This window comes from Camellia sinensis, chromosome 8 (assembly GCF_055761805.1).
Source record: "Camellia sinensis isolate YWXY chromosome 8, ASM5576180v1, whole genome shotgun sequence".
Taxonomy (NCBI): Eukaryota; Viridiplantae; Streptophyta; class Magnoliopsida; order Ericales; family Theaceae; genus Camellia; species Camellia sinensis.
Window position 1 is genome coordinate 17,713,845 of NC_138968.1, and position 72,089 is coordinate 17,785,933.

General features: G+C 38.6%; 4 protein-coding genes across 4 annotated transcripts; 1 reads left to right on the top strand and 3 right to left on the bottom strand.

Moving 5' to 3' along the window:
• Positions 1-1,916: 1,916 nt before the first annotated feature.
• LOC114296500 (spermine synthase) lies at positions 1,917-8,327 on the top strand. The gene is made up of 11 exons (XM_082882139.1): positions 1,917-2,260; positions 3,434-3,680; positions 3,836-3,880; positions 4,269-4,345; positions 4,466-4,588; positions 5,448-5,552; positions 5,647-5,719; positions 5,913-5,984; positions 6,583-6,778; positions 7,150-7,279; positions 7,890-8,327. Exons 2-11 carry the CDS (start codon positions 3,485-3,487, stop codon positions 7,986-7,988), a joined length of 1,116 nt encoding a protein of 371 aa, XP_082738265.1. The 5' UTR covers positions 1,917-2,260; positions 3,434-3,484; the 3' UTR covers positions 7,989-8,327.
• Positions 8,328-10,819: 2,492 nt separating this feature from the next.
• LOC114297306 (cyclic nucleotide-gated ion channel 1) lies at positions 10,820-19,765 on the bottom strand. The gene is made up of 8 exons (XM_028242013.2): positions 19,536-19,765; positions 17,805-18,056; positions 15,756-16,323; positions 14,661-14,873; positions 13,765-14,042; positions 12,635-12,746; positions 11,843-12,079; positions 10,820-11,728 (listed from the first exon to the last, which is right to left on the bottom strand). The coding sequence occupies exons 2-8, from the start codon at positions 17,831-17,833 to the stop codon at positions 11,033-11,035; spliced, it is 2,133 nt and encodes a 710-aa protein (XP_028097814.2). The 5' UTR covers positions 17,834-18,056; positions 19,536-19,765; the 3' UTR covers positions 10,820-11,032.
• Positions 19,766-32,044: 12,279 nt separating this feature from the next.
• Positions 32,045-32,720, bottom strand: LOC145797599 (protein FAR-RED IMPAIRED RESPONSE 1-like). Its single transcript, XM_082884974.1, has 2 exons — positions 32,178-32,720; positions 32,045-32,068 (listed from the first exon to the last, which is right to left on the bottom strand). Exons 1-2 carry the CDS (start codon positions 32,718-32,720, stop codon positions 32,045-32,047), a joined length of 567 nt encoding a protein of 188 aa, XP_082741100.1.
• A 398-nt stretch (positions 32,721-33,118) lies between these two features.
• LOC145797600 (protein FAR1-RELATED SEQUENCE 5-like) lies at positions 33,119-35,049 on the bottom strand. The gene is made up of 4 exons (XM_082884975.1): positions 34,958-35,049; positions 34,780-34,819; positions 33,727-34,309; positions 33,119-33,579 (listed from the first exon to the last, which is right to left on the bottom strand). The coding sequence occupies exons 1-4, from the start codon at positions 35,047-35,049 to the stop codon at positions 33,119-33,121; spliced, it is 1,176 nt and encodes a 391-aa protein (XP_082741101.1).
• Positions 35,050-72,089: the final 37,040 nt, after the last annotated feature.

Below are 72,089 nucleotides of genomic sequence, written 5' to 3' on the forward strand. Positions count from 1 at the left end.
TCGAGCGAAGAAACCAAAATCTAGGCAACAACAACCTAGACCAAGTAATAACCAACCTATTCCAAACACGCCCAACATATTCTAAAACTCAAATTCCAAGAGTTAAAGGGAGAAGAAAAGACATTGACACAACAATAAACCATGGAACCCGAGTCCGAAACATAATAAAGGTCGGGACAAAACCGGAATCGCTATAACGTAAATTCTGATCAAGAGGAAATTGAAGTTCTAACAAAGAGTTACTTTGAACCCAAAAGAATTCCATCCCCATTATCTTCATTAACCTCTATCATCAAACCCATCTTTCTATTTTCCAAACAAGCCCTATATTTTTATTTACAAGTTGATTAGTTGAATGAAATCTCATTTGGGTCTTTGCTATTAAGATGTTTAATTTGTATCTTTGTTTCATCATGGTAACGATTTGGTAGTTTATGTATAATGAAAATGTTAGATTTAGCCAATTAAGGTTTGCAATATATTTTCTTCGATGGTAGTTCATATATAATGAAAATGTCAGGTAGCGTTTAGTAGAGTTTTCTAAATATTATTTTGATAATAGAGTTGTATTTTGAGTTTGTGAGTTTTTGAATTATGATTTGAGTGTGGAAAATTTGTTTGGTCAATGAGTTTTGAAAGAGTTTTGAATTGAGTGAGGGATTTTTGATGTGACATATGATATTTGATACAAAAGTTTGCAACTCATAACTAAACACACAACTCAAAATTTTATTCAAAACTCATAAATTTTTTTAAAAATTCCGATTTTTTTTTATTTAAAATATAAAAAATAGCAGGTTCCAAAAAAAATATATATATATATATATTTGTACTGTACCGGTCAACCGGCCAAATATTCGGGAGGACGACTGGTTAGTCCAAATTTTTTCGCGTTGGAAAGAATTTTCAAAAGTTAGTGGGTGTGGAATTAACTTTTGAAAATGCTAAACAAACACCACACACAAAAGTGAGTGTGGAATTATATTTTGAAAGCTCCACCAAACGGAGCCTTAGATTTTGCTTCATCAGCTTCTTCTTAGTTAAGGTTTTGTTTTTAGGGTTTAGTTCATAAGAGTTTATTGTAGAATGTTAGATTTAGCCAATTAAAAAATGATTTTTTTTTTAAAAAAAAAAAGTTTAATATGTAATGAAAATTCCTTCCCACAACCAAGAATTTTTAATTATTTTATAATGCTTTTATTTTTGGTTAGATGTATGAATATGTGATATTAATCTGTTTGGTTGACTAGAAAAGTAATGCTAAGAAAAAAGAAAAAAAAATCATAAAAATCTCCTAATTTACTTTGGCCCCGTTTGGTAGAGTTGTGGGAAAGTGATTATAACTTATAGCTTATAACTGTGAACATAAGCTGATTTTTGACTTATAAGTTTTTCCTCCCACACTCAAAGAATAAGTTGATTTTTGACTTACAAAAAGTTATAAGTTGTATTATTAAGCTGAATCAAACACATCAAAATTGCTTAAATTAAGCTAAAAGTTGAAATAAGTTGAAAATAAGCCCTACCAAACAAGGCCTTTGTTTCCTATTGTTTTTGTCTAAAATAAAGGAATTAGGGTTTAGTTTTTCTTTTATTATTAAAAGATGTGCACTAAGATTTTTTTGTTTTTAGAATATGTGTATAGAGAATATTTTTATATAATATTATGAGTGTGTTTTGATATCTATTATGGTCATTTTACTTTATGATATAATTGTCATTAAAATAATGATTCATTAAGTGTGTGTACTGAAATAAGTACGTATGTGAAAATAAAATTTCCGTAACTATTCTTAACGTTTAGTTAACGATAGAGGCTAAATTATTATGCGAATATAAATTTTAGAGAGCGGGATATAATTTATAAAACCTCAAGAAAAATTTATAATTTAACTAAACTTCAAGGGAAGTGTAGGTAATTTATTTTATTTTTTAATTAGGGTCGTATAGGTTTTAATAATTATATATATATATATATATATATATTTTTGGTTGGTTTAATTATGAAATGCATTGGTAGACATCGATTGAAAAGGTGTAACAAATTCTTTCCCTGTAAATATATGTCTGTCGTTTCCATCCAAAAAAACAAGCTCCACTTCTAAACCCCTGCGAAAGCGATAAGAGAGAGAGAAGCAGAGGAGAAGTGCGAAACAAGTCTCTCTCTTCGATTCGTCTTTCCCGCCCACTACACACAAATATACGTTTATATAAATACAGCGATACGCATATAGATCAACCAAATCGCCGTTAACATCAGGCATGATCTCTCTCTCCAAGACTCTCTCTCTCTCTATCTCTCTTTTCAGCATGGTCTTCTCTTTCTCTTTCTCTTTCTCTTTCTGTAGCTCTCTCTAGATTATGATTACAATTGGTATGAATTTTTCCTTTTCTTCCTGTAATCTGTCGAAACAGAGGTAAGTCATGCCCCCAATTTCTTCACTTCGGGGGCTTTTTTTTTTTTTTTTTTTTGTGCGTGTGTATGTGAAACCCTAATGCTCTGTTTGGTTCCCGAGAAATCTGTGGAAATAACTTAAGGGAAAAGAAATTGAAAATTTAATGTCGTTGTCGTCAGCTTTCTCGTCCAAACGATTTAGTTGTTCAAGTTTCAACTATTTCAATTTGACGGGAAATGTAAGGAAATTCGTTACTAGATTTTTTTGTTTTATTTTATTTTTTAACATGGTTCTGAAATTCTTGGTTTCGATTTTTTTTTTTTTCCGAAGCCAATCGGAGGGAAGAACTAACTTGGGTTTTAGAGGATTTCTTTTAACTTTTTCGTTACTTGAAATAGTTTTAAGTGCGTGTGTGATTGTTGATGCTTAAATTGCAATTCTTGTAGTGACAAATTTGGTAACCTTGTGCTTAGATTTGCTTTCTATTTCGAAAAGGTAGTGTATTAAATGCTATACTTTTGTTGTGATTTTAAATTGCAATTCTTGTTCTTGCTTCGGAAAATACATGGCAAATTTGGTAAACTTGTGTTTAGATTTGCTTTCTATTTCTAAAAGACAGTGTATTAAATGTTATTATTGCTATACTTCCTCTTTGGTTACAATGTATTGCTTTTGAGTTAAAGCATAGTGAAAAAACAAAATGGCTTTAGTGGTTCTTTCAGAGGAAAATTTGTCTTAACATTTACAAATCACAAAATTAAGGGAAGCTGAAATGTCTTTCTTTGTATGCAAAGGATTCCTCACTTTTGTCATGGTGTGCTTATTTGTATCCAAAAAGATGAATAAGCAAAAAAAAATATAAATAAAAAATTGTCACATGAAAAACTTGCTTATTTTTGTCTACTAGGATTTCTCACTTTTATTTATATCCAAGAAAGGGTCACATAATAAATTTGCCTTTTGTCTTTGTGCTTGTGGACACCATTATTGATGATGCCTCGGCAGTGTTGTTGATGACAATGATTTTTTCTCATTAGAATACATATTTGTTGGTTTGAGACTGGAGCTGGAGAAGAAAAAGATAATATATGGAGGACGGTGCAGGAAAAGGTTTGGAATGCCAGAAGATTATGGATGGGAAGGTGAATGACAATGTGAATGATTCGGATAAGGCTATTATCCCTTCCTGTTGCTTGAGGGCTAGGGCTTCAAACACTGAGCTTGAGGCTAAATGCCATTCAACAGTTGTTTCTGGATGGTTCTCCGAACCGGAATCATGCTCTGGTTGTTATTTTTATACTTCTTTGCTTCTGTTTTTTCCGTTGGACATTTTTTCGAACATCCTTATTTTCGTTGTAGTACAGGTTTTTTATTTTGCTTGATGATAGTCGAAGGGTGGTGTTTGTTGACTCCGTTTCTTATTTGTTCTATTTTTACAGGTAAAGCTAGCAAGCGGGTTTATTTCAATAATCCAATGTGGCCAGGTATATGTTATTTTTGTTGCATTTTTTATCTCACCTATATAAATCATTTTAGCTTTGGAACATATTAGAGGCCAGAAAACTTATCATTCATTCGTCAATATATCCTTGAGGGGAAAGAGTCATGCTGGAATGTACTTTTTTTATTAGATGTAATGTAAGGCATGCTTGCAATATGATTAATTGTAATTGAAATTTTGATTGTTCATAATTACTTATGCTTATATTATCAAGGGCTTGAGTAGAGTGTTCTAGTGTTCCTACTAAATGAAGGGGGGAAAAAATTAAAATTAAAATTAAAATTAAAATTGTCCCTTTTTATTTAGTCAGTGTTTTTCGGGATTTATTATTCAACGGCTATGGTTAAGTCAGTTTGAGTTTTCACTTGTAGGAGAAGCACACTCAATGAAAGTAGAGAAGATTTTGTACAAGGATAAATCCGAGTACCAAGAAATCCTGGTTTTTGAGGTTCAGCATTTTCATCTCCTAGTAGTAGACTGTCTTTCAGTGATGACTTGCATTGTGTTTTTCTGCCATTTATTGTCTTATTTATGAATTTCCTGCTGATACTGGTTCTTTTATTTGCAGTCCTCAACATATGGGAAAGTTCTTGTGCTTGATGGCATTGTTCAATTGACTGAGAAAGATGAATGTGTCTATCAGGAGATGATAACTCATCTCCCCCTTTGTTCAATTCAATCCCCCAAAACTGTAATTTTCATAAATCATGGGTTCCGTAGTTCATGATGCGTTTATTGTTTCTATTTTTATTCAAATTTAATTTCAAATGACATATAGCCACACTTAGATTATTGAAATTATAATGCAATTAAGTTTAAGGAACCTTTTGAATCCATAGCAGCTTCTTTTTTTCTTTTCTTTGCTTTTTCTTTTATTCTAGTTGAACTTTAATAGGCATATGTGCTTAGAGATACATTTGAAGTTAAATGTCCAACTACACATAATTGTTATGGTGAAAAAAATATGTTCTCTCTTTGATTATCAATCTACCAAGAGGTTTGAAGAGTACTGTGGAAGTGTGACGAGACTTCTTCCTGAGGGATTGTTGTTGAGGAACAGGGTCTATAGGAGCCCATATTCCTCACTGTTTTACTAAATTACTACCCTTTCATTTTTTAATCTTCTTAATATAAAAAGTAGCAAAATAAGAACAAAAATTTAAAAATGGTTTTCCTTTAATTATCACTATGTTGCACACTCTTCCCAGGGAATTTCAGACAAAATAGTATTTGAGTGATGTGTGCAAAATTTAATCTTTCTATTAGATTGAAGGCATTGTATGACAAATTTAATTCTAGAATTGAATATTAGACTCGCCATGTTTTTGTCTCATTGTTAAACTGTGAACAAATAATATTTCTATGTACTCTCAGCCTCAATTCATCATATTTACAAGTAGAAAGAGAACTCGTAATTTAAGTTGCCAATGATTGAGGAAAGCATTGTTGGTAGAGCTAGCTATCTTCTGCTCTTCATGTTTATGCAATCTATAATTATTCTGTTTGTCCCTAGGTACGTGTGCCAAATTTAATTGAATTACTTGATGCAGGTTTTGGTTGTAGGTGGTGGTGATGGTGGAGTTCTTAGGGAAATCTCTCGCCACAATACTGTGGAGCTCATTGATATTTGTGAGATTGATAAGATGGTTATAGATGTATGTGGTGAATGATGTACCCATTCATGTGATTAGATATTATTTGTGTTCTTTGTTATGTAACAAGTATGTTGCTGCAACTTCTTGGTTATAGGTTAGTAAAAAGTTTTTCCCAGAGTTAGCTATTGGCTTTGAGGATCCTCGTGTGCAACTACATATTGGTGATGGTATGTGGAAAAGATGTTCCAATTATTTTTTATATGCAGTTTAGTGAATATGTGCATCTGAAATCTTATTGCCCCATTTTGAATGGATCCATTAATCTAGGTTATTAATAATTTACGTAATTAACGCTCCTAATTGTACAGCTGATTATATAGCTAGACTTTCCTGTTGATCTTCTTTTCGTTATTGTGGCAGCTGTTAAATTTTTACGGAATGTACCTGAAGGAAAGTATGATGCAATTATTGTTGATTCATCAGACCCTGTTGGTATGTTTGTAATTCACACTTTCTACCTGTTCTCCTTTTTCCTATTTATTTGCCTTTGTTACAGTGCTTTTTACTTAGGTGGAGGCAAATCTAATTATGTGTACCTTTTTGAAAGCTAGGCTAGGGCTTTCTGAATCTTTTTAATGAATTATTCGATGGACTATTCTTTTGACACCTATTCATCAAAAGTTTGAAGTATTGATTCCTTGAAATAATCACTCAGTAAATTTTCTTATGCACTACTGTCAGAATTGTCTTATTTTCATAATGTTACTTAACAAATGCTTCATGATCTCAAACTATGCCAAAAAAAAAAAAATTATGAACAGTTGTCTTAGTTTTTCTTTTATATTTCTAGTCCTTAAAAGTTAGGAACACATGCATTCACAATATGGAAGGTTATCTTAGTTTTCTCTTGATTTTTTTGCTATTTGGAATATAGGCACATGATTATGCATATGGGTAGATGTTATATAATTCTGAACACCATGACTTTAGTCCAATTTAAACTTCTATGCCCACTTGAGATGGGTTTTATGTCCTAAAATACATAATGAAATAAAGCTATTTATTTGTTGGGCTTCTTTTGTTGATTTAGGTCCTGCCCAAGAACTTGTGGAAAAGCCTTTTTTCGAGACAATAGCAAGAGCATTAAGACCTGGTGGTGTTCTTTGTAACATGGCGGAGAGTATGTGGCTTCACACGCATCTTATTCAGGATATGATCTCTATTTGCCGTGAAACATTCAAGGGTTCTGTCCACTATGCATGGGCAAACGTTCCCACATATCCAAGGTACCCTATAATGCGAATGTTTGTGTGGGTTTTCCATCAACCTCACAATTTGGTTTTATGGAGCCCTTTCTGTTTATAATTTTATCGATTTGTCCTTTCTTTTTTTAATTTGTAGAACTGCAGGCTGCAGCATCTTGGTATAAATATCTATCAACTCACTAAAAATTGTCTCATTTTTTTCCACAATTTTAGTTCTAGAGTTTCTTAACAAATTCATGCTATGGGTTAATTCTTATTTTAAAATGGTTTTTTTTATTGTGGATGCAGTGGCATAGTTACTCAGTCTAATAAAATATTTTAGTTCTAGAAGTTTCTTAACTAGGTTTCATGCTATTGAGTATTTGAAAATGGTTTCTTTATTATGCATACAGTGGCGTCATTGGATTTGTTATTTGCTCAACGGAGGGGCCACCTGTGGATTTTATGCATCCTATCAATCCTATTGAAAAAGTAGAGGGAGCACTCAAGTATCGAAGAGAACTAAAGTTTTACAACTCTGAGGTAATTACAATCCATTGCTCAAATCATAATTTGTGTTATCCATTCCTTTGCTTGGATATATTAGTGATTCACTCTTTTTTGCTAGCCTGATTAGCTTGCTTGACTCAAATGATTTTAGAGCAAAAGTGCTTTTATATTATATAAAAATAAAAGAAAAAGAGGATGTCACTATGCTCCTCTTGGGTCCCCTTCTTTTTGGTAGGCTTTTAAACTTGATAGCGGCTTTGTTGGAAACGAATATCGAAATAATATCAGTAGATGGTCTGGACAAGGCCTTGACATCAAATTATTTGTCCAGTACAACTTAAAAATAATGTGTTCTAATGCCAAAATTTTCATTTTTTTTTCTTTTTCACAAATTAAAAGAGATCTTTTAATTGGTAAAAAAAAATTTAAAAATTTTGGTACAATATATTATTAAGTTCTCATTTTTCGTGCCCGGCAAACAATTTTTGACTGAGGGAGTATACCATGTGCCTGAAAAATAATGTATACCAAGCCCGGGGCTTTACTGTTGCAAGTTAGCATTTGTTCATGTAGTGGAACATGCAGTTGAATTTGTATAGAAAATTTGAAACTCAATAATTTTTTTCCCCGTTTTGCTTGACAGATTCACACAGCTGCCTTTGCCTTGCCATCATTTGTCAAGAGGGAGGTTATGCTTCTTCGTGATTCGCCAACCCTGGCTCAACAAATTTGTGTTTCATAGTCTATTTTTAGCAGCCCGTATTTGTTTTTGGGTTAGTTGGAAATGCAGCTACTTGGGAATAAACTGAAGGTGATGTTTTAGCAAGCATAGATTCAGCCATGAGCTTTTGCTGTTGAGGTGTCGATTGATGACCTCGTGTTGTTATCTAGTGGTTATGGGACATCATGTTTAGTGGATTGAGGATGTGATCGGTTATTTTGTTAAAATTGCTATTTAATTGTTCAGATTGTGATGGAACTTTGCTGATGAATAAACAGAGTTCCCAGAAAATTGTCTTTGTTGAGGGAAAAACGAAGGAAATTGTTGGCGATTAACAGATGCTATTTTGATTTCAGTAAACCCTTATTTTGCATTGTGTTGCGCTTTTCCTTTTTTTAATTCATAATAAACCCTTCGCTGTTAAAACCACCTGGAGGCATGCCATATATATACATGCATATGCTCACAATGAAGCAAAATTGCAGTTCAAAAATGATATAATTTAGAGTTGCCAAGAGCACAGTAACACTTGACCTAGAAAATGTGTTGTCTCAGGATCAGCTAAGATGAATTTTACCAGTTATTCATTTCGAATTCATACAACAAATGTCATCTTCGGATTCACACAACACATGTCATAGTGGTGGGTTTCTATTATTTCGTAAATAAAATGAATCATACGATACATAATAAAAATAAAAAACAGGTGAAATTTGTCATGTGACATCATTTTCGCGGATTGAATTTGTGCGATTTGCGGTTCGGTTTTGACCCGTTTGCATCTATGCGGTTTGGAAAAAAGTCAAACTGCAACCGCCTGCAGTGCGGTTTGTGCGGATAGGGTTTGGAGATGTGCGGGCGATTTGCGGTTAGAATTTTTTTTTAAAAAAATTAACATAGATATTGTTTAATTTTGACTCCACACATCTAAAACCTAGCACTGAGACTGCCTACAGGTTGAATGGAATTGTCACTTATGTCACCCATCAATTTTTAGGGGTGAGCATGATCCGGATTGGACCGGATCGGGGTAAAACCAGGACCAATCCGTTATTTACGGTTCTTGAAAAATTGAAACCAATCCAATCCGTTTAAATCATGGAACCAATCCGAACCAATCCATTTAAATACGGATTGAATCGGTTTAGGACCACAGATTCACATAATTAAATAACAAATATATATATATATATATATATCACACTTTAATTTCATAAAAACATAAACATAACGCTATATTAGTTCTACAATAGCAACATGTCTTTCTATAATAGCGACATACTGTTCTAGAATTTAAACAATCATAAGAAAATTGGTTTCACCATAAGTATTTAGACCATTATAAATTAAAATTAAAAACTAACAAACAAAAGTCATAAGTATTTAGACCATTATAAATTAAAATTAAAAACTAACAAACAAAAGTAATAAAAGAAGATATGATGCGGGTTTAGGTTTGAGTTTAGTTTTATATGGAATAAGAGAAGATACTATGGGGGAGGATGTATAATAAAAATATAGACTATTTGTATACGGTCCGGAACCGTGGGGTTCAATCCGGAACCAATCCGTGGACTACGGATTTTTAATTCTTCAATCCGAAACCGAACCACGAATTCAAAAAACCAATCCAAACCTATCGGATTGGACTGGACTGGATCGGATTACGGATTTCACGGATTCTATGCTCAGCCCTATCAATTTTAACGTCCATGATCACAGTTTATATTTTGTAATATGAGAGCGTTGTGTTGATCAAACAAAAAATCAATTCAAAAAAAATGTACTCGTTTTTTTTTGGATAAATAAGATTTAAAAATACTTTGAATCATTTAAATCATTAATCAAAGTGCAACTTACATAAGATTAGAAATCAATTAAGTAAAACAAATCAAGTTGTAAATTCTTTCAAATAAATGAACAGTCCAGGTTTTTCCAAATATATATATAGTGCAGGCGGTTGTGGCGCGCAACCCGCCCGCAACCCGAAAAATTGAATTATATCAAACCGCACCCTACCCTATTATATTTACGAAACCGGCCATACGTGTGCAAGTAGAGTCGGGTAGGGTGGGTCGGATAATCCTATGCCCAGCCCTAGTAAAATATATATATTTGTGCATATAAGTTTGGCATGCTGGCTAAACAATGCCTGCGATTTTGCAGGTGGCTGCTTCAACTGGCTTCCAATTTTCTAGCAGTTCTGACACGGTCATAAAAAAAATTGAACACAAACTGCACGGTTCATCTTATATTTGGTTTCTCTGTGCACTTGGACCTTTTCATTTTAGATTGGGCTTTTTTAGAAATCTTGAGGGCCAAATTCTGTTTTAATGATCTAAATCGTTCATTTTGTAAGGTTCTCTGTGTATATTATCTATGAAAAAAAATTAAATCAATCCAATAATTATAAATATTTCATTTTATGACTTTTATCTCTAAAAAAAATAGACTAAGTAGATTTTTTTAAACAAACCATCTATCTTTTAGAGACACGATAAAATGAAAAAGTTACAATTATCAAATCAACTTAATTTTTCTCATAGACTGATATACACTGAGAATCTTACAAAATAAACAATTCAGATTATTTAAATGGAATGAGCTACCCAGGCTCCTAAGTTCATATTTGAACTTGAGCGAGCCCAACCCTTCCAATTTCTAGTTCATGTTCCTGTTTTGTCCATGAAAGTAATTTCACTCTCAAAGTTACCCCTGAATGCACCTTGGGAGAGCAGCTATTATGAACTAAAAATGTTTGCTTTGAAATTATGTTCCCTTTATTTGAGAAGTCAGCAGACGAAACTCTAATGGCAATCTTCAGCAGAAAAGCAATGGACAACATTTCAGTATTTAGCAAAATCCCATTGTAGATGGAAACTCAATTATCACTAGAAAAACAATCGGAAATTCACATACACAATACAACACTATATATGTATATATGTATACACATACCTGATACACCCGAGGAAAACTCCAACAATTTAATCAATGTGTGCTTCCAATATCACATTTTGCACAACCTAGACCGATAAAACAGTAGAGAAATTTAACAGCACTAATCATTCTTCAGCAGTGAAATCAGGCTCAGCCGGCTTCTGAAGCATGATCGGAGGTATTCTCTCGGGCAACCTTGTTCTCCGGGTCCCATTGCGCCGTAAAGCACGGAGAGCATTAGCGGCAAACCGAGAAGCATAGATGGTAGCACCCAAACTCGGTGAACTACCACCACCCTTGGCCAACGCATCTTGCAATCTATTTTCCTCTTCGCAAAGAGACTCTTCAAGCTTCTTTCTTCCATAACGACGCCACGCTGCTTGTATGAAACAAGCTGCCCAAGTCCTCCATTGCTGCGAGTAAAACCTAAAAGTATGGCGGAGCTGCTTGCTGTGTAGTCGCCTGAATTGAGAAGCGACGAATTTCAAATCGTCCGAAATTAGGGCAAATGCTTCAACTTCCGAGAGAGCTTGGACAGTTCGGGTTGAGATTGGTAGGTTAGATACAGAATGGGGGTCTAGAGCCCAAGTAAGTAGCTCTTCTCCACAGAAGTCACCAGCTTTGAGATAATCTGAATTCAAGAAGCCGGTTCTTCCGCCATTGGTAGTTATGGTAGTTAACTTTCCTCTCATTATAAAGAGCATCTCGTCAACTGGGTCCCCCTCTCGCACAATGTAGCTGCCTTCTGTGTAGAGAACCGGTTTTAGACGGTCGCACATTGCATCCAACAGTTGTTCATCCATTTTTTCGAACATTGGCACCTTATAAACATTCCAGAAGAATGGATGAGATTTGATTCATGATAATAACAGTACGGTACATTAAAATTAAAATACCAAAAAGAGATAACAATGAAGAGGCAAAAGAAAACTCACTCTCATGAGCAGAGCCAAACAGAGATGGCGCTTAATGTCCCTCCTAAGGTCCTTTGGAAGATTACAGATCAGATACTCTTCATCAACACCTCTAGTTTCCTGCCATTTGTACTGCTCATACCGCCTAATTCGCTCCCTCAGACTCTCAGGAAGCAAACGGTGGGACATCCACTGTTCTGCATCTCGCCTTTTGACTCTCATCTCCTCCAATCTTTTTGTTGTGGACTGCAGATATGTCTGTTACACCAAAAGTGAGTTCGTTGTTGAATTTTAAAATATATAGACCAAACAAAAGAATGATTTGATCAATGTGACCCCACAAGGAGTAAATTAGTTAGAATGAGGAAAGGAAAATGAAGGGAAACCATTGGAGATGGTACGATCATGTGCGTTGTTGACCGATTAATGCGCCTGTAAGGAGTGATTCAATCCAGCTGAAGAGTGGTAAAATATACTTCATTTTGAAAATTATGGAATGTGTCAATTAAGAAACATCATTCTGGCTTGCAAAGACAATGTCAAGGGCAGATCCTGAGAACCATTTTTGGTCCTAGTGCACCAAATGCAGCCCAAACAAAAGCACTTTTTCAGCATTCGAAAACATAAGTGATCAGGTATTCAAGGTGACTCAATTTTTTGGTTCCAACAATCCATTGCGTGCCCTATGATTACTAAGTCACAATGTTAATCACGTTTGTGCAGTTCTCTACTAAGACGCCACTGATTCTCATGCTCACATGCAACTCAGACTAAGAGAAAATGAGCAATAATATAAAAATGTTCAAAACCAACCTGCATATTTCCAATAAGAAATGAAAATAACACCAAGCCAGAGATGGAAATGAAAACTGCAAAGCAAATTTCCCAGACAAAGGTGCTTGTTTTGAGGTTTTGACCAAGAGAACTGCATAAGTTGACAAGTTAAAAAAACTATCAGACTCGTGTTAGAAGTGGCAACTATAGTGCAACTCTAAAGGTAAGAAAATTATAGATTTTTGGATTCATTAGCTGGAAAAATAAGAAGTCCCATCACATAGAATAAGACCAGTTATATACTTGGCACTAAAAATAAGGAAAACAGAAGCCACCGGCCAAACCACCAAGGCAGGAATTTCCAATAATAACCATATGTATAGATAAATATACAAGACATGAACATATATACGTATATAAATGAAATGTAAATATAAACACGCATATTGCAGAAATATCAACAAGAAGCATATATATACATAGGCATGAGCGAGAGAAGGAAAGAGGCAGACAGAGAATCTCGCCTCATGTCATGACTTGTGTCATACCCTAATACACATGTCAAGAATAGTAACAGATCTGAGAAGGCAATAACCAATGTCAAATCCCAAGAAATAAGGACAGGCCAGGAAAACAGGACTCCCAGAGTCTACCCCAACTAGTTCAAACAACACTTTGTTACCTACAGTTGTGAGAAGTGGGATAGGTAACGGGGTTTAGAGACGAACTCCTAGTAAATTTGACATAACAACCTCAATTTTCAACCATTCATCTATTTTTGCTATTATTAAACTCTTTAATCTAAAATAATGCAATCATGCCAGTACAATTTCTCTTCCAGCATCAAACATCCACCCGTAAGTTAACAAGTGAAAAGAAACATCCAGCTTTGCATGTGTGACATACATAATGCAACATCATATAAGGGAAAAAGTCAAGGACTGAACGAGCAGTGTAAAAGTGTACATGGCACAAATTCTAGGTGAACTGCAGCCTATAATTTTATTTTCTTCTCATACTTCATTACATGTGCAACTAAAAAAATTTGGAGTCCTATCCAAACTAACTCATATCGGTAAGCAAATGTTTATGTTTGTCGATGAAAAATAGTATCTAGAACTACTCTAGTAAAAATGACCATGCATATCAAAGGATCCATCTATGCATACCTCAGATTTTGCAAGCCCCACCAAAAGCAGTAAAAGAACTTCTGTGGAAAATCTGTTGATCCAACAATACCAGACTGAAGTGCACTGAGAAAAATTCCAAAATCAAAACGTGTGGTATTTGGTGTCTGTATGGGGCAGGAAGTATTCAGAAGTTCAAATCCTGCATTTTGTCCACAATACACTGAAAAATTGGCACATGTTCCATTCTTCTCACATGCTTGTTTCCAGCACGTTGTTTCTCGTTCTATAGAAAACAAGTACCACAAGGCTCCAAGGACCTAAAAACCATCAAATCACTTAATGATAAGAAAGACTGGTGAGAAGAGAAAGAACAGAAGCACAAGTTGATTCTTGATAATACTTCTATGGAGTCAAATGGAGCCCACTTATTAAGTTATTCAGAAGACTAAACAGGGGTTGGTATATTTATAGGTTCTCTATTTCCAAATACATGAAGCTTCTCAAGATAGAACTCAAAATCTATCTTGAAAAAGCCGCTCTACCTCACTAGATCTATGCCATAAGCCAACTTGAAAGCTTGATAAAAGAGCAGGCCACTATTTAGGAAAAGAAGACTGTTAGCCAAGCTTTCTGAAAAAGTCAAAAAAATTCTGTCGTCACAAATACCTAATTAGCTTTTATAAAAATAGTAGTAGTCTTCTTATTCTTCTTTATTTTATTTTTTTTGGTTGGTGAATTTCTAATGCCCACATTATAGAAACTTTAGGATGTATAATATAGAGACACATCAAACTTATAGGGTACACTGGAAACCCATTTAAACCTTCAAAAATAAGAAAAACTAAACAAAATTAAATGAGTATATGCTTTGGTCAAGCTTAAAGTGTACGTAATTTTGACAACAAAAATGTAATGAAGACTATGACCAAACTTACATGACTAGCAAGCATGTAAAGAAAGAGATTAAATGCAGCTCCAGCCCATGCCGTTTCAGTGAGTATCCCAGAAGTTCTTGTGACTTCTTTGTACAATGGACGAACCCGAAGAACCCTTGGTATATATTGGAAGCAAACAACAAGCTTCAATAAGTTCTTTGTATTCAAAGATGCTGACCCTCTCATGTGCGGAATGATAAACAAAATAACCACCTGGAAAGATTAAAAAAATAGACACAAATAATTATTAATGTGATTTACAATAAGGCCCTGTTTGATTGTGTTATATACCGAGGGATATCCCCTTTGACCAGATATCGGGGACAAAGAAAAACATGTGGATCCCACCTTTTTTTATATCATTTGTTTGGTTACCTGATATGAATTCAGGTGGTATATTATATCCCTCAAAGTATAGGATATACAATACCACACCCCCGTGGTATTCATATCCCCCACCATAGGATACGAGTTATCGTTCATCCAATGGTCAAAAAGAATCACCCTCCTCTTATCCCATGTTGTGTCCTACCCTAACTAAACATAGTATAAGTGACCCCACACTATATAATCCATCTCATATTCTAAATATATTATATCCTGAGTATTACATATTCTCCTGAACCCCTTATATACAATCTGGAATCAAACAGGGCCTAAGATATTAACTTGCTTCCAATTTCCATATTTTGGAAAGAATAGAATTCTTCAAAAGACTAACATTAGAAACCCAATTTGCAACCACACATGCAGTAGGGCATCACAACTTCGGTGTCCCAGGATGAAGTGAACTTTCCAATTGAATCTTTGGTTTTGGACAAAATTTCCCAGGGCACATGTGAGGTCATAATATGCCAAGAAGGCCTCATTAATCAACCATCATAAGATGAGTTTTGCATGAATGAAACAAGGAATAATATTATACTCTTCTTTGGTCGACTCTATTGTCAGAGCAATCTGGCAGGGGTTCAGACGAAGTACAACCTGTTAATGCATTGAACAGTTGTACTTGCTCTGGCAATAGGCTCACCCTTTATCTTTTGTGCAATCAATCTTTATAGAAAACACATTTGGGCTGCAGGAAATCTCTCGTACCTGTGGCAGAGGAAGAACTGCCAGAATGTCAATTAAGAAGTACGAGGACAAATATCTCCTTGCTATTGCCCAAGCATCTTTAACCAAAACACCTCTTCCAAATACTCTAGAATAGGGAGCAATAAAACCAGTTCGGAATTGAAAGATAATATGAATAATATAAAAGATATCAGTAAAGAACCGCAACACGATAGCCGTTTTCTCCAACTTTTTGTCCAACAAAAGGCATTTCTCATCATCATTGATCATAGGAATGTAAAAGAACAAAGGATCGAGAGAAAGAGCAAGAACACACGACAATACAAAGATCTTATTCCACTTCTGAAGAAATGGCCCTTGTGGGTCAAGGATTTTCTTCCTTGAACCCAAGTCTTTGACTGCAATACTACTTAAAGAACGGGATTCCAGTGATCTTTTTAAGCTTCTAATCCTTTCAGAAGCACATTCCAAGCCTCTTCGAAACTTATCAGTAACTGAGTTTATTGTTGTTCTAATACTCCCCGAACGTACCACATCTTTTGTAGAGAATTGCTCCTCAGTACTTTTCTCTGACTTCCAGTCCTGAAACCTGAAGATAATAAACTCAAATATCAATCCAGAGCTACATCAATTGTACTAGAATACAAATGGAGTCATACATCATTTTGAAAATCTACTCCAAAGGAAAGGAAAACGTGGTCTTCAGCTATGCTAAAAGCTGTTTAAAAAAAAAACCAAAACTGAAGAGAGAAGAAAACACCCAAACACTGACTGGCATAACCTGGATGACCTAAAACTTAAGGAAACAATTCAGAGAAACTATTTATTTACCATCCACCACTACCAACAAAAATCATGCCAATTGCAGTGAGCTTATAGGTCTTCAAATTACATTTGACCAGGTAACCCTCTTATTGCAATATCTTCCACAATCCAGTACCAGACAGGACATTAGTAGTAAAAAATTGCGGAAAAAACTATAAGATAATAACCAGAAGTTGGTGAAAGAAGGCTTTGTGCATAACATCAAGGTCTGTAAGAGGTTGGTGCACTTATTATTATAAGCAGGTCATTACTAAATAACCAACTGCAAAAATTATGCCTATACCTTTATGTCCTTCAAGTAAACGCTTCATAGTAACAAGTTTTCAATTGAATTTTCATCAGGAAAAAAAAAAAAATTAAACGCAAATATATAATCCTCTTATATAGTCCATGATATGAGACTAGTCCACATAAAAACCATTATTAAATAAGATCCATCAAGTATATAAGACTTTAAAGTATCAAACGGCCTAGCTTTTTTTTTTTTTTTTTTTTTGATAAATAAGTATCAAAGGGCCTAGTTAACACTCTTGAACTCGTGCCTAGAACATCGCCTTGAGGGCCCTACAATGTTGATATCACCGTACAAAAATTTTAGTCTTGACATCAAAGCTTCAAATATATCACATATGTTAGAAAGCAATCCATGGTCCTCATCATCATTTCACAACAATAAAAATATGCCTTCTTGGAATCAGCCTCAAGAATTAGCTACCTTTAAGCTTTACTCGTGACCAAATCTTAAATTGCATCATTGACCATAATGTCAAACGTAATTGATCGACTCACTTCTTAATATGGTTTCCTTATCGTTTTCACCTAAAACATAAGCTCCGTTTTACAGATGCAGTCACTGGTTTTCAGCGACTGCTCGTTCTCTTGGAATAAAAACTTCTTGATTTGATCATGAAAGAGGGGAACGGAGATTGATCTCAAGCTGTCAAATCCTTCTCTCTTGCCATTGTCTCAACCAAGTCATATTGAGCACTTATTCCCATCTTGTCCTTCTTGCTGCTACCTCAATAATATCACATAACCATTTGCTGTATCAAATCTTTCCTTGGCTAGCAAAATGACTTTCAATATTCAATACAATACAAAACTCAACTTCTTATGATTTATTTCCTCCCATAGGAAGAAGATGCTATCTAACAGTACATAAAATTAAGACCTAGGATCAAACACAGTACATGAACATGGTGAATAGCGGGTACAAAGGGCTTAAAAAAAAAAAAAAAAACTAACCTCACAAACTTCTCTTGCGGGTAATTCATTACTTCAGCTTACATATGATACAGTGTCCAAAATAGATGATCAATCTCTGAGATGCTAACAATAATTTGGAGAGTCTTGATACACCAATTGCTACAAGTACATCATCCAGAGACTGATGAATGTCAATCCCTAGAGATGTATTATGATAAAAGCTCCGTATTAGATCATCTCCATTTTTTCGCAACTGCAAGCTAACTTGTCCATCCCGTGCAGTATAAAAACCTAATTTATAAAGAAGAGGTCATAATCACATTGAAAGAAACACAGCCACTAACAATACAGAAGGTCATATGATTGAAAAATGACAATGAAAGAGATAGAAACCATTTTCTTCAAGGCAAGCAATGATACCTTAACCATCTTTCACCAACAGTTTTATGGTAAAAATCACCTTGCTTGTTTCCACTTTTCAAAAAACACTTTTCAGAAAATTTTACTTTCTTATTTCCGTATTTTTTTTGTTTTACTGAATTTTTTTAATATTTTAAGCAATTTTTTTACTTTTTAGACACACCTAACATAAATACACCTAAAAAGTAAAAAAATTGTGAAAAAAATCTTTTAAAAATTCACTAAATACCAAAAATACAAAAAAAAAATACAAGAATTCAGTACATTTTTTGTATTTTTATGTATTTATTAATTTTTTAAAATATTTTTTCACAAAATTTTTACTTTTTAGATACATCTAAGTAAGGTGTATCTAAAAAAGTAAAAAAAAAATGTTTAAAATTTAAAAAATATTCACTAAAAACAAAAAAACACAAAAAACAAAAAAATCAGTTTTCAAAAAAATTAATTCAGAAAACTCAAACCAAACACCTACATACATGTTCATGAAAGAGACAGACGATTTTTAGTGATAGGTAATCCGCTGATATAAGTAACTATACTGTTAAAGCATGACAAGCAGATAAAGCTACATCAAGCAGTTCTAAAACCCAAATTGGAATAAAAAAAATGACTAGTAATATATATTTCCCCAGGGTTCCAAAGTTAGTATAAGCCATTGGCATACTAACAAACACTTCCAACAGCAAGACCCCACTGTTTAAAATTTAAAAACCTAAAATAAAGAAACAAACATATATTATGACATTTGTTTTTTTCTCAAAACTCACCATCAAACTTTCCAAAAACTTTAGAACAACAAGCATTTTTCAATGATACACTATTCCTTACTGTTTTGCTTCACTAAACACACGCACAAACAAGAAGATGAAGAAGAAAATAAAAACAAGACAAGTACATTTATTCTTTTTTTCATATTGAAGAAATCCAGAACAAAATAAGAGACCCTATGGTTTTATTTCCATGTCATTTTATTTCCTACATTTATTTTTAAAAAATACAGTTCCTGGTAATGGAATCAAACATGCTACAAGAACCGAAAACCTTCAACTACAGAGCCAACAAAAAACTTGTTCACTTCCAATTAGCCAAAAAAGGGGGAAAATGAAAATTTCACTCTTTCATCATCCTATATATAATCAAAAAGACTAAAATTTCCAGAGTGAAAAGCACAATTTGAACGCAAATAGGATACGAATACAGAATCAAGCAAATGAATATAATAGAGAGCAAAATTGAGAAGAATTAAACCGAATCAAAGCGAAATTAGGACATAAACGTATGATAACTGGAGTAACAAGTGAAAAATGGAAGCATTAAGCAAAGATAGAAGATGAAGATTGATGATACCAAGGCACAAAGTTTGAGAGAAGACTTGGAGCCTGTGATGTCTTCGATTAGGGAGTTGTGATGAGAGAGGTTTGAAAGAGAAGAGAGTTAAAGGAAGGAGGGGGCAGATATGGAGGGAAGGTTCGCGGAGACTTCTAGGGCAGTGACTAACTGTTACAATTTTATTTATTTGTTTTTTTTTTTTTTTTAAGAGAGAGAAAGATACTGAACAACAGTCAAAGCCGTGACCCAAGATATTCACGAGTCTCTCTTTACGGAAGGATGTTTTAGGAAGTGTATTTTTGGAATTTTTTTTGTTTTTATTTATTTATTTTGATTTTTGGTAAACTTTTTTAAAAAAATTTAAAAAGTTTTAGATTTTTAAATTTAGCTTGACAAATCAAAAAAATATAATTTTTTTTAAAAAAAATTAGAAAAGACAAAAATAAGTATTTTTTTTGGAATTTTTTTTTTAAATATGCTTTTTAAATTCATTTCAACAAAATGGATCGAAAAAGTAAAAAATTTTAACATAATTTTTTTAAAAAATCACTAAAGACAAAAAATTTCAGAAAAATAAATGACTTTTTTTTTTTTTGGTCGGGGCCTAATTATTCCCACTGTACCAATTTTTTTTTGTACACCTTTTTATTTTGATCCATTTTAACATATTTGTTCATTTTTTATTTTGGATATTGAAATTTTTAAAATTTTTAAAATTGTCCATCATACACAAGTGCCAACACATTTTAAAATTTAAAATCAAAAAATGTTATGATAAAAATATTTTAAATTCTGAGTTGACGTGTAATAATTATTTGTTTCATTAATAAGTTGGAGTCCTCATAACAGACAAATAAATTATGACGGAGGGAATAATACCTTTTAATTTCAAATGGGCATGACACTTTGGTCATGTTTGGTTTTTTTAAAAAGAGTTTACAAAATTTAAAATTTTGTTTAATTATATTTTTTGAAAATAATTTTGGATTTTTAGGTGTCGTTTGGTAATATTTACGTTTTTAATTTTCTGTTTACATTAATAAAAATTAAAAAAATTCAAATAAAAACTTGTGTGGTAAATTTTTTATTTATAAATTAGTGGTCTCAGTTTAAAATTTAGCCAAAAAATATAAACTCAAAAATATGTTTCCGTTTTGATTTTTCAGTTTTTTTTTTTTTTTACCATCCAACACTAGCCACCACCCGCTACCATTTTCTATCACCGTCTTCCGCCACCACCACCCACCCCTCACCACCACCTGCCACCACCAATCACCACCCACCTACCACCACCACCCGCCACCATCACCAACCTGCCACCCACCACCCACCTGCCACCCACTCGCCACCACCACCACCAACACCACTCACTACCCACCTGCCATCCACCTACCACCACCCATCATTACCATCCACCACCCGCCACCACCACCCACCTACCACCACCATCAACCACACCACCACCCGCCACCCACCACCACCACCCATCCGCCACCACCACCACCCACTCACTACTACCCACCACTTGCCACCGTCACCCATCTATCTACCACCACCCGCCATCCGCCACCCACCACCACCACCCGCCATCCGCCACCCACCCACCACCGTCGCCCACTCACCCACCGTCACCACTCGATACCTACTCGTCACCACCACCCACCCGCCGCCACCCACCATCACTACCCACCATCCGCTACCCACCTGCTACCACCACCCACCACCCGCTACCACCATCTACTCGCTACCACCCACCACCGTCACCCACCCACCCGCCACCACCCGCCATCCGCCACCCATCTGCCACCACCACTCACCACCCGCCACCGCCACTACCACCCACTCGCTACCACCCACCACCCGCCACCGTCACCCACCCACTCGCTACCACCCACCACCCGCTACCCACCACTCACTGTCACCACTTTCTACCACCGTTTTCCGCCGCCACTTACCACCACTTGCCATTTCTCACTCTTTTTTATATTTTTAAATTTTTTTAAACATTTTGTCAATTACCAAACGTGTTTCTAGTTTATGTTTTTCTAAAAATAAATAAAAAATAAACGAAAATCAGTTTATAAAATTTTTGTAAATATAAACTGAAAACGTAAATATTACCAAATAAACCCTTAGAGTTTGAGATTATTTAATTTTTTTTTATAGTTGAATAAATGAGTATGAGAGAGAAAAGTGATTAAATGATGTATAGAATGTAATAGAAAGAGAGAAAAAAAGAGAAAGATACTGAACAACAGTCAAAGCCGTGACCCAAGATATTCACGAGTCTCTCTTTACGGAAGGAAGTTTTAGGAAGTGTATTTTTGGAATTTTTTTTGTTTTTATTTATTTATTTTGATTTTTGGTAAACTTTTTTAAAAAAATTTAAAAAGTTTTAGATTTTTAAATTTAGCTTGACAAATCAAAAAAATATAAATTTTTTTTAAAAAAATTAGAAAAGACAAAAATAAGTATTTTTTTTGGAATTTTTTTTTAAATATGCTTTTTAAATTCATTTCAACAAAATGGATCGAAAAATTAAAAAATTTTGACATAATTTTAAAAAAAAATCACTAAAGACAAAAAATTTCAGAAAAATAAATGACTTTTTTTTTTTTTTTTTGGTCGGGGCCTAATTACTCCCACTGTACCAATTTTTTTTTGTACACCTTTTTATTTTGATCCATTTTAACATATTTGTTCATTTTTTGTTTTGGATATTGAAATTTTTAAAATTTTTAAAATTGTCCATTATACACAAGTGCCAACACATTTTAAAATTTAAAATCGAAAAATATTATGATAAAAATATTTTAAATTCTGAGTTGACGCGTAATAATTATTTGTTTCATTAATAAGTTGGAGTCTTCATAACAGACAAATAAATAAGTTGGAGCCCTCATAACAGACAAATAAATTATGACGGAGGGAATAATACCTTTTAATTTCAAATGGGCATGACACTTTGGTCATGTTTGGTTTTTTTAAGAAGAGCTTACAAAATTTAAAATTTTGTTTAATTATATTTTATAAAAATAATTTTAGATTTTTAGGTGTCGTTTGGTAATATTTACGTTTTTAATTTTCTGTTTATATTTATAAAAATTTTAAAAACTCAAATAAAAACTTATTTGATAAATTTTTGATTTATAAATCAGTGGTCTCAGTTTAAAATTCAGCCAAAAAATATAAACTCAAAAATGTGTTTCCGTTTTGAGTTTTGAGTTTTTTTTTTTTCTACCACCAAACACTAGCCACCACCCGCCACCATTTTCTATCACCGTATTCCGCCACCACCACCCACCCCCCACCACCACCTGCCACCACCAATCACCACCCACCACCCGCCACCATCACCAACCTGCCACCCACTACCCACCTGCCACCCACTTGCCACCACCACCACCAACACCACCCACTACCCACCACCTACCTGCCATCCACCTACCACCACCCACCACTACCATCCACCACCACTCACCTGCCACCACCATCAACCACCCCCACCACCAGCCACCTACCACCCACCACCCACCACCACCACCACCTGCCACCCACCACCACCACCACCACCCACCCGCCACCACCACCACCTACCATTCACCACCACCACCCCCCACTCGCTACCACCCGCCACTTGCCACCGTTACCCATCTATCCACCACCACCACCACCACCCGCCATCCGCTACCCACCTGCCACTACCACCCGCCACCCACCACCGTCACCCACTCACCCACCGTCACCACCCGCCACGTACTCGCCACCACCACCCACCCGTCGCCACTCACCATCACTACCCACCATCCGCCACCCACCTGCTACCACCACCCACCACCTGCCACCACCATCCACTCGCTACCACCCACCACCGTCACCCACCCACCCACCCACCACCACCCGCCACCTAGCCCCCACCACCACCCACCCGCCACCACTCGCCATCCGCCACCCATCTGCCACCACCACTCACCACCCGCCACCACCACCCACCACCCATTCGCTACCACCCACCACCCGCCACCATCACCCACCCACTCGCTACCCCCCACCACCCGCTACCCACCACCCACTGTCACCACTTTCTACCACCGTTTTCCGCCGCCACTTACCACCACTTGCCATTTCTCACTCTTTTTTATATTTTTAAATTTTTTTAAACATTTTGTCAATTATCAAACGCGTTTCTAGTTTATGTTTTTCTAAAAATAAACAAAAAATAAACGAAAATCAGTTTATAAAATTTTTGTAAATATAAACTGAAAACGTAAACGTTACCAAACAGACCCTTAGAGTTTGAGATTATTTAATTTTTTTTATAGTTGAATAAATGAGTATGAGAGAGAAAAGTGATTAAATGATGTATAGAATGTGATCGAAAGAGAGAAAAAAAGAGAAAAAGTAATCGATCAATATGGAACGGAAGAAAAAGCGATTTTAATTTTTTTTTTCAATAATTTTCAAACAAATAAATTTTTAATTTTTTTTCCCCCACATAATAGTCAACCAAACAAAGTCTCTCTGTATGTCCGATTAGACAAAAGTCTCTCTCCATGTCCGATTAGTATTAATTGAATCGTAGTCGTTTCCGTACTTAACGTCCATTTAACGTACTGACAATCTTTCTTTAAATTTAAATTAGTGAAATAAAATTAAAATAAATAAAAATATAGAAATGAAGTTGTTTGGGAAAATTTTAATATCCAAACACTTGAAAGGGGTGTATTATATACACTTTTAATTATATTATTTCTTTCTTTACTTAACATTATTTTAGTTATGACTTATATGATTTTTAGTTAGGAAAATTTACCCATAAATCCTATTTTTTAAAAAGTTGAACCATTTAGTCCTAAAAGTTTTCTTATGCACCATTTAGTCCCATTTAATAACATCACAACATCATCATCAAACAACATCAAACATCATCATCAAAACAACTAGGGAGAACACAATAATTTAAGCTAGGTTTACAATCACAACATCAAAACAACATCAAATATCACAACATCATCATCAAACATCATCATCATCATCATCAAATGTCGTCGTCATCATCAAAACAACAAGGTTTATATGAGGAAATACACCAACAGTTCCAACAACAAGCCTCGTTTCAACAACTTCAACCCTGACCCTATCAATACGAGCCCTAATCAACTCCCCAACAGACAGATCCATGATTCTTCTTCTACGCACCGTCAGGACTCTGCGGCGGCGGCGATGTAACCGACGACGCTGGCGGCGCTGCTAGGGCGTGCGACGGGCCGAAAGAAAGCCTCGATGCTGGTTCGAGAGACGACGGCACGACAGCTGGATGAGCGGCGCGCCGACTGGAGGTACTCGAAGCCGATGGTGGCGCTGGACATGGTGTGGAACCTGGCGTTCGTTGTGGTGTTGGTGGTGATGTTGATTTGCACAGTGGATGAGAGGCCTAACGTGCCGATTAGGGTTTGGATCTGCGGTTACTCGCTGCAGTGCTTGGTGCATGTGGTTCTGGTGTGGTTGGAGTATCGGAGAAGGAACAGGACGATCAGATTCCGAGATATGGATGCATCGACGAGGACTGATACGAATTCAGTTGATGCGAATGATAGTGAGGATGAGGAAACTGGAGGCGCTTTGGGAATTTCTAGATGGCGATGATGTGTGTTGTTTTTGATGATGATGACGTTTGATGTTGTTGTGATGTTTGATGCTGTGATGTTGTGTTGATGATGTTGATGACGTTTGATGTTGATGATGTTTTATGTTGTTTTGATGATTATGTTTGTGATGTTTGATGTTGTTTTGATAATGATGTTTGATGATGTTTGTTGATGATGTTTGATGTTGTTTTGACGATGATGATGTTTGATGTATATGCCCTCTATGGTCAATTTCCCTATAATGGGACCTTTCAGTCTATAAGAAAACTTTTAGGACTAAACAGTGTATAAGTTATTAATTTGGGATTTATTGGTGCATCACCCTTTTAGTTATGTCTCAAATTGTATTCAGTTATGAATTTCTTTTTTAAAGTTATGACTAAACAATTATAAAATTATGTCATTTTTTTGGTTTTGATATAGACTTCCACAAAACTCAACCCCATGCACCTGTGAGGGAGAGACGGATAAAGAAAAAAAAATACATAATGAGTCGTAGTGGATCAATTGGGAGTCACCCATTTTGAAGGTCTCAACCATTAATCTTTCTTTTTTCAGTTATAAGATGTATATTTGAGGGGTTTGTACCATAATATTTTTAGTTGTTTGGAGTTACTTTTTTGGTCAACTTTTTGTTGGTTTTATTTTTGTTTTCAGTGATTTTTTGAAACAAAAAAATTAAAATTTTAAATTCTTTTCAACAAGACGAGTCAGAAATTTTGTAAATTTTTAAAAGGTTAAAAAATATTCTCAAAAAATAAAAAATAAAAACAAACATAGTGTGAATTTTTATAGTTTATTTTGGATTTTTATTATTTTCTTATTTTTAAAAAAGTTTTGTACTTTGTAGATTCGTAAAAATTGACATAATTTTGTAAAAGGGTTATTAAAAACAAAAAACAAAATTAAAACAAAAACATGACTTCTTTAAAAATTCCCAAACAATCTATATAGACTGTGTTATAGATCATCTCCAATGATTATCTAAAGCTTTCATGAAATTTGAATTTGATGAAAAATGAGTTCTTTTCCTGCTCCAACGATTGCATCAAATAGGTATCAAATTGAGAATCACTTTTTTTTCATTAGACTGAAGACAAATGTGTCTTTCATCAAATCACTGTTCATTGTCATTGCGGATGTCCGCTTGGATGTTCTTTCGGATGACCATCTCAAGGCAAAATTTTGTAAAAAAAATTGCACTGGCCAATCAACCACCTCAAGTCAAAAAAAAAAAAAAATTACACTGGTCGGTCGACTGGCTGAACATTCGCCCAATCGACCGGTGTTTTGATGAAACTCTAAAATCCTCCGTTAAAGTATTTGATATCAAATAAAACTTTTACTCATATTTGATGAAAAAATCGATGCATCGTTAGAGACACTCTTATTGCTAGTGGTGTCAAACTCAATCTAAATACATGAATCTATCCGATTACACCTATGTAAAACTTATTTGGACTCATTTGGAAAGTAGCTATTTTAGTTAGTTTTTTAATTTTTTTTTTAAAATATGCAGAAAAGTAAAGAGAGTTGTGTGATAATTTATAGTGATTTTTTGACTATACTGTTACTTGCCAAACAAGGCCAGTGTAAATCAATAAATAGTTTAAATGGATTGCTCATTATAAAGTCGATTAAGGCCTATTTTGGAAAGTATGAAAAAATCAATTTTTTGAATTTTTTTAAAAAAGGTACAAAAAAAAAAGAGTAAAGAGATGATACGATCCAAATAAATTATTAGCCGATTTTTTTTTTCTTCTAATTACCAAAACAAACCTAAAATTAAATTTAAATAAATTTGATATCCATTTGAATGGATATTACTTTCTCCACTACTGTCACACCCCTACAATGACCATTGACCATTACCTCCACCACTCTATTACTATTGTAGCTGCCACTCCATCTCTAATATCACGATCTTTGTCACTTCATCACTGCCACCAAAGAAAATTGATAACGTAAATAGATTGATTAAATTCATTTATTCAACTCGTATTAAATTCAATCTCTTCAAAATCTCGTTTGACAATTATATATTTTAGTTAAAAAGTCAAAAAATATTATAAATTATCATATCACTCTCTTTACTTTTCTACACATCTTTTTTTAAAAAGTCAAAGATTAATGAATTTGAATTACATTATTTTAAATGAATACCCATTTTAATCAATTTAAATCCGATGGTGCTATATGTACCAAATAGTATACCAACTAGTGTAACAACATACGTTATGACATTATTATTGATCTCACCCATTATACAAATTACAAATATAAAAAATCCTTAACATTATGACATATCGTCTATTAATATACTAATTAATATATTAATTGATACATATAGCGTTATTGATTCAAACCTATTCGTCTATCACCTCTATTTTTTGAGTCTAGATCCTCTGCCGTAGTTTTCTACGGTGGCCCCTGCGGTCGTTTTGAACCACTTTTTTTTTTTTTTTTTTTTCTTTCTTTCTTTCTTTTTCTCTCACTTCTTATATTTTACTCTTCAGCCTCTTTTTGTTGTCTGGTGTTTGAACCCTAGTGAGACGAATAACGAGGCAACTACAGCGAGGAAAGGAGCGGTAGCAGTGAGGCGAGGGGAAACGGCAGAAGACGGACAAAGAGGGGGAGGCGACAGCGACGAGGTCCGTTTGTTGATTCTTATTTTTTTCCCTTCGTCCCTTCGTCTTCATTCTCATTTTTTTTACTCTTATATATATATATATATAAGTATGATTTGTTGCCATAGTTTGATTTGTTGTTCAAAAAAATAGATGCGTTTGATTGATTGGATTTCATGGGTTTGATTTATTGAGTTTGATGGGTTTGTTGTGGAAATAGATTTATTGTTGATTTGAATTTTTTTTTTCAATTTTTTTTTGATGATCTAGGGTTTGTTGTGGAAACAAATTTGTGTTTAATTTATTCAATTTTTTCCCAATTTTTTTGTTTCATCAATATTTGATTTTTTTCCTCTCATCATGTCTTACATTCTCTGGTTTCTGTCTCAGTTCGGTGTCTCAAATTTTCGTTGGTGCTTCATCTTTTTTAGTTGGAATAATGACATTAATCTGGGCCTCAAGAATCCTCTTCTTCTTTGCCCATAGAATGTTGAGGGAACCATTGTTAATTTGTTTCCACTTAGCAGTAGGGAGGCTTACTTCTTTACTATCAAAGGTCCTTTATCAACAATAAGCTAAGAATCTATTCAAATACCTACTCTGTTATGAGTAAGCTACGAATGCATCATGTTTCCAAATGAAATTGAAATTTCATATAGCTTAAAAAGTAAAGATTTCCTAACCCAAAAATATAGAGTTCTAATATAAGGGGAAGTGGAAACAAAAGGAAATGAAATGTTAGGAATGAATATGAGGCATTAAGAATGAACATGAACATGAAAAATGTTAAGAATGAGGCATGAGGCATTAAGAATGAACACGAACATGAGGCATTAAGAATGTTAAGAATGAACATGAACATGCATGCTCACTTAGTAGTTATAAGAGTGGTATGAACATTCAAACTTTACTTTTTCATATTAGTTTGACTGTTAAGCTTGAATTGGCAACAGTGTTAGTGAGCATTCTAACTTAGCAGTGGTAAGAGTGGTATGAACATTTTTCATACCACTCTTACGGTTCTAAAATGTTCATGAACCACTTTTTTACGGTTCTAAAATGTTCATGAACCACTTTTTCATAAAATGTTAAGAATGAAAAAACACAAGAAAATAAAGGGAGAAGAGAATTCTTGTTGTAAATCTCAACCTTTATTTGTTTTAATGAAATAAAGTGCACATCATTAATGCTCCACCATACTCCTAATTTAAAAATAAATATATAAATAAAACTTTGAAGTCCAGACAATGTGAGTAACAAACATGCTAGACAAATCAAGTGGTGTACTTGAAAATGACTGACAAAATGTGTGAAGTCTTCTACTTCATAAATATTAGCAAACAAGAGAGAGACAATGGTTATTTTGAACTATTAACACGGACATACATTCTATACTAAAGGTGAAGAAATAGGTTGAGATTTTTTGAACTATCAACATTGCACTCCCAACACTATTAAACTGATTGTTTGAATGTATGGACTAAACAAATCATTGATTATTGTTTTATTTTACATCTTTGTTTGAATGTTGGCTTAAGTTGTAATGGATTGATTGTGTCATAAAATGCTCTTACTAGGATCATGTCAATGGGTTCAAACATTGATGCTGGATATTTGCAAAATAAAAGATGCAATTATGGAAGAAAAAGCTGCAGTGTTCATATCAGAATTAGAGAAAAATCCAGGGAGGCTGTATTTCAAGTGTGCAGGTAAGATGTACGAGTACTTTGCGTGGGGAGCGGCTCCGACTAGGAATGCATCAAATATCCAAAGGAGAAGTAAAGCTAGTTATATGAAGAATGAAGATGAGAGAGACTATGATTATGATTTTGACAAAATCAATGAAATTATAAATAGATTGGAATGAATTGAGACAAACCAAAAAGCTATGAAACTGATTATGTTGACAACCATAGTGTTGGTTGGTTTTACCATGCTAATAGCACTACTGAAGTGAATGTAACCATGTAGTTATTTATTTTTTATTTTTTTATTTTTTTGGTGGTTGTATTTGTGTTTTGAATTTAATAAACCTTAAACTATGAGTTTTGATATGTAAAGCTTAATGAAATTACCTATGCTTGACGAATGTGATGTGCTTTTTTTTTTGTTTATGTCAATGAAAGTTGTATAGCTTTGAACTTATGGGTTTTGAAGTTGCTTTCTAATTCAATCTTTTCATTTATTCTTTTATATTGTTATTGTTGGTCATACTTGTTCTTATCAAGATATGCCTTTGCTTTTTGCACTTGTGAAATAAATCTATGCCCTCTGTTGTTTGCAATACAAATAAGATTTGGTAGTTCATTTGTACAAATGGCCTTGGGCACAAATGGGACTTGGTAGTTCATTTATGTCCAAAGCAAAATTAATCTGTCCAAAACAAGTACATAAAATAAATATGTCCAAAACAAAATGAATCTATCCAAATCTGTCCAAAATAAAATAAATCTGTCCAAATCTGTCCAAAACAAAATAAATCTGTCCAACACAAAATAAATCAAACCAAATCTGTCCAACACAAAATAAATCAGTCCAAATCAGTCCAAAACAAAATAAATCTGTCCAAAACAAAATAAACCAAACCAAATCTATCCAACACAAAATAAATCTGTCCAAAACAAATTAAATCTGTCCAAATCTATCCAGAACAAAATAAATCTGTCCAGAACAAATAAATCTGTCCAACACAATAAACCAAACCAAATTTGTCAAACACAAAATAAATTAGTCCAAATCTGTCCAAAACAAAATAAATCTATCCAAATCTGTCCAACACAAAATAAATCAGTCCAAATCTGTCCAAAACAAAATAAATCTGTCCAAATCTATCCAACACAAAATAAATCTGTCCAATAAAAAATATATCAGTCCAAATCTGTTCAAAACAAAATAAACCTGTCCAAAACAAAATAAACCAAACCAAATCTGTCCAACACAAAATACATCTGTCCAAAACAAATGAAGATAAAATGAACTTCTCAGGGATGTCCATCTACATGACTGTCAGCAGGACTATGTGACACTTGCGAGACTTGGACTGCAAAGTGTTGAACACTTGTACCTCGAAGCAACTCCTTAAAAGATCTGTGAGTGGGATAGACAGAAGGCATTGACTGACGCATGTTATTTCCCTACAATAGATCAAACCATCTATTAAACTTTGATTGCAATGTATTCTACTCTTTTAATGTAAACTATGTAACCAATGATAACTCATATTATATATACCATACATAAGAGGAGGACCACTTGTACTACCTATGAGAACTTGAGGTCAAGGTTGAGATTGAGAAATATAAACACCATGACGATGATCCTAAATACAGCCAATATAAAGTATGTAAACAAAAATTTTGAAAAACAAAAGAAACATTATTCAACATTAATATTACCTGATTAGAATTACTACCCATAACGAAACGAGGTTGTGATTAAGAAATATAGACACCAACACCATGATCCTAAGTACAACCAATATAAAGTATGTAAACAAAAATTTTGAAAAAAAAAAAGAAACATTATTTAACATTTTCTTAAAAGCTTGCACACAAATAAATATTACCTGATTAGAATTACTACCCATGATGAAACGAGATTGTGATTGACCTTGGGAAGTATAAACAACAGCACCCCACTACATTGCCAGGCAAACCAATTAAAGATAATAAAAATTAAATGCTATATGGATAGTTCATAATGTCATACTAGTGAACGGACTCAATGAAAGGAATTCATAAAACTAACCATAAAAAGACCACGTTACTATTACATATTACCTGAATAGAATTACTGCCCATGATGAAACGAGGTTGTGATTCACCTTGGGAAGTATAAACAGCAGCACCTGACTACATTGCCAAGCAAACCAATTAAAGATAGCAAAAATTAAATGCCATCTGGATAGTCCATAATTTCATACTAGTGAATGGACTGAATGAAAGGAATTCATAAAACTAACCATAAAAAGACCACATTACTATTACATATTACCTTAATAGAATTACTACCCGTGACGAAACAAGGTTGTGATTCACCTTGGAAAGTATAAACAGCAGCACTCGACTACATTGCCAAGCAAACTAATTAAAGATAACAAAAATTAAATGCCATCTGGATAGTTCATAATTTCATACTAGTGAACGGACTGAATGAAAGAAATTCATAAAACTAACCATATAAAGATCACATTACTATTAAATATTACCTGAATAGAATTATTACCCATGCCGAAAGGAGGCTGAGATTCACATTAGGGAGTATAATCAGCGGCACCCTACATACAATGAAAAACCATAATGAAAGTGGGTCATTAATAAAAAAATCATTGTTTTAGTTTATTAATCTAGTGTATTTTAAACATATGCAATTTTTCATGTCTAAACCTGAGTAGATTGCATCATTTTCTTCTTTGCAATAGATTTTTCCATCCCGCCTTTGATCCTCATTCTTCCATTACTAGTTGATTCTCTTTTCTTGAGTCCCTTAGCTTGGATTGGACAATCTACTTCATCACTATGTGGGCATGTGTTGCTTGACGAATTTCTCAAATCAATTACCTCCACTTGACCACAAATGTGGACACTTAGTTTGTCTTCAACCATTACACTCAATTCTTCACCTTTTGAAACTGACAACTGATAAGTTTCTTCACTTTCAGCGACTCTACTCACTATTGCTCTAAACTTGGTCATTAATGACCAATATCGGTCACTTTGATGTAGTTTCACATCAGCCTTCACTTCATATCCACGTCTATCTTTCACACTTTCAGCCCTTGCTTTTTTAGTCCATCGTTTGAGTATATATTGTGGAGGAAGTTCATTTGCATTGAACATATCTCTAAGCACCTTCACACAATGTCGACACAGTATGCCCTTTACTTCAAACTTCCTACAACTACAATTCAAAGAACCACCTCCAGCCATTGTCACATTCTTATCTTTTTTTTTTTTTTTTTTCCATCTACCATTGTTCTTATTGTGAATATGGTACTCTCACCATCATTAATAGTGCCTATAATGGATGTTTCAATAGACTGCACGTACTCATTTTGGAATTCCTCAAAAATTGTTTTTATGTAAATCTCTACCACTTGCTTTAACATCAAAGTTAGAATTAAAACCATCGGCAATTTTTGGGACAAATTATACACGGTTTCCAATTCCTTACACTTCTTCTCATAAAGCACCCTCTCAAAATGCATAAAGAACTCCATCAAGTTATGGTCACAATTCAGATAATCCTTAAAAAATGCATTGAAGGATTCACTAAGTTGAGTAGTACTCATTCCAGCTGCCCAAGAATTCATAATATATGGCCATCCTCATTTCTCCTTCACGTGAAAAGTCTGCTCTAACCAATGATTGTCGTATGCATCATACTTATCAAGCATTTGGTCCCACTGTATTCGGAATTCTTCTTCATCATCAATGTCATGCATAAATTTTGAAAACACAGCTTTGACCCCTACATCATCAAAAACTGAACTTACATGCTTGACAACATTTTGCATCAAATGCCACGTATAAAGTCGGTGGTTTGTATTGGGCATGACAATTGGAATGGCCTTAGCCATCGCAGCATCTTGATCTGTGAAAATAGTTTTCAGAGCTTTGTTTAACATTGCCTCCAGAAAAATTTGAAACAACCATGTAAAAGATTCAGTAGTCTCATCATACATCAACTCTGCACCGAATATAACTGTTTCTCGATAATGATTAAATCCAACAAATGATCCAAAAGGCCTATGCTCATTATTTAATTTGTAAGTAGTGTCAAAGGTCACTACATCACCAAACTAAGCATAGTCCATGATCATTTGAGCATCGGCCCAAAATATATTACTTATCTGCTCTCCACAATCTAATTGGACTGCATAAAAAAATGATGGATTTTCCACAGTTTTCTTACAAAAGTAATGCAACACACTACCTTCTTCTCCACATTCTAAATCTTTTTGTCTTTTCGATCTTAAGTAATTTTTTTGGTCCAATTTCGTGAAACCGAGTGATGCTCTTCCACCAGACTTCCTACCAAATAGCTCATAAGCAGACCTAAGAGGAATTCCAGATTTTGAAGCCAATTCTGCTTCAATTGCTTGGGTGGTAGATATTTTTATTTGGGATGGCAACATATGAATACAATCTTGAGGCACAAGATCATAATTATGATGTTCAACAAAATCACAAGCAATATATTTTCCTGAAATTCTATCTAACTTGATACTAAATCGAGCACCACAATCACATCTTACCTCTTGTCTCGAATTTTTGACAAGTGGATCTCGTTTGTCAATACCCCGACTTCCCTCTTTGTAACATACAAACGTCCGTGATGTTATCTCCATCGTATGTTTGTTCTTGTTTGCATAGGCCTTCCTAATACTAAAGCCCACATTTCCCCCATAGGTATTGTAAAAGTCATATGCAACTTGTTCAGAGTCAAATGGCATTCTCAATTTCAGCTTCCAACCACAATTGGCCAACTCATCAACAATATTATTTTCTTCCATTACCTACAATTCAATATCATTAATAATCATTTTCTCTATTCTTGCTATTTTTTACACCTCTTTCATATATATATAACCCACATTTATACTGAATTGTAGGTTTTGGGGGTGAATTGCACAAATCTGAATCATATATATATATATATATAATGGAAGAAAATTATATGAATCCACAAATAAATATATGAATCAGAAAATAATATTTACAAATAAATGTGATTAACTATCTAACAACAAATATGAATCCACTAGAACAGATCAATGTGATTAACTATCAAACCCAAGAATCAAATATATCCAATCCAAGAGTCAAATATAATTCATATATGAATCCTCAAAAATCTGAATCTGTTATATATAGAACAACAAATTTATATAGAATCAAATATATCAAACCCAATAATCAAATATAATTTATATATGAATCCCCAAAAATTTGAATTACATATATATATAACATCAAATTTACCTACTTCAGTGAGTGAACCCATTTCAATGAGTGAACCAAACCCACTTCAGTAAGTGAACATATATGAATCCCCAACAGATTAAGTGACTGAACCAAACCAAAATCAATAACAAATCTATATATATATATATATATATAATAATAAGATGATGAAATTAACCTCACCGTCGTTGCAATGTCACCTTCCTGCCATTGCATCGCCGACGAACTCACCATCGTCCGCGATCCTTTGCGTTGCTCCTTCACCATCGCGTTCCTCCTCCATCTCTGCCATCTCTTTCGTATCTCAGTTCCTCTCTCAGTTCGCGTTCATTCTCTTTCAGTTCCTCACTCCGACTTTCAGTCGCCTTTCGCGATGCCTCTCTCTCTTTGCTAGGGTTCACTGACTCAGATTAATGGTGCAAAGCAAAGAAGATGATATAGAGAAGAGAAAAGGGGGGAAATGGGGGAAATGAAAATTTTGAATTAAAAAAAAAACCACTAAATAAAACGACGTCGTTTTCTCCAAAACGACGTCGTTTTGGAGACCACCGCAGGAACCACAGCAGGAAACCATGACAGATGATCTGGACTTCTATTTTTTACCCTATGTGAGAGAAATTGATGGGACTTGCACATTACACATTTCTATCACATCATACAATACTATAATGTAAAAGTATACAGAGTGATTTAGGAAGTTGGTGAAAAGTTAATTTTTTGATTGTTTTTTTTTATTTTTTTATCTTTTTGTGTGTAAAAAATGTAAAAAGTGATATGATCCAAAATAGATTAAAAACTAAAAATTAACTTTTAATTGGGTTGCCAAATTGCCCCTTTATAAATTACCCAATTAGGTTATTTTAGTTAGGCACCCTAATATATAGGGTTCGTTTGGAAAGTGGGTTGGTTTTTTGGTTTTTTAACTTTTTGACTATTTTAGTCTAGGGCTAAAAAGCTTTGTTTGAGAATAACTTTTTGGCTTTTTAACTTTTTTTTAGAAAAAAAATGTAATGATTATGAGTTGGATGTGATGTTTTATCTTATTGGGCTAAAAAGCCTACTTTATTTTTTTAGGGGAACTTACTGATAAGTCCCATGTAACAAGTTCAAAATCCATTTAATCCCAAAACAAAATACTTGCACCAATTAGTCCAACACATTTTTAATTGTTACCAAAAAATCCTTTTTTTTTTTTTTTAAATTTATAGACACTGTTCACATCTTACTACCGTCGGACTTCCGTTTAACGGTCGCCGGAGACTCACCGGAATGTCTAGAATATTGCCGGAAAAAAAAAAATAAAAAAACATGTTATGAAACTGTAAAATTTTACAGTTCTAAAGAATGTTATAAAACTGCAAAATTTTACAGTTTTAAACCATGATTCATTCCAGCACCAAAAAAAAAATTTGAAACTGCAAAATTTTACAGTTTTCACCACCTGTAATTAAAACTCGAAAATTGCTTGTCCAGAATTCGAAAATTTTCTCCATTAGAACAGAAAAACAGAAGTGTATAGCAGAGAGAGAAAAAAAAAAAAGAGATCGAAGGGGAAATACGGATGTCTAACCAAATCTGTGTAGATCTACTCAGATCTGATGTAGATCTGAGTAGATCTATATCAGATCTAAGTAGATCCATTCATCTTTTTCGTCGGAAAATATATCATCTTCTTCGTCGGAGTTGATTTCAATGCTTGGTGGTTATCAATGAACCCCGATCAATAGAGAAAGATATGATCAAGGAACTGTTCTTATTGAACTCGGAAGTGGATTCGTACTTTCGGGAAGTAGATTATGATGCAGAAGATTGTCCTCTTCCATGACAAATACGGTGACAGAAAAATGTAGAAAAAAAAACGAGAGAGGAAGGGAAGCAAAAAGCAGAGAAAGAGAGGAAAGGACTTTTGGGTGTAGTGAAAAAGTTATGGGAATAAATGGAGATCACATGTTTCCCATGGGACCTATGGGTAATTTCTCCATTTTTTTATGACTATTTTAGCCCCAAAAAAGCCCAAATCTCAACTTTCCAAACGGAGCCATAACATGTTAAATGATTTTTCATTTTTTTTTTTTGGTGGTAAAGATTGATAATTTTTTCCGTTTATAAATCTTTGGTGTGTTTTTTTAATTTTTTTTTATCGTTATAAATTTTTTAAATAAATTGATTGTTGGAACAATGACAGATCTTACAATTGTCCCGTTATAATATGGGTTGCGGGTGCATGCTATCACAGCATGATGTTGTAATTTGAAAAAGGGAAAAGGAAAAGGCCAAGCTACACAAAACCCAACAGGACAGAAACACATTTGAAGCAACAAAGTATTTAGGGGAAATTATTAAAAATTTTCAAGATTTGATCATTATAACAAAATAAATCTTGAGTCTCACAATATAGTTGTTTGGCACAATATCAATCCCAGTTTCGGTTAGTTTGTTTGATTAGTTGAATGAGTATAGATCGAAAAAAATTAAATGGATTTGATTAGTTAAAAAAAATTAAGGCTAAACATTGTATGAAAATTTAGTTATATAATATTTTATTTGTTTCAAAATCACTTTGTAGAAGCAAACTAATGTTGAAATAAAAACACTTAGCACGTCAATTATATGACCTGTAGCAATCATATAATACAAAAAATATATAATATGTGACTATCAAATATATATAAATAAAACTATAGTAACTAAATTAAAACAGAAAAAGTATGAAAATAAAACAAAGAATTCAAAACTCTCTAAATTTTTAAGTTTTCTTCATTCATGTATAATACACATATAAATATTTGGGACAATTATAAAAAAAAAAAAAAATTTAAAAAAATCAGGATTTGAGTCTTGTAACAGAATAAATCCTCTATTTTCAATTTTGTTAATTTAAATAATAAATTTTTGATTTGTTTTCGATCTGAATTATTTACCTATTTTCATTGCATTGAATTTAATGATAAAAATATTCATTTTTATCAATTTTATTTATTGAAAATAAAAAAATGGCTTAGATCGAAAACAAATTAAAATTTTGTAATTTAAGTTGACAAAATTAAAGCCTTAGAATTTTTGTTATAATTTTTCCTAAATATTTTACTGCCTTAAATGTGTTTCTATCTTGTTTAATTTTGTATAATTTAAATTTTTTTATTATTATTAAAACGAGCGTGCTGGGATGGGACCCTATAATATGAAAATGCTTATAATTTCTCGTCATTTAATTAGAGCAAGGATCCTCTAAAGTGATTTTTCTTTAAAGTTTCCTAGAGTGTTATATTGTGTGGTTAAGATTTACTGGCAAGTCACATCAGAAAAATTGATGTGACTTGCCAGTAAATCTCAACCACACAATGTAGCACTCTAGGAAACTTTAGGAAAATTTCACTCTAGAGGATCCTTGGTGATTTAATTATGGCCATTTTTGCTTATGTGGCAAGCCATTATTGGCTACTGTAGAGATTAGTAAGCATGGCTGTAAGGCTGTAATAAAAATAAATTAGGTAATATTAGGGATATAAAAATTTTTACCAAATAAATAATCAAATATCTCACATAAATATACTTATATGAGACATTTGATCATTCATTTATTAAAAAATTTAAAACTTATAACATTTTCCTCTACGCGAAGGAAGCTGTGCGGGTCAGAAATGACCAAAGACCAATTCTTAGGTAGCGTTTGGTAGAGTTTTGTAAATGTGATTTGAGAGTATGAGTTGTATTTTGAGTTTGTGTGTTGTGGAGTTATGATTTGAGTGTAGAAAATTTGTTTGGTAAAGAGTTTTGAAAATAGTTTTGGAAAAGAGGTTTGATTTGAGTGGGGAATTATTGATGTGACATTTGATATGTGATACAAAAATTTACAACTCATAACTAAACATACAATTCAAAATTATTTTAAAGCACATAAAAAATTAAAAAAATTTCAGAAAATATTTTTTCCGATTATATAAATCAATTGCAAAAAAAAAAAAAAAAAAAAAAAAAATACTGTTCCGGACAGCCGGCCGGTCGACCGGCCGGACGTCCCCTTAGCAAAAATTTTGAAAAAAAAAACAGAGCAAAAGAGCGGCTGAGACAGATTTGGTACAGAGCTCTCAGCAGAGCTTTTGAAACGTGATTACAAAATCCTAAACAAACATCATACTGAAACACAAGTGTAGAATCACGTTTCAAAAGCACAACCAAACACAGCCTTAATTTTTCTGTAAGAATTTCTGTACCAATACTTTCAAGATGTTCATATTTTATTATCATAAGACATCGTTATCATATTATTATTTTTATTATCATAAGACATCGTTATCCTATCATTGTTTTTATGTCAAATATTTTATTATCATATTAAGTGTTTGTTTAATGTTATGCAGTCTTATCATATTTGACTAACTTGTCTATCTTAATTTTCTTTGTATTTTTGTAAATAACACATCGTTTGAGTTTTCCATAAATGAAGATAATATTAGCAAATAATATTCACCATTCAGCTTCCATTTTTCTGGACTAGTCTTGATCAAATTCATTCACTTTCACATCGACAAAGAGAATGAAGCTAATCATTTGATAACATTGTCACTTTTTTATTTTTGCTTTTAGTTTTTTTATACAAAAATAAAATAAAATAAATCAGAAAAAAAAATGAAAGCTTTATCAAACAACCCCTAAGATATGAAAAAATTGTAATTAACCTTACAATTTGTATATAATTACACTGGTCATGCTTATTGTACGGGGAGCAAATATTCCGGCAAGCCCGTATTCCTTTCTTCCGAGCTCCGTCGATGTCCGATCACCTGCGAGCAAGTAACGGTGAGCTACCCGGCGGTGTGTGGCCGGAAAAACCCTCCGACGATCAAGTTAGCACACACCTTAGGATGGATAGAGAGAAGGGAGAGAGTGTTTGAGTGTAAGAAATTCCTTACAGAGTGTTCGTGTGTCGTGTATGGGGGGCGCAGACATGCCTATATACCTTCTGAGCCCCTTACCCACTTCCAGTCATCTCCTGACACGTGGCTCTGCTATCCCATCTGTCAGCATAGACCTTGCTGAACATCACCTAATCTCAACTGTCTGACTTCACAGCTGGAGCTCGGCAGCCGAGCTGCTCTACCACGGCCATGCCATGCTTCATACCCATGCGCCTAACCGGACAAACACATGGAGGACCGGGCTAGGCGGCATCCCGGCAAAGCCTAGCCCGGGTACCTCCTTTGGTCGGCCTTCCTGCCGGTCAATCAACTACCTCGGCTGACCACGCCTTTCCGGGCGCCGGTCATTCGGTCTGTCTGGCTTCGACCATCCTCGGACCGAGCATCCTGGTCCGACCGGTCACTTCCTGGCCGAGCAGTTTCTGTTCGGTCCGGGGTGGCACACACTCAGTCCAAACTCTGCCCGGCCCAAATCTTTCCGGCACAACTCTGTCCGGCACAACTCTGCCCGGCCCAAATCTGTCCGGCACAACTCTGTCCGGCCCAAATCTGTCCGGCACAACTCTGTCTGGCCCAAATCTGTCCGGCACAACTCTGTCCGGCCCAAATCTGTCCGGCACAAAGTCCATATCATTAATCTCCCTCTCACTTATATTTTATAATCACATAACACTTGTCGTAAATATGCCAGAATTTGCTTAAGATATTTATCAATAAATCTTATTACACAAACAAGTACTCCAACTAATTCTAAGTTTTTTTCTATTGATTTGTTAAGTTTTATTAGTGGAGAATTTTTTTTTCCGTATTGTCCTATTTTTTATTTTGGTAGTGTTTTAGTGGACAACTATACCCTTTTATTAATGTGATAGGTATGATGTGATACTCCAATATGACAAGTATGAATGTGACACTTCAATGGCGTAACATTAAAAAAAAATTAAAAACTCCTTAATGTATTTTTTCTAAATGTGACAACGTGACGGATATAATGCGGCACTTCAAAACTTTTACTCAAAAAAAAATTTTTTAGCGTACTTTTCTCAAATATGACAACATGGCAGGTATGATATGATACTTCAAACAAAGTAAAAACTCTTTTGTATTTTTTTTCAAACGTGACAACATGGCGGGTATGATGTGACACTCTAAAAAAAATAAAAATTCCTTACCTTATTTTTTCTAAATGTGACAATGTGACGAGTATGATGTGACACTTCAAAAAAAAATAAAAACTCCTTGATATGACACTCCAAAAAAAATTAAAAACTCTTTAATGTACTTTTCTCAAACGTGACAACGTGGTAGGTATGATGTAACACTCTAAAAAAATTAAAAACTCCTTAGTATATTTTTTTCAAACGTGACAACGTAGCAGGTATGATGTAACACTCTAAAAAAAAATTAAAAACTCCTTAATGTACTTTTCTCAATCGCGACAATGTGGCAGTTATGATGTAACACTCCAAAAAAATAAAAACTCCTTAGTGTACTTTTTCCAAATGTGACAAAGTGGCGAGTATGATGTGACACTTTAAAAAATAAAAATAAAAATTAGTATACTTTTCTCAAACGTGACAACGTGGCGAGTATAATGTCACTCTAAAAAAAATAAAAAATTCATTAGTGTATTTTTCCTAAACGTGACATGTGACAATCCGACATGTCAGGTATAATGTGATGCTCTAAAAAAAATTAAAAGCTCTTTAGTGTACTTTTCCCAAATGTGACACTCTAACACTCAGGTATGATGTGACACAAAAAATTCTTTAGTATACTTTTTCCAAATGTGACACTAATGCGGCGGGCAAATGAGTCATTACGCATCCAAAAAGACTAAATGAATCACAAAAAAAAAAATATGGAACTATATAGATTACAAGTTCAAAATATGGGATTTATTAGTCAATCTCCCAATTTTCCTATGTCACTAATTTTCAAAGTAAAATAAAAGTTGAGCCCCTTATTACTACCTATCTATCGATACTATACTATACTATTCTATTAAGTGAAAGTTTAGTGAAACTTTACTCTTCTTACGTCAAGTAGTAATATTTTTTATTTTTTTTAAAAAATACATAAAGAGGTGGGTAAGGCTTGAATCCATAATCATAGGTTTTAAAATAAGAAGATTTATACTACTTAAGCTAAAACACACATTATAATATTAGGGATTGTTTGGAGTGTTCTAAATAAGTGCACTTTTTATCTTTTTGGACTAAAAAATTGAGAAAAAAAATATGAATGTTTGAGTTAACTTTTTGACTTTTTTATGGAAAAATGTGTATTAAAAAATTATATAAATTAGTGTGTAGAGAAAAATTAGGATTGGGAGTTGTGCAGTCGTAATTTTTAACTTTTGGTGAATAGTGATAACTTTTTAACTTTTTGAGTAACTTTTTGACTTTTTGACTTTTTTTCAACTTGCCAAACTTAACCTTAATTTTATTATTATTATTTTTTATTCTTATTTATTCTTATTTATTTGAATTACATATATATCGCGTGTGTCATCTGCTACAATTGAATACAATGTTAACTCATATTATAGAATAATTCTTTATCCTACAAAACTAAACAAGCACCAAACCACCCATTTCTTCTTATTTCTCCCAATATTTCATTCAAATCCTAACCCAACTTATTCCTTACTCATTTTTTTTTATTTCTCTTTTAACCCAAACAAGACTGCCAACTCTATGGATAGAGTGATGCAACACCAAGAAGTAAAGAAAAATAGCTCTAAAAAAATTGCAACAAAGAAGATAAATGTAGAAAGAAATGAGAGAAGAAGAGAAAGGAAGAGAAAACATTGTTTCCAGAGAAAAAGACCCACTATCATCGCCTCCAGTGCAATTACAAGAGAGAGAGAGAGACAACCACTACCAATGATGTTATCCTAGCATCTTCCCAATTGTGCGCTCTCCAGTCTCTTAGCAATCTTCTTTCTTTTTTTTTTTCCAAACCCAATGACCGCTCTCTTCTCCATCACTATGCACCATCTTGTTATCCCCCTCTCTTTTCTCGTAAAGATTGTGTGTGAGTAATTTTCTGATCACACTGCCCGCTTAGTAATTAGCTAGAGAGCACTGGCAGAATAGATGGCTTCAGTTATCCTGCAACAGAAAGAAAAGGCTCCGGCGGTGGCTCCTCCACCCAGGGGCACTCCGACGATCAAGTCAGTATATCTCTCAAAGATAATCAAGTGTTAAACTCACTGCTCAAAGCATAAATCGCGTACCTTAGACCCATGGGGGTGCCTTTCTTTTATAGTTTACTTAATCCTAGTCCCACTAAAAGCCTGACTTCTATGGACTCCTGTTTAGTACTTACCTTGGACTCTTCAAGAGATAAAGATAAACTCTCTAAGAGCTTTATCCTTATCTTGGCTAAATCTCCTCTTTATTCTAGGACTCTTGTCCCTTATCTTTTATCCTCTTATCTCGGATTCCGATATCTTCGGAGATAACCTCGGCGTCACGACCAGGACACGTGGCACCTCGGCTGACACGTCGGCGTCATCTTGCCACGTGTTGGTACTCAGAAAATATATCCCCACAACTGCCCCTAGGTTCTATTACCTCGGCATTCTGAGGTGATGGAACCTATATCATTCCGTTTTTCCAATACGTCGGTTTTCAGTATCTCAGCCGAGATCATTTTGTTGGCCGATATCCTTTTATTGAAGAACAAGAATTTCAAGAACCCTTCCACGCGTATGAGCTGTCATACACCATAATTCAACCATTTTTAACCACGCGTTTCTTTTTTACTGGTTCGTACCTGTGACACGCCCATAAACTGTCTCATTCTCACGCGTGCCGTCTGACGTATACGTTCTTCTAGGCGTATCGATTATTTTTTTGTCGCCGTTTTTATTTTTGACAAAATCTTTCCCCCTTTCTTCATTTTTTCACTTTTGCATATGATTTCTCTTGCTTTTTCTCTCTCTAAACTCTTTCTTTCGAATCCGCCATTGCTTAAGCTCCAAGCTCTGCAGTTGTCTTCCGTTCTCCCTTCCTGTGAAGCTTTCGTTGTTCTCGTTACATCCGTAACTGTCGTCTGACTCTGGCAATCTTCATACCGGCTTCACTTTTTTCTGGTAAGCTACTGTTCCTTTCGTTTTCAATTCTGTTGATATTCTTTATTACTTGTTGCCTTTACTGCATCTGTTGAAACTTTTAATTTGCGATTCATACACCTGAGTGTGTCCTTCCCATGATTTTGCCCTTGCCCATATCTTGAACACACGCATTGTTTCACTACTTCCCTGTATCTTTGTCACTAATCTTGGCCCTGTATTTCTTGTATTTTTTATGCTCTTGATAAACCATCTCTGTTCTTGATTCTGAAATTCCATTCTTGCTTTCTGTTTTTTGTGTCTTTTCCAGATCTGTGTCTTTGATCTTCATCTCCACAGTTTTAGGTTTGGGATTTGTTTGTAGAACCCACGATTTAGGGCAAAATTGAAACATTCCTTACAAATTTCTGTACCAGCCCAAACCTAGGTTTTTGCCGAGGTCCCATCAATAAGAAACATCTTCTTTCTGAATTTCAACCCTTCTAATTCAGACCGATATCATGGGTATGTGGAGACATAAGGTAGATACCCCGACCAAACTTGAGTACTTTAGGCAAGAGTTCTCCATCCCTGCCGATGTCCATCTGAGGCTGGCTGGGGATGATGACTCCATCATGCCTACAAAAAACTCCATGCCCTTTCCCATTGTAGCTTTCATTGAGTGCAGACTCTGGCTCCCACTCAACATCCTTTTTCGCAAGATTCTTCACTTTTATAAGTTGAATCCCATGCAACGGGCAATCAATTCCTATCGAGTGATCTTTGGTGTCATAGCCTTAGCTAAATAGGAAAATGCTAGTATCACCCTAGCCGATATCCAGTATTGCTATACCATGTGTGCCCTTAATTTGAAAGAAAAATGCTACATTTATTACCTTAAGCCGAGATCTACAGAATTCAAAATCGTAACTGACCTCCCAGACTCCAACAAGGGGGTTGGTGATGACTATCTTATTACCTCGGGAAATTGGGAGTTTGCTCCAGAGGAGGACATCCATCTCTACCCTCTTCCTCGATAAGTTTTAGAAGGCAAGGATAAGAGCCCAATATTCATCTTTGCTTGTTTTCTTTCGAAGTCTTAAATACTTTGTCTGTTTCTGACGTCTGTTCTTCTTGAGCTGTTCGTTAGCCATCGAAAAATTTTCGCCAATCCTTTGTCCCCAGCAAGGACTTGAAGAAACTTTTGGATTTGCCAATCCATAAAAGGAAAGCGCATGTGCTTCTCAATTTTATTCCATTATACAAGTCGACTTTGCCCGACGTTCCCAAAAGGAAAAAAAAAAGCCTTTCTCCACCCTCTGCTACAACTCCATTGACTACATCCACATCATGAACAGATCAAGGATTAACATCCGATCCAGCTGATCAGCCATCAACCTTGGCTCCATACTTGGTCCCGATATCAGAATGAAAACATCGGCGGCGACTTGTCCTTACTGCTGAGATAGGTCGCCCTAAGCCTGTTGCAAAAGATCTTCTGGCCAGTATTCCATCATCTGTTGATGAGCAGCCAACACAAACCCAACCTCCGTCAAAGCCGAAAAGAATAAAGAAGGCTCAACCAAAGCCTAAGATAACTTAGGTTGAGTCTGAAGATACTCTACCTATCTCAAGGTTGGCGGAGAGTGACAAACCTCAACCCTCTGCTGGGAAAAGGCGCTCAGAAACCCAGCCATCAGAGTCCCCAAAATCTAAAAAGTCGAGGTCTTCTTCCGCTACGAGTTCGGGATCCAAGAAGAGCGATGCCCCCTGGTCCCAAAAAATTACTCTGGAGGACAAGCCAGTCTTGGTTACTGACAGTGCCGACGACATCAATGTCGGCGTAGCCCTAAGCACAGCTCTGCTCCTTCCCGGCAACCTTGACCGCAACGCTGAGTTGAGCGAGTACGAGAATTATGCGTTGATGCTTCAACGCTCCGTTCAAGTAAGTGTCTTCTTCTTAGTAATTTTCTTCTTTCTGTTTTGTATTTAGAAAATTTTGTGCTAATTTTTGCCTTGTGTTCTTTCAGGCAATCCAGCATGCCCACTCCTTTTCTGTTCAGTCCTTTGAAAATCGGCAAAAGCTGGCCGACTTGAAGAAGGAGTTCTCTTCTCTCCAAAAGATCAATAAGGGCCTTGAATAAAAAATGAAGAAGCTGGAGGATCAAGCCGAGGCTACAATTAAAGCTCAGAACAATGCCGAAGATAAGGCTGAGGCTGCTGAGGCTATCAGGAAAGTGGCTGAGTCCCAAAGAAAGGATGCCGAGGAGAAGTTGGCCCAAGCCGAGAAAGAGCTTCAAGAGGCACTGGTCACCAAAGAAGCCAAAATAAAAGACGCCGATGAGAAGGCGTATGCCCAAGGCATGGGCGACGTCACAGATGCTTACGAACAGCAAGTGAAGGAGGCATGCAACAAGGGTTTTACCCTTGGTTGGATGTCCCTTCTGAAGAAACTTAACGTCCCAGAGAACTCGCCATTAAGAAAACTTGATGCCATTCCACTGCCATTTCCTCCAGTTCAACCTCCAAATCAAGACGTCGGTGAATCCGAATCCAAGGAAAATGATGAGGATGAGGATTAGGCCTTGGTTAGAAAATCCAAGGATGCTGATGGGGCCAAGTCTCCTCCCCAGAATGAGCAAGTCCTAGACTTGACTCAGGATGAGGAAGGTGATAAGGTTCCCATAGAAGCTGTTCCCGAGAATGCACCAGCCGACATCTCCTCTGCGGACAAGAGTGTTGAAGAAACTCTGCAAGAAATTGATGCCAAAATAGCGGCGGATAAGGCTGCTGGGATGTCTTCTCAACAAGCATCTGATCTTCAAATTCAACCAACTGATGGAGAGGAGCCTTAGCTTCATGTTTTTCTTTTGCTTACTTGTATTTTGTTGCTCATTTATCTTTTGGAACAATGTATGCTTTTTGTATGGTCGATGTGCCCTTTTCTTGGTGAATGAATATAACTTTTCTTTTCTAAGTGTTTGCACTCTTGTCTTCTCTTTTTTTTCTTTGCATGATTCTATACTTAGAATATTCTGCATATGTATACTCTTTCTTCTTTGTGTAATCTTCTCGGGGTGACACACCTCAGTTATACCAACCGATGATCTACCTCGGCAAGTTCTTGTCCTGCTAATTGCTTATAAATTTTAACAAGGATAAACATATACTGGTTTAATCTCAATTTCAACTTGTAAATTGCTACAAATTTCAGCAAGTGAAGATAAACAATTATTTCGGCTTAACTTCACATTGTAAATTGCTACAAATTTTAACAAGCGTTAAGCATTACTTCGGTTTAATTTCAACTTGTAAATTGCTACAAATTTTAACAAGTGAAGATAAACAATTATCTCGGCTTAACTTCAACTTGTAAATTGCTACAAATTTCAACAAGCGCTAAGCATTACTTCGGTTTAACTTCAACTTGTAAATTGTTACAAATTTTAACAAGTGAAGATAAATAATTATCTCGGCTTAATTTCAACTTGTAAATTGCTACAAATTTTAACAAGCGTTAAGCATTTTTGTCTTCTCTCTGCCCTCAATGTGAACCTGAGTTCCACTTGGGTTCTCATTATTCAGAAACAACATTATGCATCTTTTATCAATTCACAAGTCTTTGGAGAACTCTGCTAAAATTTTATTGATGACGTCGGTAAAAAATAACAAGGAATATCTAATGATAGAAAATTTTCAAATTACAAGTGTTCTAGGGCCTTGGCAATGCTTTGCCCTCATTATCTTTAAGCCGGTATGCTCCATTGCCCAATACCGAAGTGATTCTGTAGGGTCCTTCCCAGTTTGGGCCAAGCTTGCCCTCTCTGGGGTCCTTCTTGTTGCCAACAACTTTTCTCAGGACAAGGTCGTCGACCTGAAAATCCCTTGGATTGACCTTTTTATTGTAAGCTCTAGCAAGTTGCTGCTGGTATGCTGCGAGCTGAATTGCAGCTTTCTCCCTTCTTTCTTCTAAGAGATCCAGATCTCGGGCTAGAAGTATGTCATTAGTCCCATTCTCTACTCCCTGGGTTCTAATCCCTGGGATGCCGATCTCCTGTGGGATGACTGCTTCTGTGCCGTAGGCCATGGCAAAGGGGGTTTCCCCTATTGATCTTCTCGGCATAGTCCGATATGCCCAGAGTACATTGGGCAACTCGTGTACCCACTTTCCTTTTGCTGCCTGCAGTCTCTTTTTTATCCCATCCAAAATTACTTTGTTGGATGCTTTTGCTTGCCCATTGCTTTGGGGAAAACTTGGTGTTGAAAAGTAATTCTTTATCTTGAATTTCGCACAAAAATTCTTAATTAGTTTGCTGTCAAACTGCGTTCCGTTGTCGGTAACTATTGCTCTTGGAATGCCAAATCTGGTGATGATGTTTCTCCATATGAATTTCTTGACGTCCACATCTCGGATTTTGGCAAGAGGTTCTGCTTCTATCCACTTCGTGAAGTAATCTGTTACTACCAGCAAGTACTTCCTTTGCCTAGTTGCTTGGGGCAACTGCCCAATGAGATCCATGCCCCATTAGGCAAATGGCCATGGACTGGATACAGGGTTCAGGTCAGCAGCTGGCTGGTGTATCAAAGGTGCGAACACTTCTTCACGTAGGCTTCTGCATCTTTTTGCATGTAGGGCCACCAATACCCCTGGGTAATGGCCTTGTGAGTTAGTGATCTGTCCCAGCGTGGCTTCCACAAACCCCTTCATGAATTTCATATAGAAAATCTTCAACCTGCAAAGGGTGTACGTAGCTTAAAAGGGGTCCAATGAAGGACCTTCTGTAGAGATGTCCGTCCGCTGTCAGATTGACTCTTGCCGACTTCAATCTGACCTTGTGTGCTTCCTTATGGTCTTCTGGCAGCTTTTCCTCTTTTAGGAATGCAACAATTGCATCCATCCAGCTTGGTCCCAAGTCCACACACATTGCTTCTTGTTCTGTGATCAGTGGTTCTATGCTCGGGTTTGACAAATAGTCAACCATTATTGTCCTTGTTTTTCTAGTTTGTATTGAACTTGCCAAGTTGGCCAATGCGTCGGCGTGGCTGTTATCATCTCGGCTAACTTGCAGAAGTTGGCAGTTGCGAAACAAGGCTGCCAGCCTGATGACTTCCTTTGCGTATGCCAACATCCTCTCATCTCGGGTTGCAAACTCTCCTGTTGTTTGATTTACTAGAAGTTGTGAATCACAAAAAATTATTACCTCATCTGCCTCTACTGCCACTGCCAGCTTTAGTCCTGCAATCAATGCTTCGTATTCTGCCTCATTGTTCGAAGCCTTGAACCCTAATCGAATAGACTGTTCTAATATTTCCCCATCAGGAGATATTAACACCACTCCTGCCCCCGCTCCTTGCCGGTTTGAGCTCTCATCGACAAACAGGCGAAAGGAGTCACTGATGTAAATGCTGCAGGGTCTGAGTTTTTCCTTGTTCTTTTGCCTTTGGCTGGGCTTCTCCTTGTTTGCTTGGACATCGTTCATCTTGGCTCAACGGAGCCCGATGTTCGATGGATTCTGGCGTGAATTCGGCCACGAAGTCGGCCAAAACTTGTCCTTTAATTGTTGTTCTCGGCCTAAACTCCAAGTTATACTGGCCCAAGGCCACTGCCCATCTCTGTTAGTACTATAATCTTGTGCGCTTGAAAATAATGGTTCAGCTTCTTTGAAGCCATTATTAAGGCCAGCATTAATTTCTCTAGTGGTAGGTACCTTGTTTCTGCATCGGCCAAGGTTTTGCTTACATAATAAACAGCTTTTTGCTCCCATTTTTCCTCTCGGATTAGTACTGCACTTACTGCGTGTTCTGAAACTGCTAAATACAAAAACAGTTCTTCCCCAGGTTCAGGTGTTGAGAGGACTGGAGCCGTGGTCAGATATTTCTTTAGGTTGGACAAAGCGGCCTCACATTCCTCAGTCCATAGGAAGTCCGTGGCCTTCTTCACCAGGTTGAAGAAGGGTTTACACTTGTCTGAGCTTCTACTGATGAACCTGTTTAGAGCTGCGGCCCTTCCAGTTAGCATCTGCACCTCTTTTGCCGATGTCGGGGTCTTCAACTCTAGGATGGCCTTGATTTGATCTGGGCTGGCCTCAATGCCCTTTCTTGTTACCAGGTACCCCAGAAACTTACCTGATCCAACTCCAAACGCGCACTTCGACGCGTTGAGTCGAAGCCGGTATGTTTTGAGTATATCAAAGACCTCTTTTAGGTCGGCAAGATGACCCTTTGGTTCCTTGGTCTTCACAACCATGTCATCGATGTAGACTTCTACTGTTCGGCCAATCAGGTGTTTGAACATTTTGGTTACCAGCCTTTGGTAAGTTGCTCCTGCGTTTTTCATCCCGAAAGGCATTACCTTGTAACAGTACAGGCCTTTTGGGGTGATGAATGCGGATTTTTCTTCGTCTGAGGGGTACATGGTGATCTGGTGGTATCCCCTATAGGCATTTAGAAAACTCATTCTTCCATGCCCTGAAGTGACATCTACTAGCTGGTCAATTTTGGGCAGGGGAAAGCTGTCTTTGGGACAGGCTTTGTTGAGGCTGGTAAAGTCTACGCAGACCCTCCATTTACCGTTCTTCTTCTTTACTACCACTGTATTGGATAGCCATGTTGGGTAGTGTACTTCTCTAATGGCCCTGGCCTCCAGAAGTTTGTCTACTTCTTCTTCTACTGCTTCGACGTGTATCAACGTCGGTCTTCTGGCTTGCTGAATTACAGGTTTGGCCGACTTGTCAACATTCAGTTTGTGGCAAATGACCTCGGGGTCAATGCCAGGCATTTCGTAAGGTGTTCAAGCGAACACCTCAATATTTGCTCTTAAAAAAGTCTCTAACTCTTTTTCTTCTTCTTTGGCTAAGCCTGAGCCGAGAAGAAAGAAGCATTCTTCATCCCCATCATGGACGAGGATTTTCTTTAGCGCCTCTTCGCTCTTCTCGGCTGGTTCTTTGCCGACGTCTTCTAGGACTTCCAAGTCCTCATCTTCAATTTCTACCTTCTCTGGATCTCGACGCTGCAGGTAGATTTCATTGTTGCCATGGAGCAACTCTTCGCCTGTAGCCGATCACCTCTAACTTCCTCTATCCCATGCTCTGTTGGAAATCCCAGTAGTTGATGCAATGTTGAGGGAACTGCCCCCATTGCATGCAACCATGGCCATCCCAAGATGATGTTGTATAGCGAAGGCGTGTCAATCACCATGAATTCTGTCCTGACCTTCTTAGTGCCGGCTTGTACTTCCAAGCTTGTTGCACCCAGTGGCCACGTCGGCGTTCCATTGAAGTTGACCATCGGGCCATTGGATTGCTCCAAGTCATCAAGATGAAGGCCCAGCTCCTTGTAACATCTAACATACATGATGTCGTAAGAGCTGCCTTGATCAATTAGGATGCGTTTCACTTGGCACTCCTCAACCTGGAGGGATACTACCAAGGCATCATTATGTGGATGCTGGACTATCTCTAGGTCGACTTCAGTAAAGGCTATCGTCGGTCCCTGGCATTTTTCAGGCCGAGGTCTTTTATGTCCGACCTGGTTTACGTGCTGTAGGTGTTTTACCTTCTGGATCTCCCCTTGTATGTCGTTTTCGTTCACTTTGGAGTGAATTACATTAACCACCCGTGGTCCTCCTGCCTATGGTTGTTGTGCTGGGGGAGGCGGAGCTGTTGGTGCTTGAGGCAATCTTGCCTGTTCTTTCCTTGTCCTGGCCTCATCGACAAGGTCCCTCAGATGGCCTTGCCTCACCACGTCTTCTAGGTGTGCTTTTAGGGCTCTGCAACCCTGAGTTGGGTGCCCTTCTTCATTGTGGTAAGCACAACGCCTACCGACGTTTCTTCTCATAAATTCCCCTGGTGTTCTTGTCGGTCCTCTAAAATAGGGTTGGTTTCGTATTTGATCCAGAACTTTGTGGATCGGGACTCAGAATATAGTCGTCACTGCCTGTTTAGCCCTCAATTCCGTTTCTTGTTTGAACGGCCCATTGTTACCTCAGCTTCGCTTCGGTGAGCCGTTTCTTTTCTCCTGCTTTGTCTCTTTGTTTCCCGACGCATCCTCCTCGGCTCTGGCGTACTTCTCGATTCTCGCCATGAGTTCTTCCATACTTTTTGGCAATGTCTTTGCCAAAGACTTTCGTAGTGGGCAGTCATCTTTCAGGCCATTCTTGAAAGACATGATTGCCACCTCTTGGTTGCATTCGGGTATTCAATTGAACACCTTGTAGTACCTTTTTGCGTAGGCCCTAAGGCCTTCATCCTTGGTGATTTTTAAAGCCATCAGTGCGTCGACCCTCAAGGGTTGTAGTTTATTTGTCACAAACCTGGCCACAAACATCTCGGCCAGGCCTTCCCAAGTCTTTACGCTTCCCTTCGGTGGTTTATGGAACCAATCTGATGCAATTTCTCCGAAGGATGAGGGGAATACTTTGCAGAGCAACGGCTCGTTCCCACTATATAATGCCATTGAATTTAGGTATAGTCCAACGTGAAAGTTGGGATCTGGCTTACCATCATATATTTGGAACCTCGGCATACTGAATTTCTTTGGTGCTTCAAATTTGTCCAGTTCCACCGAGAATGGTGTCTTCGGCTTAACCGGGGAAGTTACCTCGGCTTCAGCATTCTGTTGCTTCCTCTTGAGGTAATCTCTCAAGTCTTCTTTACTCCTTCCTGTAGCTCGGCTATCTTTGGACTTCAATCTTTTCGGCACACTACTTTCGGCCTCGTGGTGAGCCCGTTTTGATCTTTCTCCATGGGTTGTGTCAAAGCAGAGCATCTGCCCTTGAACATGCCGATGTTCTTTGGGCTCTGGGTCCTTCGTGTGGTACGTCCTTCGGGACTCCTCTCGTCTCGGCTCCTCTCGCCCGACTTCCTTGGAAGGTCGGTGAGAGTGCCTTCTGCTTCTGGTGTGCTGAGGGGCTTCGGGGATTGTTTTCCTTCCTCCTTTTTGGGTATTAGTTGCTGGAATCGGCGTGTCGTGCAGCGGGTATGGTGGCTGCATGACATTGTTTTGCATCATGAAGTTGACGACTGACTGCAGGTCTGCCAACTTGTTTGCTAATTCTTTTACTTCCTCATCCCTCCGAAGGCACCTATCCCTCCATACCCAGAGGTTATCTTCGTTATAGTACTTGCTTTGGTCTGTCTTCTTCGAAGTGTCGCCCTCCTGGCCGACGTCTTTCTCTCCGTGGCCCAGGTCATGAGTTTCTGCATTGTGGTTGTCTCTTTCAACGTCAAGGTCAATTGGTCTGCCACTCCCAGCAGGAGTGTCATCCCCAATCTTTTCCTTCTGTCCGTTACTGGCCATTTATTCTTCTAAGTTCCCACAGACGGCGCCAAATTGTGTGAGTGATTTTCTGATCATACTGCCCGCTTAGTAATCAGCTAGAGAGCACTAGCAGAATAGATGGCTTCAGTTATCCTGCAACAGAAAGAAAAGGCTCCGGCGGTGGCTCTTCCACCCGGGAACACTCTGACAATCAAGTCAGTATATCTTTCAAAGATAATCAAGTGTTAAACTCACTGCTCAAAGCATAAATTGCGTACCTTAGACCCACGGGGGTGCCTTTCTTTTATAGTTTACTTAATCCTAGTCCCACTAGAAGCCTGACTTCTATGGACTCCTGTTCAGTACTTACCTTAGACTCTTCAAGAAAGAAAGATAAACTCTCTAAGAGCTTTATCCTTATCTTGGCTAAATCTCCTCTTTATTCTAGGACTCTTGTCCCTTATCTTTTATCCCCTTATCTCGGATTCTGATATATTCGGAGATAACCTCGGCGTCACAACCAGGACACGTGGCACCTCGGCTGACACGTCGGCGTCACCTTGCCACGTGTTGGTACTCAGAAAATATATCCCCACGGATTGTAAAGTTTTTGGTTTGTGTTGCAAAACTGATGAAATGAGTTGCAAATGTTAGGGTTTTGAAGTTTGGAGTTATAAAAGTAAGGGGAAATATAAAATCAATAATAAAACTTTATAAATATTAATAATTAAAGACTCAATTTTTTTCATGTATTTGTAATTATTTTTTAAAAAGTGGATTGAATTTTTATTTCTCTAGAAGGTAATGTCTTCATTTGATTATTTATACAAGGGAAAAAATGTAATTTTATATCAACTATTAGATTTGCTTACATCTCCTCTCATGGAGAGGGTATTAGTGTAATTATGTGAAAAATCTGAGATCAATTTTGAATGTAAAATGTAGGAGTACAAAAGTGAAATTACCCTTAAAAAAAAAAACCTCACATTGGGAATCAGATTTTTATTAATTTGATTTTTAATTAATTTATCAAATGAGTCCTTAGACGCCAGATCATTCGCAACAAAAAAAATTGTGTACCAAGTCCGGCATATTATTTATGTGGTGTATCTTTCCAATTATATAAAGACATGTAACTAATTTGTCTTTTGTTTTATTTTTTTTATTATATTTTAGAGAAATTAATCATGTATTTTTTTTATTATAAGATTGGTACACAATGAGTTCTACCAATACGCAATTTTTCCTTTGGAACGAATAATTATTTTAATTTAGAGAATTTTACTTGAAGTGCACTCACCTAATAGCGGCTAAATAATTACATGAGCCTAAAAATAAAATAAAAAATAGAAAAACAAAATATTATTAAATTGCCATATGGCCATGTAATATTTCAAAAAGGCTGAATAATTTAGAGAAAATTATCACTCCAGCGATATTTTTACAAAATTATTATTACCACAGATTCAAAAAAGATTTAAATTTTAAATGATTATCATAAAATTTATCAATAATATATTTTAAACATAATTGCTATTTTCCTAATAATTAATGACGCGTATAAGCTCATGAAGGCCATGAATCACTATGAACAATCCAAACCCATCACTTGGAGCCCGATACATAACCCAGCTGGTGAGGTCCAGAACAGCTGGAACCTAACATGGCATAAAGAGCCAATGACACTCAGACACATGGTAGGTGAAGGACGAGCCACATCAGCAAACAAAGATCTGCAAAATTATTACCACTGCATATCACCATTAATGCAGCCCATCACATCATTTATTACGACAACACATCTCCGTCGGAACAGGACCCCCTTACCCTGAACAAGGTAAGTTACAGCATAGACTTTCGGCGAGGATGGCAGGTCAGAAGGGACAACGAAATGAATACTAGAGGATATAAGCAAACGTTGAAGACAAGAAGAAGGTTAAGTTTTTCTATCTCTAATCTCTCCCTCTACACTCTACTTCTCTTTCTAACTTGCTCGTCGGAGGGTTCACTGGGGGACTACCCCGTTCCCCGTTGAACTTGTTTGCAGGTTATCCGGTGGGCTTGATCATTTGGACGTGGGCTTGAGGAGCTTGGACCAGTCCGATCCATTCACTGGAACAAACTGTATCATCAGTTGGCGCCGTCTGTGGGAAAGACTTTGCTTCGCGCGCCAGTTGTGCTCATTGTCGCCGAAGACCCTATCCCAACAACCTTTTCCTCCTACCCATCAAAGTGTATGGTCACGACTAGATCCATGGCTTCTCACAATAATGCTGCCGACCATCAGGCCGACCCCCCCAATCCAAACAACCCACCGCAGTATTTTATCGAGCTTACCAACAGCATTAACCGCATGGCCGAGCAAAACCAGGCCCTGATAAATGCTTTACTCCAAAGAAACCTTCCGATGCCTCCTCCACCACCTCCAGATATTCCACCCAATCAAGAAAGAGCCCCGAACCCTATCCACCCAACTTGGAAGGTTTGCAACCTCCTCCCCTACATATAAATCTACCACCTCCACCCCCACACCCGTCGGTCGTGGCACCAGCCCCTGAAGGGGAAGCCAACAGCATCCAGCCCCCATTGACTGACCATGGTGATGACATTCCCCTCTAGGACACTGAACTCCGAGCAATGAAGCTCCAACTCCAAGGGGTCATGCAGAACATTCAGCATAAACCCTTTACCACTGCAAACTCACCATTTGTTGCCTCCATTCGGGACAAACCTTTGCCCGCCAAGTTCAAGATGCCCACCATTGACTCTTTTGACGGTACGACGGACCTAGTCGACCATCTGGAAACCTACCGTACCCTCATGATCCTCCATGCCTTTCCTGACGAGATCATGTGTCGGGCTTTCCCCGTGACACTGAAGGGGTTAGCTCAACTGTGGTTCAACCAATTACTAGCAGACTCTGTCTCCACTTTCCGGCAACCCAACTCCTCAACATCCGTTAGACCGAGAGGGAGTCGCTGCGCAGTTTCGTTACCCGCTTCAACACCGAAGCCCTGCAAGTAGAAGAAAACGATGACAAGGTCATCCTCACGGCTTTCATGACCGGGCTACGATCGTCCGATTTCCTCTTCTCCCTCTCCAAAAACCCCCCGGCCTCCATGGCAGCCCTACTCTCTAAAGTCTAGAAATACATGAATGTTGAAGATTCACTAGCCGCCCGGCAGGATCCAATAGCTAAAAACCCGACCCCTAGAGAAAAGAGAAAAGACTCAGAACCCAGAAATACCCAGTATAATAGCCAAACACCCCACTATACAGACCGACCCCCCCGCGTTGACCGGTCGGCACCAGCCCAACTGCCAGGTCAGTTTGAGCGGTACACCCCCCTTAATTCTCCCATGGAACAAGTCCTCAACCAGATCCAACGGGACTACCCCTCAAATGGCCCCTACCTTCACGGACCCCTTCCAATCGGAAAGACCAGTCCAAATATTGTCGTTTCCACCAGGACCATGGCCATAACACTGATGACTGCATTATCCTCAAGGATCAGGTCAAGACCTTAATACGTCAAGGGCGTCTCAGCCGGTTCACAGACACCCGCCCACAACAGAGGCAAAGAACAGAGCCCCTCAGAAACAACCGCCGGCGCACCCCACCCCGATAGCCAGCCCAACCTAACCAAGGCCATGATCGCCCCCCACAACAGCCTCAGCCGCCAGGTAATCCCCCTCCGCTAGTTGGTGAAATCCAAGTCATTTCAGGTGGACTTGCTTGTGGGGGACCATCCCGCTCGGCTCAGAGGGCAGAACTCAGAAAGATAAGACAAGGCTCAGACAAAGCAGTTGCCATGGTAGACCGACCCTCCAAACAGCCCAAGCAGTGGACAGAGCCCATCACCTTCACAGACGCCGACTGTACAGGCATCCGTTATCCTTATGATGACCCTTTCGTCATTTCTGCCCTCCTCTCCAACTATAAAGTCAGACGGGTTCTCATCGACAACGACAGTTCTTCAGACATCATATTCTTCAACTGCTTTCGCCAGCTCAAGATTGGGGAGGAAAGTCTGTCTCCCCTCTAAAACCCTTTGGTCGGTTTCACTGGCGGCCGGGTGACCTCCATCGGCTCCATCGATCTCCTCCTCACCATCGGCGAATACCCACGGTAGACTACCAAGTTGCTCACTTTCCTTGTGGTCGATTGTCCTTCTGCCTACAACATCATCCTTGGTCACACTGCCCTCAACGCTTTCCAAGCTATCACTTCAACCTACCACCTCGCCATAAAGTTCCCTACTGACCTGGGCGTCGGGACAGTAAGGGGAGAGCAGACCGTAGCCAGGGAATGCTATGTCGCCTTACTCAAGGAAGTCAAGTTGAAGGAGGCCATGATCATTGAAGGACTTGACGTTCGAGATGAGGATGAGCTGGTCAGAGGAGAACCGGTGGAGGAGCTTGTTGAGATTCCTATCGATCCCACCAACCCAATGAAAACTGCCAAGATCGGCAGCCAACTATCCCCCCAAGCTAAGGCCGACCTTACCGCCCTTCTGATCGAGCACAATGATGTATTTGCCTGGACCTATTCAGACATGCCGGGTATTGACCCCTCTTTCATAACTCACCGCCTCAGCATCGAACCCCATTCTGACCTTACCGCCAGAAGCAGTGCATCTTTCATCCAGAGCGCAATACTCTTATAGCCGCAGAGGTTGACAAGCTCCTTGAGGCCCAATTCATCAAAAATGTGGATTACCCTAAATGGTTGTCAAACGTGGTCCTAGTCCGCAAGAACAATGGCAAATGGCGACTCTGTGTCGATTACTCTGACCTAAACCGAGCTTGCCCCAAAGACAGCTATCCTCTTCCCCGCATAGATCTGCTGGTCAACGCCACGGCCAGTCATCAAATGCTCAGCTTCATGGATGCTTTCTCCGAGTACAGCCAAATCTTGATGCACCCGTCTGATCGGGAACATACATCCTTCATTACCAACCGAGGTACCTACCACTACCGCGTGATGCCATTCGGACTGAAGAATGCTGGGGCCACCTACCAACGGTTGGTCAATGCCGTTTTTCATCATCAGATAGGTCGGAATATGGAAGTATATGTCGATGACATGCTAGTCAAGAGCAAACTCTCTATTGATCATCTGATCGACCTGCGAGAGACCTTCGCCACCCTACGCAAGTACCAAATGAAGCTCAACCTAGAGAAGTGCGCCTTCGGCGTAGAATCTGGGAAGTTTCTGGGTTTTATGGTCAGTCAGCGGGGCATTAAAGCTAACCCTGAAAAGATCAAGGCCTTGATTGAGATGCAGTCACCCAGAACGGTTAAGGAGGTTCAAAGGCTCACTGGCCGAGTTGCGACCCTAAACTGCTTCATTTCCCGCGCAACAGATAAGTGCCTACCATTCTTCAAAGTTCTTCGGCAAACTTTTGAATGGACAACTGAATCTGAAGAGGCTTTTCAGCAGTTGAAGCAGTGCATGGCCAATCCCCCCCTTATTTCACAAGCAATTACGGACAAGCCCTTCTTCCTTTATTTAGCCGTCTTAAGCACCGCAGTCAGTGCAGCTCTTATCAAGGAAGACGACTCTGTCCAATGGCCGGTCTACTACATCAGTCGGGCTCTCAGGAGAGCAGAGCAGAATTACCCGCTGTTAGAAAAATTGTCCTTGGCCTTGGTCACCGCCTCCAGACGGCTCCGTCTTTACTTCCAGGCCCATTCCATAGTGGTCCTCACCGACCAACCCTCGAAAAAGGTCATGCAACAACCAGAACTTTACGGCAGACTTATGCAGTGGTCAGTGGAACTCAGTCAATTTGACATCTCCTACCTACCTCGAACAGCAATTAAGGGACAGGCTGTCGCGGATTTCATCTTGGAATTCACTAATCCTACCCCAACCATTGCCCCTCCACCCCCACCAACCCCTACCGAGCCAGAAGACCCGCATTCTTGGACTCTCAACGTTGACAAATCATCCCACAGGGAAGGTAGTGGGGCTGGCCTCATTCTCACCGCCCCTGAGGATGGCTATTTCAAATGTGCTCTCCGTTTCTTGTTTAATGCCAGTAACAATGAGGCCGAATATGAGGCATTGATAGCAGGACTCCGCCTCGCCAAGGACATTGGAGTCAGCCACATCCGGGTGTTCAGCGACTCCCAGCTCATTGTCGGCCAGATTATGGGGAAATTCGATGCCAAGGAGGACACAATGTGAGCTTACAGGGATATGGCACTCCCCCTTGTTCGCCTCTTCAATACCTTCCACATCAAGCACATACCTCAGGCGAAAAACTCCAAGGCAAATGAGATGGCTCAGTTGGCCTCTGCAGAATAGTCCGATCTCAGCCACGGTGTCCGCCTCGAATACCTAGCCCACCCGGCCATCTCACCCGACCTACAAGAAGTGCAGTTCCTCCAAAATGAACCCATCCCTTGGGCGTCCGACATCTTCCTATTTTTTACAACGGGAGAACTCCCAGATGACCAACAGCAGGCCGCCAAAGTCAGGGCCCGGTCGTTCAATTACGTCCTGGTCAGTGACGTCTTGTACAAACGTGGTTTTTCACGACCATACCTACGATGCCTCAATTTGGTCCAAGCAACCTATGTAATGCGGGAAATCCATGAGGGAATTTGTGGTAATCATTCGGGCAGCAGGTCTCTAGCCCACAAAATACTCTGTACTGGTTATTTCTGGCCAACTCTCAATCAAGATGCGACTGATTTCATGCTCAAATGTGATAAGTGTCAACGTTTTGCCAACATCCCCCATGCTCCTCCTACAGAGTTGATCACACTTTGCAGCCCTTATCCGTTCGCCAAAGGGGGATCGACTTGGTCGGTCCACTTCCCACCGGCTGAGGCCAGACAAAGTTCGCGATTGTCACCATTGATTACTTCACCAAGTGGGTAGAGGCAAAACCCCTTGCCACCATTACCGAGCAGAACATAACTAAGTTCATTTGGTAGTCGATCGTTTGCAGGTTTGGCATCCCTCAGGCCATCGTCTCCGACAACGGAAAACAATTTGACAACGCCATGTACAGGAAGTTTTGTGCTGACCTCCAGATTCAACCATGTTTCTCTTCCCCCGGTCATCCCCAGGACAATGGCCAAGTTGAGGTCACCAACCGTTCTCTCCTGAAGATCATCAAAACTAAGCTAGAAGCTGCTAAGGGACTTTGGGCCGAGGAACTACCGAATGTACTCTGGGCTTACCGAACTACAGCACAAGAGAACGGTTGAGTGAGTGTGCCTGACAAGTTCGATGAACCTCGGGGGATATCGGAGCCTTCTGAAGCTATAGTTCCAAGACTACCCTAGCAAAAGAGAAAACAGACAGCACCTCAGCCTGATTCATCTGAACAGATACGAGCATAGTTGAGTGAGTGTGCCCTCTACTGAATTCTGTCTCAAAAATCTGCCCCAAATCTGAGTCTGATACCCACAGGTAAAGCTGACTCCCAAATACTGATAGTAATGCCCGCAGGCCTGATGCCCAAACTTGCAAACTGGTGCCCGCAGGCCTGATGCCCAAACTCATATACTGATACATGCATTCCTGTAGAGACGCACTCTAAAGCACATAACAGATAAGTGAGAGCCAAAACACCCCTATGTTGGGGCAGGGTTTCCCTGTCCTATCTTGTCAGGAGCTAGGGTTTCACTACGCACACAGTGGTTCCAAACAACCTATAAACGGGTAAGCAACATGTTCTAGTTTGGAATGGTCACTATGGATCCGAATATGCACTAGGTCGAATGGTCAAAGAGGGTGCCCCGGTAAAACCGGGGTTTGTGTTCCCATACTGGCAGAGCCCACAACCGGTCAGCTTTATGGTCATGCCTTGACAAGATAAGCCTCCGGCAAACCGTTCAGGAATAGCAGATGGCAAACACGGTGTCCTAGGCGCACCAATGCAAAATGCAATGCAAAGAAACACACAAGTGTAGTCAAAAACAGATATCATGAGTTCGAGTCAAGTTCTCTAAATCCCCAGCAGAGTCGCCAGAAACTGTAGACGTCCCCGAACGCCTCGGGAGGAACGAGCTCCCGTTCTGTTCATATTAGGGGTCACTACAGCTCAGGACTCTCAAATTGTCACTAAACTAAGTCTGAACCAAAGAGTCCAAATCCGGCAAATCGTTTTGAGAAAACAGATTTTTTGAAAGAAGTGCCAAACATGGACTGCTTTGCCAGATACAGAGTCGCCACCTAAATATTTTATTTAATGGGAAATTTAGGAAACCCTGACTCGGTGCCAAAGGCCACGTGTCCGTCATCACCAAAGTTGCCTCGGCTCGGGAACTTGGGTACGATTGGGGAAGGTCACTTCGTGAGCACCCCCGCTCGCCCGATCAAAGATCGGCCTCTACTAACCATGATATCTATTTTTGAAAACTTTGTATGTTCTTATTCCGGTTATTTAGCCTAGGTTACTATGTGATGCACACATCATATAAGTATAGACTGGGTCGCCCGAATTGGAACAAAACATTTCATGCTTGTTTATTTGAAAGATGGTTTGCTACTCATAAGTAGGCTCAAAATGCAGATTTTGCCACCCGCAGGTGGGCTTAGAAAAGATGGTTTTGCCACTATCTAGTGGGCTTAAAACAAACAGTTGATGATTTATTCCAATCCAAGTAACCCCACCTTCACCCACAGGCATCCAGGCAGTTATATCATATAAGCAATTAGCCTCATGGTAAGCATGCTATTCATGGCATTCACTCACACACATGCAAGGATGCTAAAGCATAAAACTCACCGAGTACTCCAAGCTAAAAAAAGAAGTTTATTAGAAATCATGCATGATCCTAAATATACAGAAATGCCTAATGCAACACATGCAAAAATGCAAACTATAGAAGGCTCGGCTATTCTAAACATGGCATATGAAATGCTACAACTAACATGTATTCAATTTGGAATTGAAAGTACAATGCAATTAGTATGGTGCGCCGGGCCTGGTGTATGCAAAAACAGATGAATGATGCAAACATGCTATCATACTGTATGCTAATTGAAATATGCCCTAATCTAACCATCATAAGCGGATAAATAAAAGGGAGAAAGACGTGGGGTTGGAAGACATACAACACACACACGCACACTTATTACAGTTGTGCCCTCGCGCAGAGGGTCCGAATAAATATACAGTCCCAAATAAAAGAATATTACAGTCCAAATATTACAGTCCGAATAATATACGAATTCCTAATTAATTAACAAATTAACTAACAAAATAAATAAAACTGGCATGCAAGCCAGGGACTGCCTTGTTTCTGATGGATGATGTACATTTAGGCTGCCTTGCGCGGAAATCCACCGGGATGCTCCAATTAGCCTCTGTTTAGCAGTTATTCTTGGAAAGCGTGCCGAGCTCTGAAAAGTTCCTGATTCTTCATTTTGCTGCAACAGAGAGCAGGAAATGGGCATAGCAATGTATTTGCACAGATATATGCATGCCGCGATCCTCGTGCCACCAATCACGCATACCGAGGCATGATTGCCGAGGAGTCGAATTGCACAATTCAATATAGGATGAATGCACATGAAAACATAACTAAAACCTAACTCCATCATGGGTGATCCGGAGTGTCGGTGACTGGGGGAATTGAGATACATTCCGTCACTCGGAGTACGAAATGTACCTCGTTTCCCGTGCCCGGGCTAACTCCTATTCCGAACACAATGCAATATGCATGACATGCATGAAATGCAACTAAGATACAGCTTAGCATGCACAATGCTATGAAATGAGATGTCTCGAAATGCGTGCACACGGGCACGCAAATCGAGAAAATGACATACGCAATGCAAATGACATGGAAACATGATATGGGCTTATACCAACATGAGAGAGCCTCAGCCACACTCACATAGGATGCCGACGGATGAAAATGAAGTGCCTCGAAATACGTGCACACGGGCACGCAAACCGAGGCAATGTCATACGCAATGCAAATGACATGAAAACATGACATGGGCTTATACCAACATGAGAGAGCCTCAGCCACACTCACATAGGATGCCGATGGATGAAAATGGAGTGCCTCGAAATGCGTGCACACGGGCACGCAAACCGAGGCAATGGCATACGCAATGCAAATGACATGAAAACATGATATCGGCTTATACCAACATGAGAGAGCCTCAGCCACACTCACATAGGATGCCGATGAATGAAAATGAAGTGCCTCGAAATGCGTGCACACGGGCACGCAAACCGAGGCAATGGCATATGCAATGCAATGACGTGGAAATGTGATGCAAGTATGCTAATGGATTTTCAGCAATGAAATGTGGGGAAAAACAGTCCTGAAATGGGGCGAAAGTACACCCGAAGCATGAAATGGTCCCGAAATGCAACATTAGGCACCCGGAATGGCCTATAGCTATGCCGAACATGCACAATATGGACATGCAATGCGAAGACAGAAGCTAGGCAGTCCCGAAAAAGGCACTTTCACAGTTATAAACATGGCCAAACAGCCAGCATAGGTAGGGCAAAAATGGCATGCAAGAATAGGGGCCAAGAGAGGGGTAATGAAGCAAGTGATATAAGCAAAATCCAAACTGAAAAATTTCCTTATACATCATTGAAGAGGGACCAAAAATATGAATATTTACAGTATATGGAAAGCCCCAAATCAATATAAAAACATGCTAAAAAAACGGCACAAGATTGAGGCTCAAAAGGTGCTATAACATGAAGTATACAAAATAATCACCAAACAGAAAAAAAATGTTAATGAAACATGAATTATAGGCCAAAATAAGGCCATTTTCAGTTCTGTGGAAAAGCCAAAAACAGAAGCAAGGGGGGCCGCCAATTTATGAAAAAATGGAGGCCAAATAAGGGATATAACTACAAGTGGCACATGGAGGCATCAAATGGTGAGGGGCCCTTCAACAATGTTGAAGAAGGGCCCAAAATAAGCACATTCACAGATTACATCATGCTCAAAAATAGATTACTCATGGGCCAAAAATAGCATGCAAGATTATGACATATAAGAGGATCAATGAAGCAAGTGCATCATGGAGGTCTCAAACAGGGTTGAGTCCTTAATGAAAAGTGAAGATGAGCTCAAAAGAAGGCCACTTTCAGTTAGGGCCGGAGCTTGAAACAATAAGCATATAGGGCTTACAAATGGATCAAGAAAAAGGGTCAAAAGAGGAGAAATGTCACTCACCCTTGAAGACCAAAGCTTTTGTTGCTTCTTGGACCAAATTTGTTGCCTTTTAGCTGCTGGAATTCCTTCCCTTGCTGCCGAAATGGAGTGGTGGTGGTAGCGCTTGGTGGTGATGAAGAAAACAAGGTGTAGGACTTAGGGATTTTTAGGAAAATGAGAGAGATGGAGGGAGATTTGTGTCTTGAGGCTTGAAGAATAAATTTTCTAACCCCTAAATGTGATATTGCTTGCTGGTTATAAGGACCAAAAAGGGGGTGTAAAGGTGGGAGAAAAGGAGGCCAACTTTCCCCCACAAAATATCCCCCGGATACAGATATTTTCTGGGGGAAAGGGCTACACAGCTGTAAAGTGGAAGGAGAGAGGAACATGGTCGGCCACCTATTGGGCTTGGAAGTGGCCGGCCGGCCACCCCCCCTAGCCGGCCGGCTAGGGGTCAAAAGGGTCAACTTGAAATAGTGGCCGGCCACCACATATTGGTGGCCTCCCAGGTCTCCTCTTCACAACCCTGTGGTTCGAATTTGGAAATTCTAAAACAGGAGGGAGAACAAGCCATTTTGAGGAGGGGTTCAAAAGGTTCAAATGGAATTAATGGCCGGCCATGAACTTTTAGGGTCCTCCCATGTGTGCACAACACAAATATGTGGTTTGTGGTTGAAGAAAGTGGCTCCAAGGTGTTCAACATTGGCTCGGAAGGAGGGGTTCAAAAGGGTCAAGCAACATTAGTGGCCGGCCATGAACTTTTAGGGTCCTCCCATGTGTGTACATCACAAATATGTGGTTTGGGTTTGAAGAAAATGGCTCCAAGGTGTTCAACATTGGCTCGGAAGCGCGAAAAACGGGCGTCGGAGGGCGAAAATGGAATATAACTGGTTGCCGAGATAATCGTTGGCCTCCCACCCTCCAGTGACCTTCCTGGTGATGAAATAGAGGCACCTGCCAAAAATGAACGAAAAGCAATGCAAAACGAATGCTCGGGGGCCAAAACGCGCAGTTCGGGGTCCCGAAAATGGGCTGTTAAGCACCGAAAGTGGCGTTCGGCCACGAAGTGGGTCTCTCAGACCCCAGTGTCCCTCAAAAGGGAGGAAATAAGATGTATGCCGAAATTCAGAGCGAACGGAGATGGTTAGGCGATCCCGAACCGAGGCACACGGCCAACGGTCCCGAAAAACCGGAAACCGAACTCCGAAATGGGCAAAATGGCCTACGGCAACCAAATGTAGCCCACGACCACTGAGAGATGGTCTACGGGACCTCTCCCTCCCCTCGGGAAAAGAAACAGAGAAAACCGAGTCTGGTTCGCAAACCGAGGCAAGGCACAGAAGAGGGTTCGGAAGTCCGGAGGCAGGGCTCACGGCCGCGACTCTGAAACTTCTGAACGAGCACATTATGCAACATCACCAAGCGCTCAACTGGTGACGTCTGAGTCTTAAGGTCAGTCAAAAATGGGGTGTCTACGGATGCATAATGTAAACTTTGATCAACCGGACTACACTGTCTAGGACAACAATTCTATATCTTAGCTATCTGTGTGTTGTCTCAATAGCATTCTCATTTGCAGCACTTATTAACAGCCTCAGCCAAACTAAGCAACAGAAGCCTCGACCAGTCCGACCGTCAAAAGCCTCTGCCAGACTGAGCACGAAAAGCCTCAGCCAGACTGAGCACCAGAAGCCTCGGCCAGTCCGACCGTCAAAAGCCTCAACCAGACTGAGCACGAAAAGCCTCAGCCAGACTGAGCACTAAAAGCCTCAGCTAGACTGAGCGTTAAAAGCCTCAGTCAGACTGAGCATCAGAAGCCTCGGCCAGTCCGACCGTCAAAAGCCTCAGCCAGACTGAGCACGAAAAGCCTCAGCCAGACTGAGCACTAAAAGCCTCAGCCAGACTGAGCACTAAAAGTCTCATCCAGACTGAGCATGAAACACTCAGCCAGACCAAGTCTCAGCCAGCCTAAGCATAACAAGTCTCAGCCAGACCGAGCGCCACAATTTCAGGTTCAAACTGAGTTACTTACAACGTTAGTGAATCATAGCTTAGCCCTAACTGAGCACGCGTGTAGGGCTCGGTCAAGGCCATCCATGCAAACTTCATGCTTATGGAATTAGTAGACACACTTAGTCACAATTCCAGGCCTAAGTCTTTACACCACTCTTTGCTTACTCAAATTCCAAAGACGTTCTTACACGTTTTCTTTACAAGTCAGGTTATTTTCTTCTCACTCAAACTCTTACAAGTTAGCCTCTTTCCTTACAAGCCAAGCCTCACTCCATAAACCACTAATCTACTTGAGCAGTGTGGCCAACACAAACTTATAATTTTATTACATTTTAAATTTCACTCTGCATTGAGGAGTTCCTAACTTTACTTTGCATTGAGTTTTTATTACAACTCCAATCCCACTCCGTCTTGAGGAATTCCTAAATTCAGTTTTTATTGCAAGTTTAACTCCACTTTGCACTTCACAATGATTCCTACACAAGCCCCACGCACAAGCCACCATTCTCATCCATTTCAGATGCACAAGCAAAAACAATCAAATGCAAAACACAACCGAAATTTATTTATTCACAACTTTGTACATAAGTTCATTACAGCAATCCGAAAAAAAAAAAACAACACTAAACAAAAACAATTCACTCATTCCTCCTCACTGGAGACGAGGTCTCCTTCTTCCATACCCTCATCCAGGGGGATTTAGGCCACATCGTCTTCACCAATTGTTACACTACTGAGGTCTAAGTCTGGGAACAGTTCTTCAGCTCTACATTTGAACATCTTCTAGCCACTGTCCCAGAACTCAGCCATTTCGTGTTTGTAGAAGCCTGACTGCTGGAAGCTCTCAATAACTTTTGCTTCAGTTCTATCCCCAGCGGTCGCCCTCGACGGGCCTGCCCCCCCAAACTCCTTCCTCGCCAAGCTGCTGGCGACCGCGACATCCACCTCCATCTGAAATTCAGCAGACCCCTTGAACTGATCCACTGCTGCAATATACAGATCGGGGTAAGCCGCCCTTTCAGAGGCTGCCTTCGCCCTCTCTTCGTCCAGATCCTTCTGCAGGGTCGCCCTTTCTGAGGCTGTCTTAGGCCTCTCTTCCTCCAACTCCTTCTTCAGGGTCGCCCTTTCAGCAGTTGCCTTGGCCTTCTCTGCCTCCAACTTCTCCTTCAGGGTCTCCTTTTCAGTAGTCGCCTTGGCTCTCTCTGCTTCCAACTCTTTCTGAAGGCTCTCCCTCTCCTCCACTACCTTTGCACGCTCTCCCCCCAGCTCCTTCTGCAGACTGTCAATCTTCACGTCTGCCTTATCCTTCTGTTTGACCAGCTCTTCATTATTGGACATCGCTTCTTCATGTCGTTCGAGCGCGACCGCGCAGGCTTTTTGGGCCTTCTCCAGCTTCCTCTGCTTGCCAGCCAGCTGGAACTCGAGCGACATAACCTGGCGGCATTCGTTCTCCAGCTCCAACTTGATCGCTTGCAGTTCAGCATGGGCCCTCTCCCAGTTTGCACTCTCTTTCTTTAACCTTGCAAGTTGAGCTTTGGCCTCATCTGCCTTGAGTTTCGCAGCCCCCGCCTTCCTCAGCAGAACCCCTGCTAAGGTGGTTACCTCCATTTGAGCGGAGCATAACCCCCTCAGCAGTTCAGCCTCATTGAATCTGGTTGCTGAGCGCAAGGCCGCCTCTTCCACAATCCCCACAAGGCGGTCTGCCCCTGCCCTGGCTGGGCCTTCTTCTCCCTCCAGCCGCCCAGCCACTGCACGAGGGTGGTAGATCGCAGTAGTCAGACTGACTCCCCCTCCTTAGGGCGCAGGACTCCCCTGGGGCTGTTCTCCCCTCCTTGGCTCAGGGCCAGTTGCCCCACCTTCTACTTGCACTTCGGGGGCGGCCCTCGCTACCTCTGTGGCGATCCCCACCACTACTAGGACGACCTCCATCCCCTCCGACGCGATGTCCACCACTTCTGGGACGACCACCCTTCCTGGGGTCTCCTCCACTCCCCCCCTCTCTGCCTCCTTGGCCACACTGGCCTTTTCTACCCTCACTTCCCTCCTTCTCTTCAAGGCAGGCTCTTTTTCACTTCTTCTCACTCTTCTCTTCTTCTTCACTGCGCCCCCCACCTCCATCTCCTTCAAAGCCCTTTCCTTCAAGGGATCTGTTGGGGGCGGTCGTGGCATAAATTCACTTAAGTCTTTTTTTCCCAAGGGTTTGGGACGAGGTCGGATCCTCTCCCTTGCAACCGGCTTTGGCGGTCGGTCTGCCTACGACTCTTTAAATTTTTGGGCTTTGGCCAAGATGGTCTGGTCCTCCGCCTCTTGAGCCTTCCTCCTTGCCTCCAACTCCGTTCGGCCAAGGTCCTCACCACTTAGCTGTGGACCCAACCTTGCCTCAAACAAAGCCAACGGCTGAACGAGCTCGTCCCATCTAGCCCATTCCTTCTCCCTCCATTCCTTTACCCTCTTCACCCTCTCCTCTGTTGCTGCTCCCAGCTTTGGCTCCACAGACTTGGTGGGCACTTTTCAAATGGTGCGCACTCCAACCCCTCCACTGGCAGACACATAGAACCACCGTGGTCTCCACCCCTTGATCGACGACTGCAGCCCCGCCACCAGCCCTTTCCCTGCTGCTGCCTGCAGAGTGACCCAAGTCTCTTGCTACCCTGAGGCCTTGTAACATGCGAAGAATTCGTCTACTGTCATGGTCGCCCCTTCGTTCACCTTCTGTCACGCACTTGCACAGGCCAGTACGATCTTCCACGCATTGGGCATTAGTTGGCCCGGCGCTACCTCCAAATGATTCAGGACATCTATCACCACTTGCGGCAGGGGCAGCCTCAGTCCTCCCTTCAATGTTTCCTCATAAAGGGCAAACTCCCCTGGCCTGGCGTTGGATGGCCTCTCCGTCGACATCGGCAACAATAACTCTATTTCAGCAGGCACCTGGTATTTTTCGCGAATAACCTCCATATTCGCTGCAGTAACCGTTGGTCTATTTGCCTTTGTATGCCAGTGATCTGGTTCTGCCTGGCTGATTGGCTTTGGAGCTGCTATCATGGTGGAACCATGGAATCGTACCACCGACTCCCCCACCCTCTCCATCCTATATTGCTGTGCTAACTCCACTGTATCATCCTCACCAAGTGGATCCACCCTGACATTCGCAGCTTCTTCTTGGGCCATTTCTATGCTATGTCTGCGAATCGCTTCGGATGCAGGTGCAAAGAAATTGAAAAAGTGTTATAGAGGTGTATCGTGAGCAACAAAGGAATTCACACTTGGAATATTTTGATTTTTCGTAAACAAGTAGGTGAATCGAATAGTTCCAAAAGCCTACGGTTTGCCCGTATTCCAAGGATCCCAATTAATTTTCACCAGTTTGAAAACTTTTCAAATCATCCGCCAAAACTATCTTTTCAACACTCATAATGACCTATCGTTTCATTTCTAATCTAACGCCTAATCTCCCCCCCAGGATGTTGCCACGTGTACGACCACAATCCACTGTCTCCTCCCCTTACCCTGTCTTTTCCACTTCAAATCACCACGTGACACGCCGCCTCTCGAGCCCCACGCCCCTCCACCTCACTCTTCGCGGTCGGCCCTCCTCGTGGTCGACCCTCCCACTCGGCCAACCTTCGCGGTCGGCCCTCTTCGTGGTCGACCCTCCCACTCGGCCAACCTTCGCGGTCGGCCCTCTTCGCGGTCGGCCCTCCTCGTGGTCGACCCTCCCACTCGGCCAACCTTCGCGGTCGGCCCTCCTCGTGGTCGGCCCTTCCACTCGGTCACCCTGTACGCTCAAAACACCTCCCAATCGGTTCCCCCTCTCGGTCACCACTGCCAGTCGATCTCCATCCTGCCAATCCCTAACACCCTCATCTTCTTCATTAGTATTCCCTTCATTGGACTAAAGCTGCACTCGGGAATGGGGGACTACTGACGTGTATAAGCCCATGAAGGCCATGAATCACTATGAACAATCCAAGCCCATCACTTGGAGCCCAATACATAACCCAGCTGGTGAGGTCCAGAACAGCTGAAACCCAACATGGCATAAAGAGCCAATGACACTCAGACACATAACAGGTGAAGGATGAGCCACATCAGCAGACAAAGATCTGCAAAATTATTGCCACTGCACATCACCATTAATGAAGCCCATCACAGCATTTATTACGACAACACCTCTCCGTCGGAACAGGACCTCCTTACCTTGAACAAGGTAAGCTACAATATAGACTTTCGGCGAGGAGGGCAGGTCGGGAGGGACAGCGAAATGATTACCAGAGGATATAAGCAAACGTTGACGACAAGAAGAAGGTTAAGTTTTTCTATCTCTAATCTCTCCCTCTACACTCTACTTCTCTTCCTAACTTGCTCGTCGGAGGGTTCACTGGGGGATTACCCCGTTCTCCGTTGAACTTGTTTGCAGGTTATCCGGTGGGCTTGATCATTTGGACGTGGGCTTGAGGAGCTTGGACCAGTCCGATCCATTCACTGGAACAAACTGTATCATCAATTAATATTTCTATTTTGTCATTCTTTTAAATTTAGGCATATTTTGGGAAGATGGTAAAGCCAAGAGCTATCTTTTAACCTATTATGAGTTATATTATCTCTTTACTTTTTTACATATTTAAAAAAAAAAAAAGTCAGAAAAACTCAAAAAATCAACTTTTAACTAATTTCTCAAACAATACAAAAAATACAATTTGATATTTTTTTTAAAAATGTACTATGAAAGAGTAATTTTAGAAAATTAATATTTTCAAATTGTAATAATTGTACTACTAAAAAAAGTGAAATTTTTCAAAAGAAATTAATAATATTTTGGGACGGGAAAATTATAGTACACACCTCTCAAAAAATTATAGTACACACCTCTCAGGTAGGCAACCCAAAAGCGGGGGTGAATTGGGTTATTAAAAATTTTATAATATTAAAATTTATAAACACAATATTCAGAATTTTAACAAATAAAAAAAATAGAATAATAATTATCAATATAAAAGTAAGAGAGATAGGGGCTTACGTCCATTTTCCAAGGAACCTCCTTGAGAATTTCTTTATTATCAAAATGAATTAAGACACCACCAAGTCTTCACCAATCTTGTGGATTTTGTACATGACTTACTCTTATCTATTGAGCCACACTCAATAATAAATGTCTTACCCTTACAAAAATCTCTCACAAAAATAATGAATAAAAATAAGTGGTACTTAAACTTTCTTTTACAATAATTCTCTCACAAAGAGGAGATATGAAAGTGTAAGGAGAAAAGTTACACTTAGATATGAAAGTGAAAGAGCAAAATACAATATACTCAAAATTTTGGAGCATATAGAAATTTTTTCTCTTCAAATTCTTGATTTTTCTCCACACACAACACTTTTATTTATATCCAAAAATATACCCGTTAGAAGTAGGACGCTCCTTACTGACGTTATAGATTACATAAGCACGCTATTTGATTTCAAATAGATAGCAAATAATAATGTTTGAAAAAATGATAAAAGTAAAACCATCTTTTTTCATATTTTTCAAACATGGAGCCACCTTTTTTTTTTTTAAAGGCAAATTGAACATCATAAATAATATAATACAATTATCACATCTTTGAATTCAAACAAGCAAATGATTTTGCTCCATCTTTGTCTTCTTGCTTTATTATAATATATATATATATATATATATATATGTGTGTGTGTGTGTGTGTGAGACATGATATAATCAATAGTGTAAAAAATCTAATTACTCACGTGGTGTATTCAATTTATATTATATGCATTATATATAATATTTTAATAAAATATTTGCGTATATAGTCAAATCTCTTTAAGTAATATTTATGATAGATCTGAACATATATACCCTTTTTAAATTTCTATATATGTTGTAGAGATTTTAAAATAATTATAATCTACCACTCCATGT

What these genes read in the sequence shown, in the direction of transcription:
- LOC145797600 (XM_082884975.1), bottom strand. Translation starts at nt 35,049, where the DNA reads ATGGCAGAGATGGAGGAGGAACGCGATGGTGAAGGAGCAACGCAAAGG. An exon ending in GGCGATGCAATGGCAGGAAG is followed by an intron (nt 34,820 to 34,957) that starts GTGACATTGCAA and finishes CACTTACTGAAG; the next exon opens with TGGGTTTGGTTCACTCATTG. An exon ending in TTTAGAATGTGGAGAAGAAG is followed by an intron (nt 33,580 to 33,726) that starts GTAGTGTGTTGC and finishes TTGGTGATGTAG; the next exon opens with TGACCTTTGACACTACTTAC.
- LOC145797599 (XM_082884974.1), bottom strand. Translation starts at nt 32,720, where the DNA reads ATGGCTGGAGGTGGTTCTTTGAATTGTAGTTGTAGGAAGTTTGAAGTA. An exon ending in AAATGATGCAATCTACTCAG is followed by an intron (nt 32,069 to 32,177) that starts GTTTAGACATGA and finishes CATTGTATGTAG; the next exon opens with GGTGCCGCTGATTATACTCC.
- LOC114296500 (XM_082882139.1), top strand. Translation starts at nt 3,485, where the DNA reads ATGGAGGACGGTGCAGGAAAAGGTTTGGAATGCCAGAAGATTATGGAT. An exon ending in CAATTCAATCCCCCAAAACT is followed by an intron (nt 4,589 to 5,447) that starts GTAATTTTCATA and finishes TACTTGATGCAG; the next exon opens with GTTTTGGTTGTAGGTGGTGG. An exon ending in GCAACTACATATTGGTGATG is followed by an intron (nt 5,720 to 5,912) that starts GTATGTGGAAAA and finishes TTATTGTGGCAG; the next exon opens with CTGTTAAATTTTTACGGAAT.
- LOC114297306 (XM_028242013.2), bottom strand. Translation starts at nt 17,833, where the DNA reads ATGAATTACCCGCAAGAGAAGTTTGTGAG. An exon ending in CCGCAAGAGAAGTTTGTGAG is followed by an intron (nt 16,324 to 17,804) that starts GTTAGTTTTTTT and finishes TATTATCTTCAG; the next exon opens with GTTTCAGGACTGGAAGTCAG. An exon ending in TGGGGCTTGCAAAATCTGAG is followed by an intron (nt 12,747 to 13,764) that starts GTATGCATAGAT and finishes CAACTTATGCAG; the next exon opens with TTCTCTTGGTCAAAACCTCA.